Below are 72089 nucleotides of genomic sequence, written 5' to 3'. Positions count from 1 at the left end.
GAAACAAATCAAGAATTTGGAAAGAAAGAAAGAAAGCGAAGAAAAAATGCCCGCCAGGTGGGATCCGAACCCACGACCTCCAGAATACCGGTCTGGTGCGATAACCACTACGCTACCGGCGGGGCGATTTTCCTCCCCGCTTTCTGGGGTATTTAGGTCAATGTAATTTTGTTCCTGTGCTTGGGGGTGGTAGCCAGCGCCACTCTGACTTCTCGGGGTGAAGGGGCCCTTCTTTTTAATCCCCGCGCCGTAACTCGAGTGTCTACGACATGTCGAGAGTGGTCAACCAGCGTTGAACCCTCTTAAGCTCCCTATGGCACCAAGACTGCCAGAACAGAGGCCCTCGCTATGCATGTAGCGAATCAGAATAGGAAATGAGGGACTCGTAGAAAATAACACAGAAATAAGGATTGGCAGTCAAGAAGACCTCGGAAAGCAAAGGGGAGGTTGTGGTAGGCCATTGAAACAAATCAAGAATTTGGAAAGAAAGAAAGAAAGCGAAGAAAAAATGCCCGCCAGGTGGGATCCGAACCCACGACCTCCAAAGATTAAAAGAAGATCCCCTTCACCCCGAGAAGTCAGAGTGGCGCTGGCTACCACCCCCAAGCACAGGAACAAAATTACATTGACATAAATACCCCAGAAAGCGGGGAGGAAAATCGCCCCGCCGGTAGCGTAGTGGTTATCGCACCAGACCGGTATTCTGGAGGTCGTGGGTTCGGATCCCACCTGGCGGGCATTTTTTCTTCGCTTTCTTTCTTTCTTTCCAAATTCTTGATTTGTTTCAATGGCCTACCACAACCTCCCCTTTGCTTTCCGAGGTCTTCTTGACTGCCAATCCTTATTTCTGTGTTATTTTCTACGAGTCCCTCATTTCCTATTCTGATTCGCTACATGCATAGCGAGGGCCTCTGTTCTGGCAGTCTTGGTGCCATAGGGAGCTTAAGAGGGTTCAACGCTGGTTGACCACTCTCGACATGTCGTAGACACTCGAGTTACGGCGCGGGGATTAAAAAGAAGGTCCCCTTCACCCCGAGAAGTCAGAGTGGCGCTGGCTACCACCCCCAAGCACAGGAACAAAATTACATTGACATAAATACCCCAGAAAGCGGGGAGGAAAATCGCCCCGCCGGTAGCGTAGTGGTTATCGCACCAGACCGGTATTCTGGAGGTCGTGGGTTCGGATCCCACCTGGCGGGCATTTTTTCTTCGCTTTCTTTCTTTCTTTCCAAATTCTTGATTTGTTTCAATGGCCTACCACAACCTCCCCTTTGCTTTCCGAGGTCTTCTTGACTGCCAATCCTTATTTCTGTGTTATTTTCTACGAGTCCCTCATTTCCTATTCTGATTCGCTACATGCATAGCGAGGGCCTCTGTTCTGGCAGTCTTGGTGCCATAGGGAGCTTAAGAGGGTTCAACGCTGGTTGACCACTCTCGACATGTCGTAGACACTCGAGTTACGGCGCGGGGATTAAAAAGAAGGTCCCCTTCACCCCGAGAAGTCAGAGTGGCGCTGGCTACCACCCCCAAGCACAGGAACAAAATTACATTGACATAAATACCCCAGAAAGCGGGGAGGAAAATCGCCCCGCCGGTAGCGTAGTGGTTATCGCACCAGACCGGTATTCTGGAGTTCGTGGGTTCGGATCCCACCTGGCGGGCATTTTTTCTTCGCTTTCTTTCTTTCTTTCCAAATTCTTGATTTGTTTCAATGGCCTACCACAACCTCCCCTTTGCTTTCCGAGGTCTTCTTGACTGCCAATCCTTATTTCTGTGTTATTTTCTACGAGTCCCTCATTTCCTATTCTGATTCGCTACATGCATAGCGAGGGCCTCTGTTCTGGCAGTCTTGGTGCCATAGGGAGCTTAAGAGGGTTCAACGCTGGTTGACCACTCTCGACATGTCGTAGACACTCGAGTTACGGCGCGGGGATTAAAAAGAAGGTCCCCTTCACCCCGAGAAGTCAGAGTGGCGCTGGCTACCACCCCCAAGCACAGGAACAAAATTACATTGACATAAATACCCCAGAAAGCGGGGAGGAAAATCGCCCCGCCGGTAGCGTAGTGGTTATCGCACCAGACCGGTATTCTGGAGGTCGTGGGTTCGGATCCCACCTGGCGGGCATTTTTTCTTCGCTTTCTTTCTTTCTTTCCAAATTCTTGATTTGTTTCAATGGCCTACCACAACCTCCCCTTTGCTTTCCGAGGTCTTCTTGACTGCCAATCCTTATTTCTGTGTTATTTTCTACGAGTCCCTCATTTCCTATTCTGATTCGCTACATGCATAGCGAGGGCCTCTGTTCTGGCAGTCTTGGTGCCATAGGGAGCTTAAGAGGGTTCAACGCTGGTTGACCACTCTCGACATGTCGTAGACACTCGAGTTACGGCGCGGGGATTAAAAAGAAGGTCCCCTTCACCCCGAGAAGTCAGAGTGGCGCTGGCTACCACCCCCAAGCACAGGAACAAAATTACATTGACATAAATACCCCAGAAAGCGGGGAGGAAAATCGCCCCGCCGGTAGCGTAGTGGTTATCGCACCAGACCGGTATTCTGGAGGTCGTGGGTTCGGATCCCACCTGGCGGGCATTTTTTCTTCGCTTTCTTTCTTTCTTTTCAAATTCTTGATTTGTTTCAATGGCCTACCACAACCTCCCCTTTGCTTTCCGAGGTCTTCTTGACTGCCAATCCTTATTTCTGTGTTATTTTCTACGAGTCCCTCATTTCCTATTCTGATTCGCTACATGCATAGCGAGGGCCTCTGTTCTGGCAGTCTTGGTGCCATAGGGAGCTTAAGAGGGTTCAACGCTGGTTGACCACTCTCGACATGTCGTAGACACTCGAGTTACGGCGCGGGGATTAAAAAGAAGGTCTCCTTCACCCCGAGAAGTCAGAGTGGCGCTGGCTACCACCCCCAAGCACAGGAACAAAATTACATTGACATAAATACCCCAGAAAGCGGGGAGGAAAATCGCCCCGCCGGTAGCGTAGTGGTTATCGCACCAGACCGGTATTCTGGAGGTCGTGGGTTCGGATCCCACCTGGCGGGCATTTTTTCTTCGCTTTCTTTCTTTCTTTCCAAATTCTTGATTTGTTTCAATGGCCTACCACAACCTCCCCTTTGCTTTCCGAGGTCTTCTTGACTGCCAATCCTTATTTCTGTGTTATTTTCTACGAGTCCCTCATTTCCTATTCTGATTCGCTACATGCATAGCGAGGGCCTCTGTTCTGGCAGTCTTGGTGCCATAGGGAGCTTAAGAGGGTTCAACGCTGGTTGACCACTCTCGACATGTCGTAGACACTCGAGTTACGGCGCGGGGATTAAAAAGAAGGTCCCCTTCACCCCGAGAAGTCAGAGTGGCGCTGGCTACCACCCCCAAGCACAGGAACAAAATTACATTGACATAAATACCCCAGAAAGCGGGGAGGAAAATCGCCCCGCCGGTAGCGTAGTGGTTATCGCACCAGACCGGTATTCTGGAGGTCGTGGGTTCGGATCCCACCTGGCGGGCATTTTTTCTTCGCTTTCTTTCTTTCTTTCCAAATTCTTGATTTGTTTCAATGGCCTACCACAACCTCCCCTTTGCTTTCCGAGGTCTTCTTGACTGCCAATCCTTATTTCTGTGTTATTTTCTACGAGTCCCTCATTTCCTATTCTGATTCGCTACATGCATAGCGAGGGCCTCTGTTCTGGCAGTCTTGGTGCCATAGGGAGCTTAAGAGGGTTCAACGCTGGTTGACCACTCTCGACATGTCGTAGACACTCGAGTTACGGCGCGGGGATTAAAAAGAAGGTCCCCTTCACCCCGAGAAGTCAGAGTGGCGCTGGCTACCACCCCCAAGCACAGGAACAAAATTACATTGACATAAATACCCCAGAAAGCGGGGAGGAAAATCGCCCCGCCGGTAGCGTAGTGGTTATCGCACCAGACCGGTATTCTGGAGTTCGTGGGTTCGGATCCCACCTGGCGGGCATTTTTTCTTCGCTTTCTTTCTTTCTTTCCAAATTCTTGATTTGTTTCAATGGCCTACCACAACCTCCCCTTTGCTTTCCGAGGTCTTCTTGACTGCCAATCCTTATTTCTGTGTTATTTTCTACGAGTCCCTCATTTCCTATTCTGATTCGCTACATGCATAGCGAGGGCCTCTGTTCTGGCAGTCTTGGTGCCATAGGGAGCTTAAGAGGGTTCAACGCTGGTTGACCACTCTCGACATGTCGTAGACACTCGAGTTACGGCGCGGGGATTAAAAAGAAGGTCCCCTTCACCCCGAGAAGTCAGAGTGGCGCTGGCTACCACCCCCAAGCACAGGAACAAAATTACATTGACATAAATACCCCAGAAAGCGGGGAGGAAAATCGCCCCGCCGGTAGCGTAGTGGTTATCGCACCAGACCGGTATTCTGGAGGTCGTGGGTTCGGATCCCACCTGGCGGGCATTTTTTCTTCGCTTTCTTTCTTTCTTTCCAAATTCTTGATTTGTTTCAATGGCCTACCACAACCTCCCCTTTGCTTTCCGAGGTCTTCTTGACTGCCAATCCTTATTTCTGTGTTATTTTCTACGAGTCCCTCATTTCCTATTCTGATTCGCTACATGCATAGCGAGGGCCTCTGTTCTGGCAGTCTTGGTGCCATAGGGAGCTTAAGAGGGTTCAACGCTGGTTGACCACTCTCGACATGTCGTAGACACTCGAGTTACGGCGCGGGGATTAAAAAGAAGGTCCCCTTCACCCCGAGAAGTCAGAGTGGCGCTGGCTACCACCCCCAAGCACAGGAACAAAATTACATTGACATAAATACCCCAGAAAGCGGGGAGGAAAATCGCCCCGCCGGTAGCGTAGTGGTTATCGCACCAGACCGGTATTCTGGAGGTCGTGGGTTCGGATCCCACCTGGCGGGCATTTTTTCTTCGCTTTCTTTCTTTCTTTTCAAATTCTTGATTTGTTTCAATGGCCTACCACAACCTCCCCTTTGCTTTCCGAGGTCTTCTTGACTGCCAATCCTTATTTCTGTGTTATTTTCTACGAGTCCCTCATTTCCTATTCTGATTCGCTACATGCATAGCGAGGGCCTCTGTTCTGGCAGTCTTGGTGCCATAGGGAGCTTAAGAGGGTTCAACGCTGGTTGACCACTCTCGACATGTCGTAGACACTCGAGTTACGGCGCGGGGATTAAAAAGAAGGTCTCCTTCACCCCGAGAAGTCAGAGTGGCGCTGGCTACCACCCCCAAGCACAGGAACAAAATTACATTGACATAAATACCCCAGAAAGCGGGGAGGAAAATCGCCCCGCCGGTAGCGTAGTGGTTATCGCACCAGACCGGTATTCTGGAGGTCGTGGGTTCGGATCCCACCTGGCGGGCATTTTTTCTTCGCTTTCTTTCTTTCTTTCCAAATTCTTGATTTGTTTCAATGGCCTACCACAACCTCCCCTTTGCTTTCCGAGGTCTTCTTGACTGCCAATCCTTATTTCTGTGTTATTTTCTACGAGTCCCTCATTTCCTATTCTGATTCGCTACATGCATAGCGAGGGCCTCTGTTCTGGCAGTCTTGGTGCCATAGGGAGCTTAAGAGGGTTCAACGCTGGTTGACCACTCTCGACATGTCGTAGACACTCGAGTTACGGCGCGGGGATTAAAAAGAAGGTCCCCTTCACCCCGAGAAGTCAGAGTGGCGCTGGCTACCACCCCCAAGCACAGGAACAAAATTACATTGACATAAATACCCCAGAAAGCGGGGAGGAAAATCGCCCCGCCGGTAGCGTAGTGGTTATCGCACCAGACCGGTATTCTGGAGGTCGTGGGTTCGGATCCCACCTGGCGGGCATTTTTTCTTCGCTTTCTTTCTTTCTTTCCAAATTCTTGATTTGTTTCAATGGCCTACCACAACCTCCCCTTTGCTTTCCGAGGTCTTCTTGACTGCCAATCCTTATTTCTGTGTTATATATATATATATATGAGAGAGAGATCGAGAGGGTACGGTTCCCGAAGTGACCTTTTATTCAGCACGCTCGAGCGACAAACGAGCGAGCAGAAAGAACCATGCTAAGCATTTATAGAGATGCAGTGAAGTACTAAGAAATGCCCGCTAATGATGATAATGTAGTAATAAAGAGGAATCAGTGAACACAGTCCGAAGCTTCTACACCAAGAGCGGCTACGCCAACAGGCACCGGTAGATTTACCAAAGATACTTACAGTTCTCTGTGTGGAGGTTACCGCATGCCCCGAGTTATTCTGGGGTCCGGCATCTGAAGGGCTTCAGAAGAGACACGTTAACTATTACGATGGCAGGGTGACCACTGTTCTATTACAGGAGCTTTTGCGTCTAAGCGATAATTCACTGGGGTGTCTCTTCCTGGACAACGTAAGGGCCGAAAAAACACTTAAGGAACATCTCACAAAGAGTGGGCCTGCGTTCGGTAGTCTGTAGGAGCACTTCATCCCCAGGGTGAAAGCGAATGGGGTGATTTGTGGAGACATTTAGGGTATTCCTGAATCACTGATGAGCTTCTGTGTGCAAGCCAGCTTGTTCTCAGCAGGTGCGAGGTGTGAAATATTCTGCACATGAGATGGTGTGTCCATCATACTGTTTTAGGCGGAGAATCCAGTGTCCGAAGCGTCCAGTATAGGTTTTAGGAAAGACAAAGAGCACAGAGAGTGTTGATTTGTCTTGATAAGTTCACTGGCGGCCACAAAACGCTTCGCTGCAATTTTCGAATACTGGCATTGCTGCCAGACTCACTTGCTACATGATGGTGTAGGTCTGGCACTTTTCAAGAAGCGACTGGTATACGCAACTACTCTTTCCTGATTCTGTTCCTCCCCACTGGAGGACAGCACAAAAGGCATGTCCGCTGGCCTCCACGAGGAAGAATAAAGGGCTCGTGTCCTCGAAGGGGCACAGAAGTGGTTAGGACATAGAAGCCTCCTTGAGCATTCGACATTGTGCCTCACCACCACTCGACCAGTCGCACGGTGTGCCAGGCTTCCCGAGGTGTCTTAGGGATGACTCATTTTTAGCGCAGTTATGCACGAAACGGCGCTGGTAAGAAGCGAAGCCGAGAAGGCTTCGTAGATATTTGAGGTGGAGTGGACAATGAAAATGATAACGGCGATGTTTGCCCTGTCAGACTGTATTCTCTCTTGGCTGACAACAGGGCCCAATACCTTAATGGTCTTGCTCGCAAAGCAGCAATTTTTGGTTTAAGGGGAAGCCCACCAGGGGCAAGTAAAGCTAAGACTCCCTCCACATGCTCTACGGGCTGTGGATAACGTTTACAAGATAACAATATCGTCAAGATAATAAAAGCGCAATTTATATGTTAAACCAATAGAAACTGTGTCCATCATCCGTTTGAACCTGGCCGGAGGATTGCACAGGCCAAACGGCATCATTAAGAAAATATGGCGTCCCTCGCGCGCAAAGAATGCCGTCTGCTTTTTGTCCGACCCCCGCCGCATGATTTGCCAGTTACTGAATCGTAGATCCAGGCTGGAAAAGTACAGAGCGCGTTGGAGGATGTTCAGTGCATCGACAATGCGAAGCGTCGGGTACACAAGTTTCCGAGTACTCTTGCTTAGCACCCTGTAATCAAAGCCGACACGCACTGAGTCATTATTTTTCTCCACCAATACGACAGGTTAGGACATGTTGCGCCTGATCATGTCGACAATATATTTTTGAAATATATTTTTGTCGTATGGTGAGACACGGTATGAACGATGGCGAACGATTGTGGAGCCATCAGTTTCGCTCCAGTGCTGTGTGGCAGAAGTCTAGGGAAGGGAGAGGGAGCACGAGTTCAATCTTGCTATTAGATAGCACGTCTAGAATATATCAATATTGTATGAAACGAGTTCGGGGATGTTGGCCGTAGCAACTAAGGGCTGTGAGGGAGGCAGAAGGCGAATGAGGTGGACAATCTGGAGGTACGGCCGCCCGGGAGGATGGGAGTAATTTTGTCACTAGCAGATCGAATTGTACGAATCTTGGAGAATAGAATTGGCTCTGGTGTTGTATCCTGAGCGGTATTGAGTGCTCTTCCTGGCGTAAATGGTAAAACACTTGCACCTAATGTAATACCACGAGAAAGTGAACCTGCAAAAAGGGAAACAAAGACATCTATTTCAAGAGGCTCGAGAACAAATCCACATGATCTTTTTGTGACAAGGAGGTATAAGACAACATGCCATCGGTCACTTACGTCATTTAAGTTGAAATGACAATACCTTTTGTATCCAAAATTTTGATGAAGGGGTGACAACATGAGATGACCGCACACATCGAAGAGAGAGAGTGAGTCAGTTCAAAATATCAGCTTTCGGCACAGTAAGAAAACCACCGAACATATCATATGGTAAGTCAAGAAACGCAAGATAGGCAAAGGGAAAATGTCGTTGGTCATTTATTTTTTTTTGTAACGAATGTGATTTTTACAAAAGGATATTCCAATTTTTGCAAATGCGAATGAAGGGAGGTGGATAAAAACATACCGACCGGTCAAAATCCAAAACCAGCAACTGCATCCAGTTCCTGGTTTTATATGCTACCCAAGGGGCATCGTTTTTCCACTTTCTTTCTATATTTCAAACATTTTAAACACAATATCAGTTTGAGAGGAATAAAAGGCCCACTCTCCTTTCCCCCCTTTGCCTATATATATATAAATATATATATATATATATATATATATATATATATATACATACATACATATATATATATATATATTTATATAGTAAGGAAATGAGGGGCTCGTTGAGGAAATACAGAAAGATAGGGCAGCAGTCTACAACGCCAAAGGAGGCATAGGGGTGTGGTTAGGCTCTTTTCTTTTTCACTACGGTAATGAAGTAAACATTTTTTTTAATATACAGAAGAAAGAAAGAAATAAAAACACGCGCCCAGAGTGGGGACCGAACCCACGCCTTTCGATTACATGTCGAATGCCTTACCAATTCGGCTATCTGGGCGACTGTGTTCTCCTTCACTTTCTGGGCTATTTATATTTACTAGAAGTGTATCTGAAGCTTGAGGGTGGTAGCCAGCGCCACTCTGACTACACGGGGAGAAGGGGACCTTCTTTTCAACCCCCGGGGCGTGACTCGAGCGTCTACAGCCTGTCATGAGCGGGTAACTGGCGGGAAGCCCTCTTATGCTACCTAGGCATCAAGGCTGCCAGAACCGAGACCCTCGCTAGGCTTTCGCATAATAATATAGTAAGGAAATGATGGGCTCGTTGAGGAAATACAGAAAGATAGGGCAGCAGTCTACAACGCCAAAGGAGGCATAGGGGTGTGGTTAGGTTCTTTTCTTTTTCACTACGGTTAATGAAGTAAACATTTTTTTTGATATACAGAAGAAAGAAAGAAAGATAAACACGCGCCCAGAGTGGGGACCGAACCCACGCCTTTCGATCACATGTCGAATGCCTTACCAATTCGGCTATCTGGGCGACTGTGTTCTCCTTCACTTCGAATGTAATCGAAAGGCGTGGGTTCGGTCCCCACTCTGGGCACGTGTTTTTCTTTCTTTCTTTCTGCAGACACAGGGGACGCATTAACTAAGAACTTTACTGATCGTTCGGAACGGGGACCTGCTGTGCTCTGAGGACAGTAGTGTTCACATAACATTGCTGCCACACAGACTTGTAATTTTTTTATATACCTCCACGGGAAACGGTGGCAAAGAGAGAAGGGTGCTTCAAAAAGTTCTGCGTATATACGTTTGAGGGTTTGCATGCAAGAGAGGGCGAACACAAAAAGAAATTTAAAGGGGAAGGATCGAGCAACGAGGTCTCAAAAATGCACGTATTCCTAATGCAGAAAATAAAGTCAACTAGACAGAAGGTAGGTGATAAGTATATCTGGCGGCCAGCACGTGTAGGCAGAAGGGAAGTGCGGCTCCAGGTCGGAAGAGCTTGGAATCAAAAATGCCAAAACCTTGTACGCGAAAGGTGTAAGGAATGGCAGTGCATTGTCCTATCGGCCTGAAATGAAACGCGAAACCGAAAATATGAACCTGAACACACAAATAGCGCGATCGCTTTCCATGCAAGCCAAAATGACTCGTGGATTAGTTGCAACTGCAAATTTGGGAAAAGTGGATTTCCAAACATACCAATAGCATACCATTATATGAACTCGAGGAACAGTATTTCTCATTTCTGCGAGTTCTGGTTCATATTTTCTTGTTCGCCTTACATTTGATGCCGATAGTGCATCAAGCCAATGCAACAAGTTTCCGTGTATGTGCTCCTCCATGAGCAATGTGAAAGAGACAAAAAGTTTACAAATGGCACAAAAGGCCCTCGTGAGAAACAGATATTTGCGGGGACATCAGTATGTTGGTGGTTAATTACAGCGCAAGTTAAAGAAATCATTAAAACGGAACCTGTGATCTTATAATTCTGCAACGACAAGAAGAGAAATCCACACAATCAGGTCAAAGCACGAAAAAACAAATAGTCAACCAAAAGTAACTAAAGAGTTACAAATGTAAAAACAGTAGCACCAAAGCCTGCTTGTGGACAAGGAAAATTAAAACATAAAGGCTGTTGAATCCACTGTAACTGGTGGGAGAACCTGAATAAAGTGCTGTGTATTGGAAGATTGGGTAAAATATGTTCTTTTGTAAATGGTTTCGGGAAATTGGTAACTGTCATGTGGAAATACTAAATATGTTTTTGAAAAAATAACGGTATAACGATATAGCTGGAAAAGGTACTCTTGGTGTGAGCCCCTCTGCTCCCCGTAAGTGTCATTGATTCTAAGCGAAAATGACGTAGTCCTACAAATTAGGCACGTCTCAGGAAACTCGATGTCCTGGTGTGTTTCAAAAGATGTTTCACAAGTGTGTTTCACAAATGAAAAATAGGCTACTTTGTGCAGGAGATGGATGAATATTGTATGTTACGAAACGGTGTTTAAGTTTGGAGCATACATTGTTCCCCACAAATGTTGCACTTAAGAAGGAACAGAATATTGGGCGAGTCACATTTAAAATTACGCTTTAATTATTCTTATTACTCTGAAGCCGTGCTGGTGAAACGCCGCGTAATGGTAATTTGTTGGCATACATTAGAGCGAGGTTTGTTACAGGGCACGCGGCCAGGGGTTTGCGGTTGGCTGATTCAACATTTAGTAAAAAGTCGGCCAGATTCTTTTAACGTTGGTAGAGAATGCGCCCTGGTTATGTAAGTATGCCTTTAGTCGTTGAATTTGAAGAGAGAAATTCTGATGTTTTATTAGCAACGGCTCAACTCATTTATCGCAGTCTGGGTGAGTTAGAACAACGCTTGTTTCAGGATTAGAGTTAAGCTTCTTTAGTTGTTTCGGTTCGTTAAACTTGTTCGCTCGCATAGTAGGGTCGTCAAGAACCTGTTTCGGGAATTTTGTGTTCAACAGCGAGTGTTTAGGTTCTCCACTGTTTGAATACAAATTGAACTGTTTTGTGCAAATTATCCTCAAACGATGGCATTGACTATATGATAAAGATGTGTTTCCATATCAAACGTCGTTGTTATGGGAATGCAATCACTGCTTTGCATCTGTCTTTTCTAAGGAGATTAGTTTCAGTCCTGCCTTCCAAATTGTAACTGGAACGTACAGGGCATTTGCACTTCTTCTGAAGAAGGAATAATGAAGGACAGTACTAGGGCGGTCCAGTTTGAATGCCTCAATCAAGGTTATCAGCGGTGATAACTGAGCTGGCTTATCATGATTACGTCGTCAAATTACATTTTCTATTCACGGTTTCTTGAATTTCTGAGTTAAAAAAACTTGTTTCGAGACGTGCCATTAATTTATTGGAGTAGTCAGGACAGAATCCATGTCCCATTGACGTTCTACTCACTCGCACGTACTTGACCTCGTCAAAGTAAACTTGTTTGAGTCCAAAAAGAGTAAGGAAAGTTATAAGAGTAACAGAATTGATACGTTGGTTATAGGCAACTGCTCATATGTAGAGTGTACCGACTTGAAGCCATCTGTATGCGGAATGATAGTGCACAGTGACAGCATCCAGGGTGACTAAAATGCAGTTATTAGGATTTCCCATTATTAAAATATCTGCTGGAAATTATTTGTCTCCAAATGGGCGAGGGAACGTTTGGCGGAACATCGCGAACGTGGTGATCAGCGTAACGCGAGGTGCTTTCCGTGGTATCGCCAATGACACAAACAATTTGGCACTAGTGATGTTGACCTTGAGAATCAAAGGCAGAAGGTAGGCCATATCCGTTACCGCGAATAAAGGCGGGTTGGAACGAGCCGTTTTTTCATCGACCTATTTATTTAGATTAGAACGGGGGTACCGATAGTTGAAAATTAGACTCGCTAATGTAGTCGGTTTATTAAGTCGTGCAATGCACGGCCAACTTGATTAACTGTCTTGATTAATTCGAATAACTTGATTAACAGCTTACGACATGCTGTACAGCATTCTGTTCCTTGCTATGTATGTTACTTTGGAACGAGTTTTCATTCGGTGTGCGAACCGCACATCGTGTTGAACAGCTTTATTATACATTTCGAGGCAATTACCACGCTAGTGGAGAGGTCCAGCCGGATAAATAGGTAACAGGTTGCGGGCTTTGTGCGCTCTAAGTTGATCGTGGAGGCACTGCCGCAGCATACCAGTTCTTGTGAAATTATCCGATACTTTCAAGAGTTGCCATTCATACAAACCAACAGTATCCGGGGAAGAGTTAGGACTCTTTGTAAAAGCGTTAACCTGAATTGAGTACAGGGCACCACATCAAATTTCCTATAGTCCCTTAAAGATTTTCCGTTGTTTTGGCCGACGGGGACCAGTTATTAGTACGAGCATTTAATGTGCGGATGCGAAAGAAGCGCTCAAGAACTATTATCACATTCGCCGTGAGGTGTCCTGTTCTGTTGGCAGCGTGGGGGGAGTTACTAGTGCGGGCACTTTTTTGGTCTTTACCCGTACAGCCTGTGTTTTAAGTATTATCTGTATAAACCTTATGATCTCTTGTTTGGGATAGAGTGGAGGGCTTCCTAAATACCTTTTTACGGAAACGGTTCCACTCGTTTGCTTAGCTCTTGTCTGAGTATTTCCTCTTTCTTTGGGAGGCAATGTGCTGTAATTTTGTAATGATTGAGAAATACTTCACGTATATCCAAAGAGGCTAAATAGTGTACTTGTCGCAGTTTTTGAAGTTAGACGGGGAGAGTTCGGCATCGTTAGGCTTCCGTTGAAACCTGAGACCCCTGGGAGCTACCCAGGCAATCTTTATTACGGTGACGCCAGGACTAGCGTAAACCTTGCCCTGCTATAAATACTGGATATAACTTTTAGTCTTTATCAATGGCCCATGTAACGAACAGTTATGGGTGCAACTCGATAGCATAGAGGCCAGCGTCTTAGACTGGAGAAAAAAAATGAAGGAAGCTCACACTAACGCGCAAGACATGAAGTTGGCGAAGCTGAACCCAAGGTTCAATAATATCACGACCCTTCAAGCAAATAACTGCAGCCGATTTGCAGTTCCTTCGGTGCCGCAACGACCTTTACTCCACCAATGTTGCTATAAGAGGGAGATTTCTTAATTTTGTGGAAGGGATAATTATTCGAAATCACATTGGATGGGCGTACGCTATGACTTGTCTTTCTTGTTCCGAGCAAGTGGTGTAACGATTAGCGCGAACGACGTATATTTTTTGCCAATCGTGGTGAATTTCCCTATGTGGGTATGCTTGACTTGACAAACGTGCTCAAGGGACGCAGCATGGTCGCTGCGAGGCACGCACACACGAGAGCTCGCCATTTTCTTGTTTTTTTTTTACTTCCTGGCGGTCACCGCCTTCAGCGGCTTGTCACGTATCGCGCTTAGCTACGCGGCCTTGGACCTGCCAATTGTGCCAATTGGCATTCATCTCCACCTTGGCCCGCTTGCTCGAAGCCCTAATAGACCGTCATATTCGCAGTCTAGTCTTATTGGCAGTCCTATTCGGGTTCTTATGTTCCCTAGGTTATAAGACAAGAAACTGATAAGACAGCGAATGAGACTCTAAATAAGATCGGGATGAGACTGTGAATAAGCCTGCTCCGAGCAGTATTAATAAGAGTTTTCGGCTGTCGTGGTAGGATATTTCTTCATAGAGATCGACCTCCATGCCATGAAAAACGAGTGAAGAAGCCATACAAGTGGCGAAGGATGGCGAGTGGTGGCCGCTTGACCATCTGCTTGGAACAAATAGATTCCGGTTCCACGGAGATCGACGCCGTAGCAAACACCGTCGGGAGAGAGGGTAGAAAGGGCCAGACAACACCGGCACGGAAGCCACAAGGCCTACCTACTTTAATGTGGCAGTGACGGCTGCAGTGAACCACCATTTTCAACTTTCCCTTTGCGCTATGGGGGTGTTCTTGTTTTTCCCGTGTAGCGCGGCTTTTTATTCTCCCTCACGTGATGCAAAGATGAACAGGAATGATCGTCTAAAGCCAGAGATTTGTCCTGAGCAAGCATCGAGCGGCCGAGCGCGTGGAATAAATGTGAGATTGTCTGCGATGTAGGTGTCCCCGCAGTAGATACGAAAAGGCGGCACGGGAATGACGGAACAAATATACTGTTTTATAAAATCATGCCGATTTACTTAGAAACAACAAATGGAAGTTCACAATAGAACTGCAATGTGACAAAAATTATACACAACAGCAACACGCTAGGAGCCTGCAATTCCTCCTTCCGTAAAAGTTAAATAAAATCCCGTTTTCTAAAAGTAGTCCGCTGACTTCGCGGCTTTTCATCATTCCCTTAGGAAGTGGCGGTTATGAAGCTTGGTTGTTTGAGTTTGTACTAACATTCCACATTCTGCTTGAACAATTCGGATTTTTTGAGCGTAAAAGCAGCATGCATCTCAACGTTCGGCTATGTTCAACAGCACCTTTGTTGACAGCTCTAGCCCTCGCTAAGCGAGCTGCCGGTGAGGCAGCGGGTTATTGCGATGGTATCGCCGTTCTTGGCGGCGTCAGCCACTGGAGTGCGCGTTGCATCCGAGTCTACGACGATGAACCCGAAGCCAATTTGCAATTTTGTAATTCTGGTGAGATGAAAAGCACGATTCGTGTTGCGAAAACGTGAGAAAACGTGAATGCATTTTGCCTCAGCCCAGCGGGTTTCTCGGTCCCACGCTTCGATGCAGACGATTTTTGTTTACACTGCTGGGCGACCGAGGCCCGGATGCGTGAGTTGGCCTACCAGAGGTGGTGGATCATTGTAACGTATTTGTCATAAAGCCAAAATGCACCTCTTGATGGTCACCATTTCTTGAATGTATGCCACCATTGTCCGAAATAAACGCTTGCCGAACGCCGGCCACGGCAACAAGCAGTTTTGCAGAGCATTACCCCTTCTCGTGCTGCTCTAGGTACCCGATGTCCCTATAGTCTTCAATAAGAGCGCTTTGTAGCCCAGCCTAAGTTATTTCAACAATGCGCACTAGACCGGATCTTATTCGTGGACTTATTGAAGTTCGTGAATAAGACTAGACTGTGAATAAGACTGCTAATGAGCTGGTGTGTTCGTGCAAGCGAGCCCTGTTATTCGCGAGACTATCGTGTACTGAGTACGTGACCATCGATCAATCTACGCAATCGACAATTACTGTTAACTGGGCATGGCTCCAACACCTATAGTGCAATAGAACTGTCGCTGACTGCGCCGTAAAATCTCTTCTTTTAGGCTTTATCTTAGTCCCTCCTACACCTTCCTTCTATCATACTCCTTCAGGAAACCCACGGTGTATACACATTGCAGGGTACGGTTTATTCATACAGCTTAATATAACCACTCGAATTCGTATTGGCTTCCGATGGCGAGAACTGCTTTGGGGTGAGAGGTTAGACCATCCGCTCCTACCGCGATCATGCTGTTATTTTGGCTGGGGAATTTATTACTCCACATCTAGATTGGTTCTACACCTACACCTAACCATGAGGTTATCAGGGCGGTCCACTCATCATCAGGGCGGATCACTCACAAACTTCGTTTTCTCTGTCTAATGACCAACCACCCACACACGACAAGGCAATTGTTGCCAAAGAGATACGGTTTCCGATCTCACTCTGGCAATACGCTTAGCTTTTGTTATAATGGAAGTCAAGATAACTCCCTAGGCAGTGATCATCAGATTATTAACGCAACTGTACCCTTGAATGATGCTTCGATTGCGTAACCGCGAAGTGTTCGCCTTACTAATTGGAGTGGTTTCCGGAAACAACCGATTCTGCGGCGATAGATGAATTAAGTACCTGGAACTCTGCAATTCTTGACGCCTCTCGACACCACACCAATCTTATTGCTCTGTCCGACACATGCCCGGCTGTTGATACACATCTTTTACGCCTTCGTGATCAGCGTCATGCGCTGGTGCGCCGATGAAACTGGAAAGCGCAATCGCTCCCAGAAAGCCCGCATCGATGCTCTCACAATCGAGGCTGTAGAATATGCGTGCTCTCTTGAAACTTCCAACTGGCTGTCCTTCTGTGACTCTCTTAGTAAAACACTACATACAACTAGAATTTGGCAAATTATCCGTCCCATGTCCGGACAGGCATGGCGATCGCCGCACATCACATTGTTGTGGCTGCAGGCAGGCGTTACCTTGGCTGATTTGGCTGCCAAACTTCAAGCTCCCTTCTTTCTATTTCCTTCTTTGCCACCACCCTCTCCTCCTGTCGTTTGTCCCACTCAAGAACCTAATAACGCAGAATTTGCATTTGCTGAACGGCGCTCATCTCTCGCTGATTGCAAACTACACACAACACCAAGACCAGACATGATTACATACTCCCCCTTAAGGACCCTTCCGGACTCCGCTCCAGTAATTTTTTTACGCTTCACCAATGAAGCATAGCAAACAGGCTGTAAGCACCTGAACAGCAAACTGCTAACATCCGCCTCATCCCAAAACCAGGCATATCACTTGCTTTCGACAGTCCACGCCCAAATTCACTTACGTCTTGTGTTAAAAACTGATGGAGCGTATGGTACTGCTTCGTCGCACTTGGCTGCTCGCACGTAGGCAATTCTTTGACTGGACTATGACTGCTTTGCGCGCTCACAGGTCAACACAGGATACAATGCAGCGAATTCAACAAGAGGTGTACGCATATCCGAGTGCAGCCCAACTTAAAGCAATGCTGAGTCTAGACTTCCAAGAGGCATTCGATGCAGTTTTACACTCTGCCATTCTTGAGCAAATGGGGTTACTTACGCCTAGATCGCGTCGGTAGAACTACGTTCATAATTTTCTAACCACACGAATTCAGTCTCTGGTGTTAGAGGACTCTTTTTATTTTAGCACGTCGCCCCGTGCCTAGTCTACTACATTCCATTTCTAATCTCTCACTTGGGCTGAAGGCTGGCAGCCCAGCTGAATTTCCCGACCCACTTCAGGTTGGCATTGATGCTGTACAGTCGTTCGTGTCAAGCGTAGGTCTCACACTATCTCCGAGTACATTATCACACTATCTCCGAGTCTGAGTACCTCGCAGTCACAGACGAGAGTTTGTGCGCTACAGGTACCGACAAACGTTCTCAAGTAGAACTCACGATTTATGCCATTCCTCTTCCGCGTAAGGCCTGGCTGTGCCTCCTGAGTTTCGACCAGCAGGATGATGGTAAGGCCCCACAGTGGCTCAATCGATGTAAGGCTCAAATTTCTTAACTGACTGCATAATCGGCAGGCTCACCCGAGGTCGCCAAGGCATAGCAGAACACGAGATTATGGACTTGTGAACTCTTTAAATATAGTCGCGTTCTTTATGCACTGCCATACGTAAAATTTATGTCATCTCAGCGATCCTAGCTTGAGCGGCTCCTCCGGCCTGTCACCCGTCTGGCTCTCGGGATAGATATACCCGCCTCGCTAAAGTTGGAGGCTGCTGAGCCGTTCTAGTCACTGTCAAGATAGAGGTGTTCTTCATTATGCGGCACAACACACTCGTCCCCAGCTTACTTCGCATGGTCATCTTCTCCTATCGTCACTTCTTTCGAGCTATATTCCTTACCCAACATTTCGGCGACAATCCCCCCCCCCTGGAATCCCCTCACTCGCATAAGAGTTCCTACCATTCCAATCAATATATCGGCAACATAAAATCCAAAACGTCGTCGAGCTTGGGTACGTACCCTTCGCTACCGCTATGGTGATGTAGCAACAGTGACCTCCACAGATGCCTCCTTTTCCTCCACAGGCGCGCACGGGGTCACAGTATGTTCCTCGTACCCACCCGCCCTTGCAAAAAAGATACTCGGGCATTCCTTCCGCCCTGTCACTCAACGCTCCACAAATCACTGACGCAATCGTATCCTTAGCCACTCCTGATACCACGTTATCCTCAACGCAGTCAGGATGCCCTCCGCTTGTTCTAGGAGCAGTCGCTTCCCATCAATATGATGCGTACACACCACGCTCATTTGGCTAAACACACTGGTACTAGCTACGTGCTGCACTGGGTTCCTGGACACGCAGGCGTCCCGGGCCACAAGCTGGCGCATCAGCTCTGCTGTCTTCAGTCGCAACCGCGAGACGCGGACACACCCTCGCCAAGCCCTTTCCAACCACCCACGCAGGCGTGACGAGCCCGTCCACATCGACGCCAGACTGTGCAACAGTTAGTTAAGGATAGGCACACTCTTCCGTCTCCTTCTCGCGTGTTACCCCGGGCAGATGTTCGTCTTGTCCGGCAAGCGCGAACGGACAGCATTCAAACACCGCACATACTACATCGATTAGAAGGCCATCGCCGTTCGCACGGTGCACTAAGTGTTCTGGCTTCTCCAATACGCTGAATGTTCTTTGTAACTGTTGTGCTTCGAAACCATCACCCGCAACTCATAATAAATCCCTTTCACCTCACCCCTCCTCTCTCCAAGACTGGCTCACGCCGCCGGTGGGACAAGACCGAGTGGCCTGATAGCGACATTTGGTGGCTCACGTTCGTCATGTTCTCCCGTCTGTATAGATATATATTTTTCTCTCAGAACCCCAGACTCTGGGAAACAGTTTTCATTGTTTTTGTGAGTCAGTAAATTTTATCAGCAACAACAACAACCGCCAGCCACTCACTATCATGCGCACGTTCATGTTCACTCATTTTAAGGTGTCGGCGGCCACGTAAATCGAACGATTTTTTAATCTGCTTCGCTGTCAAAATGTGGAAGCAAGCTACGATTGTCCAAATCATACAAAGGAAACAAACATTTCCCAAAAATGTAAAGAGAAATAACAACCACTGGCCTACCAGAACACTAAAGAGAGTAAAAGAGTTAACACAAGAAATAAGAAACGCCGTAACCTATAGCAACACGAACTAATAAAGGATGGCGGGAACAGATCGTGGGCGGCCGGGAAGAAACATGTATATTTTTACGGCGAGGCCTTTATATACGAATGAATATTGTGGGATCCGTCGACCCCCAAGGACAAGACTCGACCGTCAAGGGGGGAGAGAAGCGACCATCGAGGTCTGTCTTTAATGGAATGTCGAAGGTTAGAGAAAGAAGCAATGCGTGCGCTCGTGAAGCGTGATCTCTGATGATGCTGATGCCAGCCAAGGGAGATTGGCCGGAGGCCATCAAGTCGATTAGGTTAGCTGGCTGCAGCAGGTTGATGGCGGTCGATGGCGATGCAGCTGTGATCTCAAAAAGATTCTACAAATATAATAGAAGACAACAATGGGGATGTAGTATCGGATCGTAGTGGAATTGTGTGCCTGTTCTAGGACCGAATAGAAAAAAAACGAAAACGTTCTCGCCATCAATTTTGCGTAAGTCTTCCTTTATGGTTGCTTGCGTATCCCTGTAACCAACATGTATATTGCGAGAATGAAGGAACGAGATTTCCCTGCTTGAAGTTTTTTCTGGCGAAAACACTGCGCGGTTCGAGATGTGTAAGCTGTACCGTCGTCCGTCGTCCTATGGTGGCCTCTATCCACGGAAAGTGCACTATGATCAAACCCACTAAATAACGATCTGGTCACAAACCTTTTGCAGATTACGGGCCAGGACCTCTCGCAAGCCGGCAGTGTCCGTAACTTCCCAGGCGCACAGAAAGTGTGTCCCAAGACCGGTCCGTTATTGGCCGCCTTCTGGCATGTCTGGCGAGCGTCCAGGTACTAGCAGTCACTGATCATACGTTGAACGGCCAACTTCGGGCAACCAATGCCTCGGTATTTCTCCGGCCGCCCGTGTTCAGACGCAGAATGGCAGCTACCTGGGTGTCAGATATTCAGTTCACTTTCGGCGGCCCATGTTGAGAAAGAGAACGGCCGAAGTACGGCCTTCGGGCACCCGTTTTGCCTTTGGGAAGCGGTGTTCAGCCGAAGCACGGCAAGCGACCGGACACAGAATATCCGTATTCTTGTGGCAGTCGGTGTTCGAAAGAGACCGACCGCAGCGCGGCTGCCGCGCATTCGCTCTTTCCGCGGTGAACTGCGCGTCGTTTTCTTTTGGCAACTGTTATAAAGGAGACCGGTCGACGCACGGCCGCAGAATGTACGTTTTCATTCGGTTAGCGGTCCTCGGCCGAATTACCGCATGCGAATGGTCGTTGAATATTTCACATCCGGTGTTCAAGAGTGACCAGCCTGCGTAAGTTCTCAGGTTATACGTCATTCTTTCGCTAATCGGCGTGCAGCCGAATAACGGCATGCGTCTGCGCTCCGGAGCCCATGCACTAGTGGTTGGAACGAGACCGGCCGGTTTAGGACCGGTTTTTTTCATGGGACAAGAAAAAGCCGTCAGGGAGCCGAACGACGCAGACGCGTTTTTTTGTCCGCTCGGTATTTCTACGTTTTAAATGAACGAACTTCGTTTGTCAAACAGTAATGAGTGTTCTAGGTGAGTCGGTAAGGTGCAAGGACTCAATGAACATCATCAGGGAACCATTTAGGCCACCGGAATGCCATTTATTGTCACAAGAAGACTTTGCCACACCGACGGGTGAGCTAAGCCTCGCCAGTCACAGACGCTACCACGCCTCGCCCGCCGGCTTCGTCGACGCATCAGTTCGAGGATATTCGCCCCCTCAAGAAATGGACCCGGTAGAGATGTCTGACCCGAGATGGCGGTGGTTCACCAAAATAACTGGCCTTAAAAGGCATCGAGCAAGCGGCCACCATAACGGGGAACACCGAAGCATTAGCGGTGATGGTATTAGCGACAAAGTTGACTTCGAGCTCCCATACACCAAATGTGACCTTCTATAGATTTCTGTAGAGAAGTGAAGGGAGAGAAGCCTTCGAACGGTGGCCTGAAGAGACCAGTCAAGACGAGGGCGACAGTCTTCCTATTCGTCAATAAGGCAGGGACCTCACTGCCTGGGACCTCACTGACGACGAGTACAAACTTTGTGAAAAAAGAAGTTAAGTTTTCGTATTTTTTTTCTACCCGGTATTGAGAAGAAAACTTCTAAAAACCTTATCGGCCCTGAAAATGGTCTGCCGTGTAAGTTCGGTTCCTGCACTTCCAGTTGCTTATTTTCCGAAACCACACATTTTTTCTCGTTTACTTGTCGTAGAAAGCGCTGATACAGCCCAGCCTGTGACTTTAGCGTGAGTATTTCTGTCTTAAGAGTTTCTTGGTCACATTCTTAGCACGTATTAAGACGAAAAAACGAACAAAAAAGCAGCTTAGCATCGACGGTGACCAGTCGAGGCAAACAACGAAGCTGGCGGTGCCAATTAGCTTATCCTTGATCTGGCTAATTTAATGCATAATAGTGCTTGGAGACTCCGTATAATATCATGTCTTTGTCATGCTTACAGGCTCGGCTAAGTATCCTGTTGGTATCGTGGTAGCCCTCCAAAAATATTGACCCCTGCGTCAAGAAATTATGTATATAGTGTCAGAGCTCGTAACTCCGGACCTTCTGTAATTTGCTTTCATTTTACCGCCGCTTGGCCGGAAATATATGGGATTAGGCGGAAGTCACTCCGTTCGTTTTCGTTAGCTGTGCTGCGGATTTCGCGCCGCGCTTCGTCCTCTTCGGGAGGGGTGCTCTTCGGTAGCCCCATATTTCCTTTTGTCCTGGACCCACCTGTTGCACGTAGCAGGTATTTCTGAACTTCCCCTGAAAATTGCTTTCGATTAGCGGGCACTGATCGCGTTGGCCGCATTCTCGTACATCTCTCGCAAAGTGGGCCGTTTAGCACGCGCTAGAACCTGCACCAACCGGCTTCGAAAACTCGGCTTCTGTAGCGCGAGCATTTCTGCGCTTCCCACTGGAGGCGCAAACGCATGTGAACCCGCATTGCGGAGACTCCACGGGAGATCATAAAAATAGCTGGGTAGGGTTATCTCGAGGGTCCAGGTGTTCCGTAGCGCACTCGGAGAAGTTTGTCTTTGCACCTTCACTGTCCCAACACAAGCCTTAAACTCATCGGTGTTCAAACAGTCATTGGTGCCGATTTAAATAGCCAAGGGGACGCGACAAAGCTTCATTAAGACTCGAATGGTCGATCTGGCAATCAAGGTAACATTCCTCTATAGCCTCAAGCGCTGGCTGTGTGAGATCATTAGGCCACATTAGCTTAACAATACAGACGCCATTCGGCCGGATGGCAACACAACCCTTCTAAACACATAAAATGGCATTGAACCGCTCCTGGCTTCCTTAACATATCAATGGAGATTTTATTGTGTGTCCAGTTCAGCCTTGATTTGGTGTCCAGTCGGCCACGTCAAATGCTCCTGCTGTGACTGAGTTACCTGTCTAAGGTGGGCCGCACTGTGACCATACTCCTGAAAGCTGCCCCTAACAAAACAAAACTTCATCTATATCAAAACGCCAGGACCCCAACCGGCATAATACCTAACTTGGGAAACAATTAATTTTAAATACAACATATACAACCTCAATGTAACAGAGAACATCTCATATACGTTCAACTCGTTCGCCTGTTTGTCCTTGGAGAAGTACGCCGACGCAGCTGGTCGAGGGATAGGCAGTAGATTTGGGCGGTGACCCAGGCATGCAAGAGGGACATGGTAAGGACCCCGCACCTTGCTGGATTGACTGCGGCAGCTAAACCTGTACCGCGCCACCCGCCAAAACCGCAGGCGGTTGCGATGGCAGCCAGTACTGTAGAGGCGTTGCTGCATGTTACGTGTACATTTCTCTGGGCGACACTGTAACTAAGGGAACAGAGGAGACAAGCTCAAATGAACCAGCAGCTTATTCATCGCTCGCCCTACATGCCGCCCATAACAGACGTGCCTCTTGTGATTCCCCTGGCCATCCCGATGACTTCGGCGTAACGGACGATCCAAAATGCACCCAAAAGAGTTCCAAGTCGAAGTCGAATGCGAACATAAAATTTGCCGGGCTGTTCCTTGCATCACAGCGCAAGATATGAGGTGTGAGAGATCCAAGTCAATATGCAAGACCAGAAAACCCCAGCAGGAATAAAAATACAAACATTAACCGGATAAACACATGCTCCCGTAGCCTTTGACCAAAAGAGACGGCGAATAGATGACACCATTCAAAATAGCTCTACAAGCGTCCTTCCAAACCTAGCAGGTATGCACGAGATACTGCATTTTATTCAGCCAAATGTCATGTGCCTGCAAGCAAAACGTTCTTATAAAAAACAGATATTTTTAAAGTTATATGGCACCTGAAAAAGGCAGATATGGCTCGGCATACCGTTCAGGCAGTGTGACCATCGTGGCCCAAAACTCTTTAGCAAGCCCTAACAGCAGTTTGCACACTGCTTTTGAGGCTGTAGCATTTGTATAGCAAAATTATAGTTAAGTAACTGTAGGTTAAAATTACATCCCCGATTGTTTCAGCTATCGAGCTTTGATTTGCAAGCATCAATAGCTCAGCTGGCTCTCCACTCATTCTGCAAGCCTACCTCCATGTACATAATAACCTTTGGCACTCTTTTAGAAGAAATTTCCGAAGTTGCCTTATCCAAAAGTTGTAACTTCATCTGTAGAGTGTCTTTTTAACGAACACCAGCATCCCTATTAAGACAAAACACTCCTTCAGTACTTGTTTGGCTGTTGCCATTGCCTCTGGAGTTCCTAATCACTTGTTGAGCGGACCGTGGACTCGAAAACATAGGTTGTGACGCCTTTCTAGTTGGCTACATTTGTACACAAAGTTACAACAGTGCCCCTTCACGCTAAAAGGTTAATTGAGGCAAGAATAAATGATCATGAATTTACGGAAAAATATTAACTGTGCAAACATCCAAAAATCTCCTTTTCGTCGAAAAGGAAGCCCAACTTGTTGCAGCGCCCACCCGCGGCCCATGAGGAAATTCCATTGCGCAGTCCTCCCTCGCTCGCGAAGCTGAGGGATGTCTGGTGTAGAACAAGGACTAATATTTTGCTCGACAGGCCTAGAACAAGCGGGGGATATCTTTCTTTAGCAACCAACAATCATTAACTCAATATATTTTATGGGCATAAACTCTGAGAAAACGTGTCCACATTGAACGAAAATAGAAAATTGGCGCCACTTCCTGATAAGCACAAGTTGAAACATTAACAAGGTCTGGGCACGAACAAGAAAACCTTCAGGAGAAAAACACAGCGCACCCATGGTGCCTAACACTGTACTTACTAGAACAACATACCAACGTTCCACAATTCCAACACGTGTTGAGTTCGGCACATACACACCAATTTTTATGCAAGAGAAAATATCCGTTGAAAACCAGCCTTTAGGTGATAACATTTCAACCACTTGTTATAACTCGGAGTTCTTCGTTGGCAAACTGAAAACTTCTCTCCACACCGGAAAACCTCATGGTCCGGCCTCAGACAATATAACTTACACCTAAAGAAACCCCTCACTAAAGCACTCTTTAAACACTTTTTATTACTTGTACACTAGAATTTTGCGTTCAGGCAACCTTCGAAAGTCTTCAGGGAGGCTCCCGTAGGGGCTTTTCTGAAAAAAGGGGTAGGACACATCTGCCCCTCAAGTTGTAGTTCTATTGCCCCCAGAAGTTTCCTGTGCAAGCGTCTTCGGAAAATGATCAACGAAATACTTTTGTGTACTTTTTATAGTAGAACGGTCTTCTCGGGAACGCCAAGTCAGGCTTTTCGGAGAGTAATACCTCCAAAGGTCAACTCGTGGCCCTTCACTCGCACATCAAGGTGCTTTTGACTATAGATAGTTGTTCTTCACTATGGTTTTTACCTTGACAGGGGATATGAAACTGCTTGACTAACGGCATCAGTAACCAGAAAAGATTTGGTGTTTCGCGAACCATGTTTAGCGCTCGGGAAAGTGCGCATGGTAAAACGTTCGTGCGGCAGCTTTTTCTGCATTTTTCGTGTTCATGTATTTGAAATCGTAATGCGTCAAGGTGGAGGTATAAGTTACACAATGTTTAGAGTATCTCGAAGAGTTCCTACTACTTACCATTTCTCATTTAGGCAAAAAGAGAGCGTCCAAAGATCCAATAAATCAATACACGTCAATCTATGAGCGCCAATTTCAGCTTGGCGTCAAAACCTTGCTTGGTCTTTATTATTCTTTATTCGGTGAGTGCCCCGCTTCCCGCTTTGCCAACAGAGGCGTTACAGCAGGGGGGTTACAGACTGGAATAAAACAATTCTTCGTTCATACAGCACACTTGCTTGTCTTGCAGCCGGTTCAAATCTCTAATGGTCATCACAAAAAAGGAATTGTAAAACATGGTTGTTCATGCACGATACTCTTTCACTTTGTGTCGGTGGTCATGTCGACTAGATATGTAACTGGGTTCACTGATATAGTTATGACGGTCAATTCCAGTCTTCCCATGAAAGACAGAAAAGAAAAACTTCAAACGCAGTTTTTTTCTGCGCAAAGAAAGCAATTCCCAACCCAATTCAGCTTTCATAGCAGTGCAGCTCTCTCTCCGCTTGTATCGCCCTAAAACAAACCGCGCAGCTCTGTCCTGTATATTTTTGAGCTTATCAATCAAGTTCGCCTGCATCGGGTCCCACACAGGGCATGCGTATTCCAAAATCGGTCTAGTACATGTGAGGTAGGCTGTATTTTTAATGTTTGGGGTGCCAATCTTAGGTTCCTCTGAATAAAGTTTAGAGCCCTTGCCGCTTTACCAACAACGTGATCAACAATGGCATTCCATGAGCAGTCATGCGACAAAACAACGCCAAGATATTTGCATGTTGGTTCGGTAGTAACAGTATGCGTATCTATGGTGTACGCCGTTACTATTGGTTTCTTTTTTTTTGGAAACACGCATGTGAACGCACTTTTTAGGGTTCAACGTCATTTTCCACTTCTGGCACCACCGTATAACACAATCCAAATCGTTCTGCAAAGAAGCACCATCACCTTCGTTTCGAACCTGTCGATACAAAACACAATCGTCGGCAAATAATCGTATGCGCGACGAAATAGCCACAGAAATATCATTTACAAAAATAAGAAATAAGAGCCGCCCAAGGACAGAGCCTTGGGGCACGCCTGATGTAACGTTAACATAGGATGAACACTTCCCCTTTAAAAGCACGCATTGACGCCTGTTCAGCAAGTAATTGGATATCCAGATGAGCACATATTGGTCGAAATGTAGTCTCTAATTTAGCGAGGAGAAGAGAGTGCGACACGGTATCGAAGGCCTTCCGAAAATCTAAAAACACACAATCTGTTTGCCCACCTTCATCAACGTTGGAAGCCAGCTCGTGAAAGAACTCTACAAGTTGCGTCGTACAAAAAAAAACCTTTACGAAAACCGTGCTGCTCATTCATCAATACATTATTAGCAGTAAGATGGGTCAATATGTGCTTGAATAAAATGTGTTCGAAAATTTTGCATGACACTGACGTCAATGAAATGGGCCGGTAATTTGTTACATCTTTTTTTGAGCCACCTTTATCAACCGGAACAACATGGGAAATTTTCCAATCTTCGGGTAGAGTTCCCGTTGAAAGGGAGTTTGAATAAATTATATAAAGGTATAGGGAAATTGGCAGTGCACATCGCTTCAGAATACGAGGAGAGATGCCATCAGGGCCAACTGCTTTGGATTCATCTTGGTTTTCTAGAAGAGAACATATGCCACGGACACTCAGTTCTACCGGGGGCATCGGCGGAATCGTGGTTGGGTGCGGTTTTGAAGCAACGTCAAGCTTGGGCAAGAACACGGATTGGAAATATTTCTTTAAATAGTTGGCTTTAGCTTCCTCATCAACAACCATATTAAATTTTAGTTCAGCCACTCCAACATGATCAGATCCACACTCTTTGATATAATGCCAGAAACACTTTGAATTAGTTTTCATTTTATTGCTGAGCCCTTCGAAATATTTCGCTTTTGCGCTTTACACACATCATTTATACTGCTCCGTTAACGCTTTTAATTCTTTCACGTGGTCATTGCTCCCAGATTTTTTTAATTTACCGAAAACCCATCGTCTTTTCCGGATTAACCTCAAAATACTGGACGTCATCCATGGCTTCTTGCGTTTACGAAGCTTTCCGGCTTGTTTCGTAGGTATATACTTATCTACGAGGGCTAACACCTTGTCCTTAAAGTTAAGCCATAAATCATTCACACTATAGTTTTCCGCTAGGCATTCAAACACAGGCAAATGATCTTCTAGCTTTTCGACTATTCTTGTGTAGTCACCCTTACTGAACAGAAAAACCTTTCTTGCCGCACTATTTGAGGTGTTTTTACTTTCTTTTTGATTTCTGCAACAACAGCCATATGGTCACTCATTCCTGGAATAACATTGACATTATTCACCAAACTGGGTGAATTTGAGAACACAAGGTCAAGAACGTTATTTTTTCTAGTTGGGCAAGTAACAAACTGGGTAAGGCCGTAGTTGTCGATTATATTTTTCATTTCTTTGTTTACGCGGCACCCAGTGCCTCGTACGCATATTCCATCACGCCATTCTAAGTCTGGCAGAATAAAATCACCAGCAAGAAGGAATGTTCGGCTTGAAACTTCCGAGATAATCTCATTTAACGACTGAAGTGTATTGTAGTCCGACTTTGGGGGTCGATAAAATGCACCTACAGCGAATGAAGAATTATCATCTAGGGTAATCGTGCACCAAACAGAATCAATATCACACTGAATGTCTAGGGCAGCAGATTTCAAAGAACTTCGCACAAGTAAAAATACACCGCCCCATTACTTGGTCTATCTTTGCGGTGCGCGACAAAGTCGCTTGGAAACACCTCACAGTCGCTGATATCACAGTGCAGCCACGATTCCGTTCCGATAACTACGTCAGCTTTAACAGACTCGATAAGCCCCGCCAATTCGTCCGTCTTATTCGTTACGCTTCTACAATTCATTAAAACTGCGACAAAGCTGTGTCGGGCGTGTTTTTTTTCAGGCGTGCGTCATTTTTTCGCAATGGAACGACTTCCTTCTTCTCGTCATCCCATACGTACGTATTTTTATCAAGGGAAAGCCTGTCAAAGTTCAGTCTTACTTTTGTGCTCTCACTTGTGTGGGCTTTACCGTATTCCCACAGTCGCTTTCGCACTTCCCGAGTAGCTGGCGCAAAATCCTGATCAATGCTTAGATCTGACCCCTTCAGTTTTTTCGCGCTGGACAAAATTTCTTGCCTCTCTTTGTACGAAGCGAAATTTGCGATAATAGGTCGGTTTTTTTGCCCTCGGTATACACCAATGCGATGTGCCCGTTGTAACGATGCCACTTCGATTGCAAGCTTGTCGGCAATAATTTTTTTAATCAATTCCTCGGATTCGTCCCATCTTTCTTCTTTATTGTCATCTACTCCATAAACCAAAAGGTTTTGTCTCCGACTTCTGTTTTCCAGGTCAACGTTCTTAGCCTGCAAATTCTTGAGCTCCTTCTGCAGAGTCGAAATGTCATCCTTTTGCTCTGTAACTATTTTGCCTAAGTCTTCTACTTACTTCTTAGTTGCTCCGAGGCTGTCCTTTATATCCGCTATCATTCCTTCATGCTTTGCGATCCGGGATTCAATAGAAGCTAGCTTGTTTAAGATTTCAGTCTGCCCTTTCTGCAGACTTTGTAAGATATCCATTTCAACAGGGCCCGGGTTAAGTTCAACATCGCCGGAAAGCAACAAAAGTAAGAACAAATAAAACGCCCTTTTAGCAAACAGAAAACACATACTTCGAGGCGCTCGCGCTCTTTTACGACAATGAGCATCAGCAAATGCCAAAGTGGGAGGAGCCGGCAACGCACACAATAGCCGAGATGCCCGAATGGGATAATGCAAACCAACCTGCGTGAACAACAGGGAAATCAGCTGCATGTCCGCCAGCGTGCCGGCTCCAAATCCCACGAGGCAGAATCGTCGCTCGTCTATATAGGGTTCACTTTGGTCACATGGGCGTCGATGTCCGTAAGTGATTGGTCAATGGCAATCACTGAAGTTCTGCCACGCGCCGAGCTCGCCATCGAAGATAGCGGGCCCGGAATTCATGGCGTGGTCCGACAAGGCGTGCGATGTGATACCGGCCGAAGAGGACAGCATTGCTGAAGCTTGGTTTTGGCCAGATTGTAGATCCGCGCTGCCGACAATCGCAGCGCGCCAGAAGGAAAATCCAAAACTTGCGAAAACCTGCGTGAACAACAGGGAAATCAGCTGCATGTCCGCCAGCGTGCCGACTCCAAATCTCTGCTAAGAACGGATGTAAACTATCTCGAAAACAAATAGGTGATTTGTGTTCTCCTATGTGCGTGGGTTGGAACGGACCGTGACATAGTTTTAATGACTAGGATATTAAAAAAAAACAAGAACACAACATTTAAAGGTTATAACTCTATGACAAACGGAAGTTCATCCACCACACAAAGTCCGTAAGCTAAAATAGCTGAAAGAATAAACATCTCTACTTCCCGTACCGATCCTATGGTGTACACAAAAGGTTCATTCTGCATCTATAAACTACCTCGGTAAGATCCCACTTAGAATACGGCCTTGTCGTTTATTTTTCTCTTACAACAAGCAATAAAATGCCCGATCCAGTGGTGCATCTGGGACTTCGCATCGTGAGTGGCACTCTCCGCACTACGGCGAGTGTGATAAATAGACCCTACATTAAGATATTGTATAAAAATGTGCTGTACGCCTCGCAAATGGCATTTCTTAATAACGATTCCTTTATTTTTACCAATTATAAGACATCCTCACAGCCATTTTTTTTTCGTTCATCTGTTTCGCGCCTTTCAAAGTGTGAGAGAACGCGCTTTGGCGCTCGAGGTCTTCTTTCTGGACATGAACAGGACCCGCATCTTTGTACTTTTACCACGGTGGAATCACTTCGCTAAGTCTTTTCTATGACTTGCCAAAACAATGGCACCAAGAATTGGGAATAGGCAACATTTATTGCTTGCGGGAAGGAATTACTTGTACGCAGAATGTCACAGCAATACGCGAAAGACTGATACCACTTCGTCTTATGCTGCTCACGCACAGAACTGTCGTGTGTGTAAAACGAAAAACTTTTGTAGCAGTGTTATCACGAAAAAATCATATGGTTTTCTAGTCGTTTAAACAACATTGTCCAACATAAAATCGGATACTTCACTGTGTACACGTATCACGTTAACGTTGTTCATGCAGCCTAATTTTGAAAGTATTTTTAAGTCTATGCAAATAATATTATTAAGGCAAATATAAAAGCGTTCACCTCACACCTGAAAAAAAAACTTGATTCTAGTTTCACGGAGTGGTTTCACGGACACAGACGGACAGGTTCAAGGGGGAACGGATGCTGGTAGTGCATTAAAATACACAGTGGACATGCCTACATCATCAGTGGTGAAAAAATGTCCACCCGGCGGGCATTTTTTCACCACTTTCTTTCTGACTCAAAAAATTCTTCGTCTGCTTCTATGACCCACAACAACCTCCCCTTACTTTCTGAGGTTTTCTTGACTGCCAATTCTTATTTTCTGTCTTATTTCACCGAGCCCCTCATTTCCCATTTTATGATTCGCTACATGCTTAGCGGGGGCCTCTCTTCTGGCAGTCTTGGTACCAAATGTAGCATAAGAGGGTTGCACGCTGGTCACCCACTCTCGGCATGTCGTAGACACTCGACTCACGGCCCGGGGGTTAAAAAGAAGGTCCCCTTCACCCCGAGTAGTCCGAGTGGCGCTGCCTACCACCCCCAAGTGCAGGAAACAAAAAAAAATACCTTAACCTAAATACCCGAAAAAGTGGTGGGGAAACACCCCGCCGGTAGCGTTGGGTTATCGCACAGACCTGTATTCTGGAGGTCATGGGTTCGTATCCCACCCCGGTGGATTTTTTCACCACCATCTTTTTGACTCAAAAAATTCTTCATCTCTTTCTATGACCCACCACAACCTCCCTTTGCTTTCTGAGGTTTCCTTGACTACCAACCCTTATTTTCTGTCTTATTTCAGCCAGCCCTGATCCCCATTTTCTGATTCGCTACATGCTTAGCGGGGGCCTCTGTTCTGGCAGTCTTGGTGCCAAAGGTAGATTAAGAGGGTTGAATGCTCGTCGACCACTAGCGACATGTCGTAGACACTCGAGTGTCTACGACATGTCGCTGGGGGTTAAAAAGAACGTCCCCTTCACCTCGAGTAGTCGGAGTGGTGCTGCCTACCATCCCCAAGTGCAGGGAACAAAAAAAAAATACCCTAACATAAATACGCGAAATTGTGGTGGGGACACAGCCCCGCCGGTAGCGTTGTGGTTATCGCACGAGACTGGTATTCTGGAGGTCGTGGGTGCGGATCCCACCCGTTGGGCGTTTTTTCACTACTTTCTTTCTGACTCAAAAAATTTTTCATCTGGTTCTATGACGCACCACAACCTCCCCTTTTCTTTTCGAGGTTTTCTTGACTGCCAACCCCTATTTTCTGTCTTATTTAACCGAGCCCTTCATTTCCCATTTTGTCACTCGCTATTTATGTATATATACATAAATATATATATATATATATACATATATATATATATATATATATATATATATATATATATATATATATATATATATATATATATATATATATATATATAAATATATATATATATATATATATATACATATATATATATATATATATATATATATATATATATATATATATTGTGGGCGTGGGTGAGTGCATTCAACGTTAATGAGCACTTGTTTCGCTGTAGGATCCTTATATGTGCTGTGGCCAATCGCCGTGAGTTGGTAGGGCCAATCTCTCATCTGTGCATACCCATTATAATCATCATCTGTAGATAATCATGGTCACGAGTGGCTTGTTCTGTCGAGTCACCGACGGGCGGATTAAAACCCAGACTGCTGGTACTGCTGCCGACTTGTGTGGGGTCTTCCCTCGCCTTACAAGTGGTGGAGGTTGCTTCTTTCGATCCTGACCTCTCCCTGACCAAGCTGCACCCCTGGAGCTCCGTTCCGGCCGCCGTGTACTACCGCCAACCCAACCAATGGAGCGAAAAGGCGCACCGAATGCTTGCGCTTCTACCTTGCCGGCATGGATTGTGACTTGCCCCCAGCGCGACCCTCCATCCTTCGCTGGACGTCGTGGGGAAGACGTGGAAGAGTGGCTTGACCAGTTCAACCGGGTCTGCCAGTTTAACAGGTGGGACGACAAGTCCAAGGTAGAGAACGTCGGTCTTTCCCTGCATGAAGTTGCGAAGAGGTGGTATCTTAACCAAGAGCACACCATAACCGATTGGGCCTCTTTCACTGAAAAGATCCGCCAGATATTTGGCACACCGTCTGCTCGGTCAGATGAGGCCAAGAGGACACTAGATTGCCGCTGGCAGCGCCCAGACGAGACATATTCGTCTTACATTGAAGACGTCCTCTCTCTCTGCCGTCGGGTTAACCCAGACATGTCAGAGGCTGACAAGGTTCGTCATCTCCTCAAAGGCATCGCAGAGTTTGCATTTAACTCGCTTGCCCTGCAAAATCCAACTTGTGTGGATGATGTTCGGACCACCTGTCAGCGCTTGGACCAGCTAAAAGCAATTCGCCTGCAGCCAAGACAGGAATGAGCTCCTCTTCCTCATGAGTCGGAGCTGCGTGCCCTTATACGCGATATTATCCGCGAGGAGCTGAAACAGCAACGCCCACCGTGTCCTCATGGTGACCGCTGCACCAAGCCTGCCAGTGATTTGCGGGGAATGATTAAAGAGGAGCTGGCGTCGATGACGTGTAGTCCACGAAGCGCCCCCGGAGTGGTTCTCGGCACGCCTTCGTACGCGGACGCAGTTTCGCATGCGCCGGTCTCGCCGATTGGAATTCCTGTGGCTCCGCCCATGGTCGGCCAGTTAACGGCCATTTACTCACCGCCCCCTGCTTCGAATGCGTATTACAACTGGCGACCTCTTCAGGATTTCCGTCGTAACGAACGGCCGGTCTGCTTCTATTGTGGAATCCGCGGCCACATCTCGCGGTTTTGCCGACGGCGCCAGCAAGATGAGCGGCGAGGCTACGCGCCCTACGAGCGCGACGTTCGCTACAGCTACGGACCTCGACGACCTGGATATCCACCTCACGACCGCTCCCCGTCGCCTCAGTTTTCTCCAGACCGTTCGCACCGTCAACTGGATCCCAGACGCCGTTCCCCTCCGCCCGGACGCCGTTTCGTCTCGCCTCTTCGCCCCGTTTCGAATGACGCCAACCACCTTCCGGTAAACTAGATGCTGCAGTTTACGGAGGGGAAACTGCATCGTGCGAACTGTTCACAACTCCTCCGGCGCGCCCCTCGAACACTTTACCTGTAATCGTTGAAGGAATTTTTGTACAAGCGTTAGTGGACACTGGAGCCAGTATTTCGGTTATGCATAGTGATCTGTGCGCTCGACTACGCAAGGTGAAGACACCCTACAATGGCCCTTCGTTATGTAGTGCAAATAGGAATCTTATAGAGCCTGCCGCATCTTGTACAGCACGTGTAATCATCGGGAATGATCGTCACCATATTGAGTTTGCTGTTTTGCCAGAGTGTGCTCATCAGTTAATTCTTGGATGGGACTTCCTTTCATCAGCTTCTGCGGTTATAACCTGTCGCCAACCAGCCATTCGCATTTCCAACACAGAGCCTTCGCCTGCACCGAACTCACGACAGCAGCTCTTAACCTTGCGCATGGACTATGTTTTACCACCCGGTGAGGAGCAAGTTCTTGTAGTGTCCTCCAGCAGCATTTTCGAAGGTGATGTAGTAGCGTCTCCTTCAAGCCGCTTGCTTTCCCGGGGAATCGCTCTGTCCGCATTCCTCGTCCGTTTTTCCCAAGGATCTGCAGCTCTGGCCGCTGTGAACACCACCCGAGAGCCGATTTTACTGCCTAAAGGCATGACCGTCGCTTCTGTGATTGATAGAGAGCCTGTCTCAGTCCTCTCCAGTGCAGTACCCTCCTCGCGAAAGTGTGACTTTGCTTCTTCGGCTGGTATATCCAGTATCGCTGCAACTATCAGCCCCGACCTTACGACGAAGCAAACGGAACAGCTGCTCACGATACTCGCGAAGCATGTTGCATCCTTTGACGTGAGTTCCAGCACTCTCAAACGGACGACTGTGGCTGCCCATGGAATTGAGACGGAAGACTCGGCGATTGTGCGCCGGCGACCATACCGCGTGTCGTCACATGAAAGGAAAATTATTGAGGAGCAGGTCGCTGAAATGCTCAAGCGCGACGTTATCCGCCCATCGTCGAGCCGGTAGTGTTAGTCGAGAAGAAGGATGGGTCCGTTTGCTTTTGTGTCGACTACCGGGCGTTGAATAAAATCACTCGGAAAGATGTTTATCCGATGCCTCGCATCGACGACGCTCTGGATAGTCTCCAAGGAGCGGAATACTTCTCGAGCCTCGACTTGCATTCGGGGTTTGGCAGATCCCAATGCAAGAAGATGACAAAGAGAAGAGGGCCTTTGCCACCCCAGACGGGCTTTTCGAGTTCAACGTGATGCCATTTGGGCTTTGTAATGCGCCGGCAACGTTTGAACGAATGATTGACACCGTACTTCGTGGCCTTCAATGGAAAACTTGCCTGTGCTACCTGGACGACATCATTGTTTTTTCAACTACATTTGAACAACACTTACAACGTCTGGACGAAGTACTCAGCTGTCTCTCAAATGCGGGACTGCAGATCAACACAAAGAAATGCACTTTCGCCAGCAAATCTATTAAAGTATTAGGACACGTCGTAAGCAAGAACGGAATACAACCTGACCCAGAGAAGATTTCGGCCGTTTTAAATTTTCCCCGTCCACAACAGCAGAAAGACCTCCGCAGCTTTCTCGACTCGGATCATACTTCCGCAGATTTATCCAAAATTTCGGAACAGTTGCTTCGCCTCTACATAACCTTCTCCGTCCTGGCATCCCTTTCGTTTGGACAGAAGATTGTGAACGGGCTTTTCAGACGCTCAAAGGCGACCTCACATCGCGCCTCGTGCTTTGTCATTTTATTGACAGCGCTCCAACGATACTGCACGCAGACGCCAGTGGGAAAGGCATCGGTGCCGTCTTACTACAACTGGATGCTCAACAGAAGGAGCGGGTGGTCGCCTATGCCAGCCGTTCACTTACGACGGCGGAACAAAACTACAGCATAACAGAGCAGGAATGCCTCGCTGTTGTTTGGGCAATCCAAAAATTCCGCCCTTACCTATACGGCCGGCATTTCACTGTCGTTACCGACCACCACGCGTTGTGCTGGCTGTCGACACTCAAGAACCTTTCCGGACGCCTTGGCCGTTGGGTTCTTCGTCTACAGCAGTACAGTTTTTCCGTTACATACAAGTCCGGGAAGAAGCATTTGGATGCAGACGCCCTTTCACGTTGTCCGTTGTCCAAATCGCCAGCCCCTGCCTCCGCATCGACCCAGCCTGCTCTGCCCATCGCACCCATTCCTCATGCCATGGCTTCGGACACAGTCAATCTATCCGCCCTGCAACGTGCCGATAGTTACTGTCGTCAAATAATAGAGAGAATTGAAGGCTCTGCACCACCAAACAGCCGCCTACGCCGACAGCTGAGGAACTATAAAATTGTGAATGGAGCCCTCTGCCGCTACAGCCACCATCCTGCAGGCAGTAGATGGGTAACTGTTTTACCTCGGAAGCTCAGGGCAGTCATCTTAGAGGCGTTCCACGATGACGCGTCGGCTGGGCACCTAGGGTTCGACAAAACGTATGACCGAATCCGCAGTCGTTTCTATTGGCCTGGGATGTCGACCAGCGTGGCAAAATACGTTTCATCTTGTGACAAATGCCAGCACAGGAAACGCACTACATCTGCCCCAGTTGGTCTGCTACAACCAGCTCCCTGTCCGCCTTCGCCGTTTGATACAGTGGGCATTGATCTGTATGGGCCACTTCCGCTAACACCTGCTGACTATCGCTGGATTGTGACGGCGGTAGACCATTTGACGCGGTACGCAGAAACATCACCTCTGCGATCGGGATGCGCTCAGGAAATTGCAGATTTTGTGCTGCAAAATATCATCTTGCGCCACGGTGCCCCTCGAATCATTTTGAGCGACTGTGGCAGAGCCTTCCTATCCCAAATTGTGGCTGAAGTGCTTCGAGCTGCCAATACTGTGCACAAAACTACCACGGGGTACCATCCTCAAACCAAGGGCATCACCGAACGTTTTCATCGAACTCTGTCCGACATGCTGTCCATGTATATAAAGCCGGATCACAGCAACTGGGATCAAATTCTTCCTTTTGTAACGTTCGCCTACAATACGGCCATCCAGCGCACCACAGGCTACTCCCCTTTCTTCCTGGTTTTTGGACGCGCCCCATCCTTCATCATTGATACCAATTTCTTTTCCGCACCGGACTCTCCTGCCGGACCGTTTTCTGACGTGTTTGTATCTCGCCTCAACCACTGTCGCCATCTGGCTCGCCTTCACACTGAAGCCGCCCAGCAAGAACGGAAAAATCAGTACGATTCAACTCACCAATCCGTTCACTTCCGCCCTGGGGAAGAAGTATTACTTTGGACGACCGTACGCTCCCCCGGCCTATGCGAAAAGTTTTTGCATCGATATTTTGGTCCGTACATTGTGCTTGAGCAGACATCTCCTGTGAATTATCGGGTGTCTCCGGCAGCTTCCCCCACTGACCGCCGAAGGCGAGGAACTGAAATAGTTCACGTCTCCCGCATGAAACGATACAACCAGCGCACACCGTAGCTCACTGCGACCAGGAGGTCGCTTCCAGTCGAGGGGGGAAATAGTGTGGGCGTGGGTGAGTGCATTCAACGTTAATGAGCACTTGCTTCGCTGTAGGACCCTTATATGTGCTGTGGCCAATCGCCGTGAGTTGGTAGGGCCAATCTCTCATCTGTGCATACCCATTATAATCATCATCTGAAGATAATCATCGTCACGAGTGGCTTGTTCTGTCGAGTCACCGACTGGCGGATTAAAACCCAGACTGCTGGTACTGCTGCCGACTTGTGTGGGGTCTTCCCTCGCCTTACAATATGTATATATAGGGCCGAATGACGTGACAAGCACACGTCATTCGGCCCTATTAAATATTTCGAAAAAAGCCGAATAGCACTGGCAATGACGACTGCAACCTTGATATATTATATATACATATATATATATATATATTTATATATAGTATATATATATATATATATATATATATATATATATATATATATATATATATATATATATATATATATATATATATATATATATATATGAAATGAGGGGCTCGTTGAAAATAACACAGAAATAAGGGTTGGCAGTCGAGAAAACCTCGGAAAGCAAAGGGGAGGATGTGGTAGATCATTGAAACAGATTAAGAATTTGGAAAGAAAGAAAGAAAGTGAAGAAAAAATGCCCGCCAGGTGGGATCCGAACCCACGACCTCCAGAATACCGGTCTGGTGCGATAACCACTACGCTACCGGCGGGGCGATTTTCCCATTCACTTTCTGGGGTATTTATGTTAGGTATGTTTGTTTCCTATGCTTGGGGGTGGTAGCCAGCGCCATTCGGACTAATCGGGGTGAAGGGGACCTTCTTTTTAACCCCCGGGTCGTGACTCGAGTGTCTACGACATGTCCAGAGTGGTCGACCAGCTTTGAACCCTCTTAAGCTCCCTTTGGCAACAAGACTGCCAGAACAGAGGCCCTCGCTATGCATGTAGCGAATCAGAATAGGAAATGAGGGGCTCGTTGAAAATAACACAGAAATAAGGGTTGGCAGTCGAGAAAACCTCGGAAAGCAAAGGGGAGGATGTGGTAGATCATTGAAACAGATTAAGAATTTGGAAAGAAAGAAAGAAAGTGAAGAAAAAATGCCCGCCAGGTGGGATCCGAACCCACGACCTCCAGAATACCGGTCTGGTGCGATAACCACTACGCTACCGGCGGGGCGATTTTCCCATTCACTTTCTGGGGTATTTATGTTAGGTATGTTTGTTTCCTATGCTTGGGGGTGGTAGCCAGCGCCATTCGGACTAATCGGGGTGAAGGGGACCTTCTTTTTAACCCCCGGGTCGTGACTCGAGTGTCTACGACATGTCCAGAGTGGTCGACCAGCTTTGAACCCTCTTAAGCTCCCTTTGGCAACAAGACTGCCAGAACAGAGGCCCTCGCTATGCATGTAGCGAATCAGAATAGGAAATGAGGGGCTCGTTGAAAATAACACAGAAATAAGGGTTGGCAGTCGAGAAAACCTCGGAAAGCAAAGGGGAGGATGTGGTAGATCATTGAAACAGATTAAGAATTTGGAAAGAAAGAAAGAAAGTGAAGAAAAAATGCCCGCCAGGTGGGATCCGAACCCACGACCTCCAGAATACCGGTCTGGTGCGATAACCACTACGCTACCGGCGGGGCGATTTTCCCATTCACTTTCTGGGGTATTTATGTTAGGTATGTTTGTTTCCTATGCTTGGGGGTGGTAGCCAGCGCCATTCGGACTAATCGGGGTGAAGGGGACCTTCTTTTTAACCCCCGGGTCGTGACTCGAGTGTCTACGACATGTTCAGAGTGGTCGACCAGCTTTGAACCCTCTTAAGCTCCCTTTGGCAACAAGACTGCCAGAACAGAGGCCCTCGCTATGCATGTAGCGAATCAGAATAGGAAATGAGGGGCTCGTTGAAAATAACACAAAAATAAGGGTTGGCAGTCGAGAAAACCTCGGAAAGCAAAGGGAAGGATGTGGTAGATCATTGAAACAGATTAAGAATTTGGAAAGAAAGAAAGAAAGTGAAGAAAAAATGCCCGCCAGGTGGGATCCGAACCCACGACCTCCAGAATACCGGTCTGGTGCGATAACCACTACGCTACCGGCGGGGCGATTTTCCCATTCACTTTCTGGGGTATTTATGTTAGGTATGTTTGTTTCCTATGCTTGGGGGTGGTAGCCAGCGCCATTCGGACTCGAATGGCGCTGGCTACCACCCCCAAGTGACACTCGTGACACTCGGGTCACGACCCGGGGGTTAAAAAGAGGGTCCCCTTCACCCCGATTAGTCCGAATGGCGCTGGCTACCACCCCCAAGCATAGGAAACAAACATACCTAACATAAATACCCCAGAAAGTGAATGGGAAAATCGCCCCGCCGGTAGCGTAGTGGTTATCGCACCAGACCGGTATTCTGGAGGTCGTGGGTTCGGATCCCACCTGGCGGGCATTTTTTCTTCACTTTCTTTCTTTCTTTCCAAATTCTTAATCTGTTTCAATGATCTACCACATCCTCCCCTTTGCTTTCCGAGGTTTTCTCGACTGCCAACCCTTATTTCTGTGTTATTTTCAACGAGCCCCTCATTTCCTATTCTGATTCGCTACATGCATAGCGAGGGCCTCTGTTCTGGCAGTCTTGTTGCCAAAGGGAGCTTAAGAGGGTTCAAAGCTGGTCGACCACTCTGGACATGTCGTAGACACTCGAGTCAGGACCCGGGGGTTAAAAAGAAGGTCCCCTTCACCCCGATTAGTCCGAATGGCGCTGGCTACCACCCCCAAGCATAGGAAACAAACATACCTAACATAAATACCCCAGAAAGTGAATGGGAAAATCGCCCCGCCGGTAGCGTAGTGGTTATCGCACCAGACCGGTATTCTGGAGGTCGTGGGTTCGGATCCCACCTGGCGGGCATTTTTTCTTCACTTTCTTTCTTTCTTTCCAAATTCTTAATCTGTTTCAATGATCTACCACATCCTCCCCTTTGCTTTCCGAGGTTTTCTCGACTGCCAACCCTTATTTCTGTGTTATTTTCAACGAGCCCCTCATTTCCTATTCTGATTCGCTACATGCATAGCGAGGGCCTCTGTTCTGGCAGTCTTGTTGCCAAAGGGAGCTTAAGAGGGTTCAAAGCTGGTCGACCACTCTGGACATGTCGTAGACACTCGAGTCACGACCCGGGGGTTAAAAAGAAGGTCCCCTTCACCCCGATTAGTCCGAATGGCGCTGGCTACCACCCCCAAGCATAGGAAACAAACATACCTAACATAAATACCCCAGAAAGTGAATGGGAAAATCGCCCCGCCGGTAGCGTAGTGGTTATCGCACCAGACCGGTATTCTGGAGGTCGTGGGTTCGGATCCCACCTGGCGGGCATTTTTTCTTCACTTTCTTTCTTTCTTTCCAAATTCTTAATCTGTTTCAATGATCTACCACATCCTCCCCTTTGCTTTCCGAGGTTTTCTCGACTGCCAACCCTTATTTCTGTGTTATTTTCAACGAGCCCCTCATTTCCTATTCTGATTCGCTACATGCATAGCGAGGGCCTCTGTTCTGGCAGTCTTGTTGCCAAAGGGAGCTTAAGAGGGTTCAAAGCTGGTCGACCACTCTGGACATGTCGTAGACACTCGAGTCACGACCCGGGGGTTAAAAAGAAGGTCCCCTTCACCCCGATTAGTCCGAATGGCGCTGGCTACCACCCCCAAGCATAGGAAACAAACATACCTAACATAAATACCCCAGAAAGTGAATGGGAAAATCGCCCCGCCGGTAGCGTAGTGGTTATCGCACCAGACTGGTATTCTGGAGGTCGTGGGTTCGGATCCCACCTGGCGGGCATTTTTTCTTCACTTTCTTTCTTTCTTTCCAAATTCTTAATCTGTTTCAATGATCTACCACATCCTCCCCTTTGCTTTCCGAGGTTTTCTCGACTGCCAACCCTTATTTCTGTGTTATTTTCAACGAGCCCCTCATTTCCTATTCTGATTCGCTACATGCATAGCGAGGGCCTCTGTTCTGGCAGTCTTGTTGCCAAAGGGAGCTTAAGAGGGTTCAAAGCTGGTCGACCACTCTGGACATGTCGTAGACACTCGAGTCACGACCCGGGGGTTAAAAAGAAGGTCCCCTTCACCCCGATTAGTCCGAATGGCGCTGGCTACCACCCCCAAGCATAGGAAACAAACATACCTAACATAAATACCCCAGAAAGTGAATGGGAAAATCGCCCCGCCGGTAGCGTAGTGGTTATCGCACCAGACCGGTATTCTGGAGGTCGTGGGTTCGGATCCCACCTGGCGGGCATTTTTTCTTCACTTTCTTTCTTTCTTTCCAAATTCTTAATCTGTTTCAATGATCTACCACATCCTCCCCTTTGCTTTCCGAGGTTTTCTCGACTGCCAACCCTTATTTCTGTGTTATTTTCAACGAGCCCCTCATTTCCTATTCTGATTCGCTACATGCATAGCGAGGGCCTCTGTTCTGGCAGTCTTGTTGCCAAAGGGAGCTTAAGAGGGTTCAAAGCTGGTCGACCACTCTGGACATGTCGTAGACACTCGAGTCAGGACCCGGGGGTTAAAAAGAAGGTCCCCTTCACCCCGATTAGTCCGAATGGCGCTGGCTACCACCCCCAAGCATAGGAAACAAACATACCTAACATAAATACCCCAGAAAGTGAATGGGAAAATCGCCCCGCCGGTAGCGTAGTGGTTATCGCACCAGACCGGTATTCTGGAGGTCGTGGGTTCGGATCCCACCTGGCGGGCATTTTTTCTTCACTTTCTTTCTTTCTTTCCAAATTCTTAATCTGTTTCAATGATCTACCACATCCTCCCCTTTGCTTTCCGAGGTTTTCTCGACTGCCAACCCTTATTTCTGTGTTATTTTCAACGAGCCCCTCATTTCCTATTCTGATTCGCTACATGCATAGCGAGGGCCTCTGTTCTGGCAGTCTTGTTGCCAAAGGGAGCTTAAGAGGGTTCAAAGCTGGTCGACCACTCTGGACATGTCGTAGACACTCGAGTCACGACCCGGGGGTTAAAAAGAAGGTCCCCTTCACCCCGATTAGTCCGAATGGCGCTGGCTACCACCCCCAAGCATAGGAAACAAACATACCTAACATAAATACCCCAGAAAGTGAATGGGAAAATCGCCCCGCCGGTAGCGTAGTGGTTATCGCACCAGACTGGTATTCTGGAGGTCGTGGGTTCGGATCCCACCTGGCGGGCATTTTTTCTTCACTTTCTTTCTTTCTTTCCAAATTCTTAATCTGTTTCAATGATCTACCACATCCTCCCCTTTGCTTTCCGAGGTTTTCTCGACTGCCAACCCTTATTTCTGTGTTATTTTCAACGAGCCCCTCATTTCCTATTCTGATTCGCTACATGCATAGCGAGGGCCTCTGTTCTGGCAGTCTTGTTGCCAAAGGGAGCTTAAGAGGGTTCAAAGCTGGTCGACCACTCTGGACATGTCGTAGACACTCGAGTCACGACCCGGGGGTTAAAAAGAAGGTCCCCTTAACCCCGATTAGTCCGAATGGCGCTGGCTACCACCCCCAAGCATAGGAAACAAACGTACCTAACATAAATACCCCAGAAAGTGAATGGGAAAATCGCCCCGCCGGTAGCGTAGTGGTTATCGCACCAGACCGGTATTCTGGAGGTCGTGGGTTCGGATCCCACCTGGCGGGCATTTTTTCTTCACTTTCTTTCTTTCTTTCCAAATTCTTAATCTGTTTCAATGATCTACCACATCCTCCCCTTTGCTTTCCGAGGTTTTCTCGACTGCCAACCCTTATTTCTGTGTTATTTTCAACGAGCCCCTCATTTCCTATTCTGATTCGCTACATGCATAGCGAGGGCCTCTGTTCTGGCAGTCTTGTTGCCAAAGGGAGCTTAAGAGGGTTCAAAGCTGGTCGACCACTCTGGACATGTCGTAGACACTCGAGTCACGACCCGGGGGTTAAAAAGAAGGTCCCCTTCACCCCGATTAGTCCGAATGGCGCTGGCTACCACCCCCAAGCATAGGAAACAAACATACCTAACATAAATACCCCAGAAAGTGAATGGGAAAATCGCCCCGCCGGTAGCGTAGTGGTTATCGCACCAGACCGGTATTCTGGAGGTCGTGGGTTCGGATCCCACCTGGCGGGCATTTTTTCTTCACTTTCTTTCTTTCTTTCCAAATTCTTAATCTGTTTCTATGATCTACCACATCCTCCCCTTTGCTTTCCGAGGTTTTCTCGACTGCCAACCCTTATTTCTATATATATATATATTTATATATATATATATATTTATATCGGATCAGTTACCTAATTACGACATTTAATTTTTCGTGCAAAACATTTTTTACCGTGCACGGACGTTTACAGGCGTTATTATTGGTGGCACCTGGGCACAGTTGCTTTCTGCTGGGGTATATTCTGGCATATTTATACTTGGAACTAACACAAGCCCCGTGTACATGGGTGCGACGGGGGCGGGGGAGTTGATGGGCGGGTTCAGCTTACCTCGACGCGTCCGAGTTTATATGAACCCCGTTCCCAAGAATCGAGGTGAGGGGAGCTGCGGGGTTCACGGAAAAGGGGCTACCGTATTTTCACGATTATGACGCGCACCCTCTTTCGCTAAAATGTAGCTTAATATTTGTGTGCGCGTTACAATCGGGCTCAAAACCGAAATAGGCTTTAAAGCGGCCAGCAGCATTGCCATCCGCAACTGACACGAAGTACCCGCAAAATATAGCTCAATCGAATAAAAACAATCCGTCAACACCACGTGAGTGAATTTCGGCGTACTGATTCCTCAATTGCATGCCGCATACCCTGGTCAGGTGTTGCACATTTTTTTGTGCTTCTGCTTAGCCCCTAACGCTTAGAATTATGAAAATCAAGGCACTTGAAATCGCAAGCAGCTTCAGTGTTCCCCGCTACAACTTTATTTCCAGCAGCAGCTGGATAAGCAACCTTGTGAAGCACAATTCATTTCTGGCTTCCAGAGCTGCATACGGAAAATAAAATCTCCCTTTTCCAGGCACGTGGTGTCATGTCTTTTCCGTCTGCGCAGTACCGTCAGTGTCACTTTTTTTTTCTAATTTTCCTGCGCGATGTTACCCGCGCATTATGATTGGGGGCGCGTTAGAACCGCGCAAATACGGCATTCTGCTCCCAGCGGCCCGTCGACTCAGCCCGACGAGCGAGCTAACCAACCCCCTGCCTCCGAGTTGACTGGACTCGCCGCGACAGCTCTCTGACCCACCCCGTGCGCTTATACATGGGGGTTTCGAGTCCAAAAAACCTGTTTATTTCGACTCAACGCGCCCTCGTCGGGTCAATGTAAACGGGGCTACTGAAATACACCCGGATAATATTCGAAAAAAAAACCGATATCACGATGACTATCAAGAGAAAACAATAAGTGGCATTTGGGTTTAGTTTTTTACGCAAAGCTTCCCCAATATGCGGTGGTCAAATGGATCCGTAAAATAGTCCTATTGAGAAAAACAAATGTCACCACTGAGTCTCATAAGCGCCACAAACACTCCGAAAATATGGGCAATAATGCATTGCAGAAGAGAGTTATGGACCGTTCTACCGTAGCATGGTAAAATTCGTGTTCACGCATCTGCTCAGTGCCGCGTTCACACTCAACTCGCTTACCCTAAATGCGTTTAAAAAACGGTTTGCTGGACATAAATAGGTCTGCTCAGTATAATAAATTTGCCCAGTGTGTTTTAGTTCACGTCGCACTGACTGGATACCTGCGCCGTTGAATATTAGGATGAACTAAGCGCGGACACCGCAAATGTACGGCCTCGCGTGTAAAGTAAATGTTAAGATGTAGTTAACAGTCATCTATGCACTGTGCAGATAAAGAAAAAAGGGCGTACAGTCGTTGCGGTGCGAATGTGCAGTTAAAGTGCGCGAATTTAACGTGCGGGAATTTAACATTGCTATAACCGAAAATGCGGATCAAACGTATATCAACGGCGCGGTCACAAGTTTAGCTGGGCTTAAATTCTTTTACCGAGCCGCAATGTTTTTTTTTCTTTGCTGCCTTCATTTTCGCCGCACCGACCTAGCACATATTACGTAGCAAATTGCTCCAATGTCATGACAATGTGATTTTAATACTACCCGGTTCCTTCGGTTCCTTAGACACAAGACATGACTTCATGTCACAAAGAGCTTAAATGCACTCGGAACATACACCCCAGGCAGCACAGGACTGTTCGGCCTAAAACAGGCCGGTGTACTTTGGCCGGTGATTTTCTGTCGGGCCGTTTTCCGGTAGCCATGTTTGGCCCATGTCCAAATGTGGGCCTTTTGGCCGTATACGGCCGTACTCCCATGGCTGTCCAACGGCCAGTGTCCGTCGGCCAGTCGACCGGCTTACGGTCATACGGCCAGATTCCAGCCGTAGGGCTTCGGCCATTCCAAAGCCACCCATGTACGGCCGAAGTACGGCCGCCAGAGGACAGCCGAGATGCGGCAGTCGGACTCCAGCCGGACTAAAGCTACCGGAAATACGGCCGTGCTACGGGCATTGGAGTTCAGCCACACTACGTTAACTGTACTGAGGCCGGTCACTGCATGTCGCGCAAGCAGATGACTCATTCGCGCAGTGCAGAAGCAGCACAAACCCAGAATTTTGGGTCCAATGCAGCCACATTAAAGTGAGCTCGCGCGCAACGACCAGCCGTCAAGCTTACAGCGCAGCCTTGCTTAATTACCAGCCTCAGTTGACAGCAAAATTCATTTATTAAACAGTGCTCACAAATTGTCGTTCCTTTAATTGCTGTGCCTTTTTTACTTCCGAACACCGAAAATATTCAGTTCTTTGTAGAGCTTGAAGAGATGTATTGTCCAGGTCCTGATATCCTCTGTGGGGCGGCTTACCTGTAATAAACAGGGAAAGAGGAGGGGGGGGGGGAGGCGGAGGATGGCGCATACTTTAGTGGGTTGAATTTCAGAGAGATAAATTGCGCCGCTTTTAGCCAATTTCTTTTAGGGCAATATTCCGGAACACTTTCATGCTATGCCTACATAAACTATTTTTATAACAGTTGCTTCACCAATTTTGATGTATTTAAAACCGGCGTGAATGCCTTTACGAAGCGTTTTGGTTCTTAACAAAACACTCAGGAGCATTTAATATAACTCCTTCATAAAAAAGTATGTCCAGTTTTTGCCCATTTTTCTTGCAAAGACATTTTCTACTCCATCAACTTTTCTGATGATCTCGCGCAGGGCTGATCCTAAGAAGGAGCGAACAGGTACTTTCATTTTCAATCTATTTTAATGTTGCTTTCATGAGTATACGTCCACACTACTTAATAGTCCAAAGAACTTAATTTTCTTCTAATGTCACACTACGTTCAAAAAATTCTACACGCGTTGCGAATGACGCCCTGCTTCAGGTGGCTGCAGTTGTATCCCTCTGTGTTCACGCAAGGAAAGGCGTAAAATTAGAGTTATATAATTTGTTTTAAACCAATAACATAGCAATGGTAGCATGCATACAGGAAACCTTGCATACTGCAACGAATAGGGCAATCAATATTTTATTGGTCAAGGTTGAATGCGTAGGGTTCTCAACCCGTCGGAGGCAAACTTGCACCTCTGGAACTTTATTTATTTATTTATTTTTATTCATTTATTTATTCATTGTTTTATTTATTTATTTATATATTTATTTATTTATTTATTTATTTATTTATTTATTTATTTATTTATTTATTTATTTATTTATTTATTTATTTGATGCCTGCTTGCCTTTGCATGATTTTCGGAAGGGAGATACATTAAAGCATTAAATATGAGACAAAATAACAAAATAGTTCTACAAAGCGCGCTTAAAATTGTCAATATAAACAGTTAATGCAATGATACGTGGATGATAATTACACTGCAGTATTGATGTAAAATAAAATGAATCGCGCAAGGCGTCACCTTTAAAGGAAAGTTAATAATTTGCTTTAAGCTAGCGGTCCCAATTTGTGATGTGTAGACTGGCGCTTGGACATACTCCTCCCCTTCTACTCCAGTTTTCGAATGATAGATATTACGAAAAAAGTTCAACCTGTGGTTTCGTCTGTGATCTTTCACGTCCTGCCATTTCAGTTTACTTTTACTTTCTCTCATGCTAAGTTGAGCGTGCTAATTACCTAATACGAATCGCACTGACATATTCTGTATGTTTTCGAGTGTATCAACCAGCTCTTTTGTGGAGGGATCCACGAAAACACATGCGTACTCCAAGATTAAGCGCACATGAGTGAAATACGGTTGTTCTTTTCAGTTAGATGGAGGTTCACTGAAATTTCGTCTCAGAAAGCCAAAAACATAAGCAGCCGTAACCTTTATGGTGTGAACCTGCCTATTTAACCTCTAACCACTCCCTAAATAAACTCCTAGGTATTTATATTCCTCGGCCGTTGCCCCAGCAGCATAATTTACGGTATACGTATTCAATTGGAATGAAGGTTTTCTTGTAAAGGTGCCGTTAACACACTGTTTAACATACAAAAAAATTTTCTGAATCAGCACACCAGGATGTTATTAAATTCGAATAAAGCTGCAGGTATACGGAATCACGTTCATTCGCTATAGTCCGGTAAACTACACACTACTTTTGAACAAAGCTATAGGGCCAATAGTAATAACAATGCAAAAACCGATTCATTCTGTTCATATGATGAAATGTACTACGCAGAAGGTGACATGGAACACCATCATTTGATTTTTTGCAGTCCAAGAATATACAGTCAACCACTTAATCTTATGTATTTCAAGAGCCAAATAGTGCGTGAACTCAACAATCTGCGTTGAGCAAGAAAATCCTGACAAAATCCGTGTTTGGTAGGATGCTGGTGATTATGTTTACCCAAATGAGTCTTATCCCAGGAGTAGCTAAGCTCACCTTCAAACATCGGAACTAAATTAACAGCTAGGCTTCGTTAGTGAGAAGGCTCTGTTGTTATCGCAAATTTAAAATAATTTTTTTTCTAAATAGGCAGTCGTAAAATTCCATGAAGTAACATAGTGCAGGGCATGAAGTTGATCCTACCAATGCACGAGCGAGTCGCTTCTACGTTTATCACCAACAACATAGTGCAACATTGCTTGTCGCAGTTTAATTGTAAGCTGAATAACTTGCGCTTTTGCTCGCACTTGCCTTTCTTTGGTATTGAATCCTTGACATGGTGGGGGTTTAGCTCCTGCGTGGTGGGCGCTTGCTCGACGCCCTTGAAGGCCAGTTATTCTGGTGAACCATCTCCATCTCGGATCGGACATCTCTGCCGGGTCGATGTCTCCAATGCTCTCCATTTCTTGAGGGGGCGAATAGCCTCGAGCTGATGCGTCGACGAAGCCGGCGGCAGAGGCGTGGTAGCGGCGATTACTGGCGAGGCTTAGCTCACCCGTCGGTGTGGCACAGTCTTCTTGTGGCAATAAATTACATTTCGATGGCCCTCAAAGGTTCCCTGCTAATGTCCAGTGAGTCCTTGCACCTTGCCCGTTCACCGAGAACACTCATTACTGTTTGACAAACGATGTTCGTTCATTTAAAACGTAGAAACACGGAGCGGATAAAAAACGCGTCCCCGTCGTTCGGCTTCCTAACGGCTTTTTCTCCCCCATGAAAAAACCGGTTGGTCTCCTTCCAAACACGTCTGTTCATGAATTCTCGGCGCCCAGGCGCGTGACGTTGTTCGGCTGTATACCGTTTGCCGAAAAAATGACGTATAACAAGATACCTTACGTAGGCCGGTCTCCTCTTGAACACCGGTTGCCAAATATTCTGTGGCCATTCGCTTGCCATAATTCGGCCGAGGACAGCTAACCGAATAAAAAACGTATATTCTGGGGCCGTACGTCGGCCGGTATCCTTCATAACACTGGTTGCCCGAAGAAAACGAATATTCTACCGCCGGATGCGTGGTTCACCATTGAAACAACAAATGCACGGCAGCCGCGCTCCGGCCGGTCTCCGACACGGGCAGACGAAAAAATACCGAAGCGCTGGTTGCCGAATGTTGGCCGTTCAACGCATGGTCAGTGGCTGCCAGAACCTGGATGCTGGCCGGACATGCCAGAAAGCGGCCATAGACGGGCCGGTCTTGGGGCACATTTTCTGTCCCGCCTGGGACGCTACATGATCAGACGCAAGCAGCCGTCTGCCAAAACAAGCGCGAATTCAGGTGGAGAATTATTGCGTTACGAAAACCTTACCACAACTGAGTAACATACTACGCAGCTCATAATTATGCTGGGAGTTAATCGCGCACATGACAAATACACGGCCTCTTATCCAAAGCGAAGCTTACGACGTGACGAACTCGGCGCTGCGCGCAGTGCCTGCACAGAACAAAGAGTGCACAACGTTGACGAGGGAATATGTATTTCTTCGTAAGGGACCGCTCACGCTTGCGCAGAATTTAACAAAGTGAGAACAAGTATTGAAAAACTCACCTCGCAAAAGAGTGATAGCAGCGTCGGTTTGAAGTGTACTCGTCCAAATCTATGCACCCAAGCGTTTCTCCTTCTTCCTGGACGTAATAACAAATTCTTTTGCCATTCCTGACTCTATTGCTCCTGCCAAAGGGATAACACATCAGAACTGCGAAGCAACCTAAAGCCACACCGATGCGACTTTTGCTCGCAACGAGAAGCTAATTCTTACTTTGCTCTCCGGTGGCGCCTACGATAAAGGCGGCACTGAAGCTACGCAGACAAACATGGCGCCGCCCCGGACGGCGTTCCACAATGTCTCAGCTGGTGAGCCGACCCGCCTGCGGATGCAAAGGAAACAAACGGTAGAGCTACCACGGGACTTTTATGTTGGCCAGTGGCGGGGGCGCTGGCCGGAGAAAAAGAAAATAGCAAAACACGGAGCAGGTATGAAGCACGGGTGTGGGCGAAAGGTGGCGAGATCATAGAATGTTGCTACCTTAGTTATTTCAGTGGCCTTAATACAGAAAGCACATTGTAGTGTACCCGACATACCATTCACCGGCCGAACGCATGATTTCTTTGGCGTGTTTGTTTGGTAATTATCAGAAGCGAAATTTCTACACCTCATTTATTCTCACACATATCGCATCACGGTTCTTTAACTAGCGATCTTTGTCTTTATAAGATTTGCTTTTATCCTTGCATACTGATTTTATTATTTACCTGTTCATCCCCAGTTATCTAACGACTCATTTGGCGCCTTTGCCAGAGTTGGCTTTGCGGCCTAAATATCCAACGTCATTATTATCACACAAAAGGTGAACTCATCACTAACAGCGCATGTAGAGAAGCTTGGTCTAACCCTGGACGGAGGGGGGCTTGAGTCGTCACGCCTGCAACTTTGAGCATTGGATCGCGCCATGAGTTCGGTACAAAATAGCCACTCTGTAGTATTGGTGGTAGATGTGTAATCTGTCCTATTACGTCGAAATATTATCATTTATTTTCGTAAATTTGATTGGTGATCTCCAATATTTCATTTAATTACTACAGATAAATCTGAGGAATATCTTGATGTTGATATTTTACAGTACGCTACAAAATTTGGCAGATTTCCGAAGCAGTTTGTGGGTGTTTTTCTAAGGCCAGAACGAAGGTTTCTCTTGCGAAATCTCGAGTTAGCCAAAAAACGTTTTTACTCTTCTTATAACTGTGTTATTTTTTTATTTGGAAACACCTGATTTCTACTTGCTTGAAATATTCTTGTATTCATAGTGTATTTCTGAGTAATCCACTGGGCGAAAATTTCACACTCGTTTAATAGAATCTCAAGCTTAGGATATGAAATACATGCAATTACAAGCCGAGAAGCGGCTCCTTTTTTTGCGGTTGTGTTTAATTTTGTGATTTGATGGTTGTGTTTGTTTTACAAACAGTTTTTTTAATTTATCGTATCGGTTTGTCGAATTCAGAACAGAAAATTGTAGTTTCAATTACGGAAAGTTCAATTACGAGCAAAAGGGGAAGAAGGCCACTCACTCCTATATCGGCTGCGTTGACGCAAGCATATTTTTGTTCTCACGAACAAAGACATATGAACTGAATCGAGCAACTTGACTAGAGAACAGATTACAGTCTTCACGAGAACTTAATCGAGCAATCTGACAAAATATTTTGTCAGATGTACCATCAATGACCTTCTTGACTGATATGTCACCCAAATACATTTGTGTTCACCGTTTTGCAGTGTAGTGGTACATTTCTCTTTGAGCTTTCTGGGGAAACTTGTGCATGCAATTTCTCTAATACAACTTTCTACTATAATTTCACCAATATAACCTTCACAATTTATTTCGACCCTCCTGATGTTAGAATCATTACCAGTTTTCTTGTTGCTATCCTGTTTTGGTGTACTTTTACGTATTTTATATCAAGATAATGTTTTAATCGCGGAATATTTCATCGTTCCATTCCACTTTGCAAGGCGAACACGACGGCCTACAAGCTTTCTGCACACTTACTTTGCTTTTTTATAGTTGTCTCAAAGGCGTGGCCTTCTCCCATAGTGCAGCGTCTATATTAGCCGACAGGAATTCTCGTTATATACATACAGCTTCCTTTTTTTGTACCCGGTTATATATACATATTATAATGTCGTTGATACAGCTTTACGGCCATTTATTTTTGTGGAAACTATAACAAAAGTAACTGGTGACATTTTTCTTTCAACCAGATACAACACGTTCTTTGGAAGCTCATTGAACTTAAACATGCCGGTAATGTAAGTAAAGCATTTGCATGTTTATCATACATAGTGAAACAGCGTACACGGCATCATTTTAGGGGTTGTATAAATTATCGGGAGCTAAGTTCTTTTTAAAACGCATCTTTTTTTAAAGTGTTTTGGTTGGTTTGCCTATATATCATTTTTCATGTTTTGTTGAAAAATATCGTGGTGAAATTGTTTAAAAATCGCATGCAAAACGCAGCGGCAAGATGACAACTGTACCAAAAACGGCATTGCTCGCATGTTGTCTCTAAAATATCAATCTAAACCTTGTAACCACCTATACACAGTGTGCTTTTTGGGCATATCTTTCAGCGCCCACAGGGAAGATTATACATATAGTCATTTGGGATGAATGGCGGCACAACACCCGCAGTGTACCTTTGTTACAGCCCTAGTGTAGTATTTAGTTACACCTATTCTATCTCCAAAAGGGTAGCCGAGAGCTTTTCAGAAGAAAAAAAAAACATAAAAATGTTCTATAGCGTAGATCCCGAAACAAATTTTCTACGCCTTAATCGACCAAATAAGAGTATGGGCTGGTATGTGAAGTACATGATTGAATTTTTTCACACCCCATTAGGTTATCTTTCAATCGAATCTAAAGCAGGCCGTAACGCAGAACCAATTCATACTAAAACCTAAATGCTTCAATTTGCGCCGTCCAAACAGCGGCTGCAACTTCTTACACCCATTAGGCAAAACTATGCGAAGAAAATGTAAATTAATTGGGATTATTTTTACTCGACGCAAATTCTTTTCGGGTAAGGCTAATCTTGCAGAGCACTTCCGCGAATTCCAGTGCTGTACCTAACGTTTGAGTTCATAGCACATGCGGTTACCAAAGCTAAGCGCTGATGAAGACGAGAGGGATTCTGATTGACGGCCAGGTGTAGAGTCAGAATTGAGCAATGGCACAGTGGTCTGTATGGGAGTTAAAACATTTACAGAAAACGAGACCGCTACACGCAATAGGCAGCAGGAGTGTTCTATTACATGTTTTTTCAGCAGATCAAAATTTGTTATTGCGCTAGAACATAGGCTCAAATATTGCGCTACTTAATCTATAAGCCAGTCTTTAAAATATTTTTCACAAAAGGGGCATTCGTCTATCAATAAATTATTAAGTTTGGAACACGCGGATGATACAAAAATACAACCACCAGAAGAAAAAAGATCAGTACCTCATTGTAGGAATGCAAAAAAAAGGGTTTCGAACAAAACAGACTCTTCAAGTAGTCCGTCACACAGCATAGAAATTATCAAATAAAACTGATCTATAAAAACAACGACATACAGCAGACGATTGAATTTTATACAGCATCAGGACATAATCCTTAAAACATGTCTTTTTTAATTGGTTACAGTCATTTGGAACAAATTATAGGACAGTTTATCTTTAAAGATCCATAAGCGCTCGTTTAATTCCACGCAGTGTTTCTTCATCTAAAACCGACTGTGGAAGTTGATTGAAAATTTTGGCACATAATACGTTCTACAACTTCCACCATACCGTGTTCATTCCTTCGCAAGAACAAAACGGGGAGGATTACGCAAATGAATTTGCTTAGAATGTGGAATAAGGAAATTCTCGTTCCAAAAGTGTCGAGGTATGATCGTGCAAAGAAATAAAGTGTCAAAGGTAGGAAGACCGAGCGCCCTGAACAAACTCATATCAGAAGGCAAATCAATCCTATAGGCATTGTTCTGAAGGATATTTTTCAACAAACCGTATATTTTTGATATCCAGAAATTAGAGCAATTAAAGTAGTTGCGTATTTTATATCGTAAATGAAAGTAAGCTAGCGGGTGTGTAATCATTTTTTTTACCGTACAAGTGCTCTAATACGATAAATCAAACATGCCTCACTTCGCAGTCGCGCCCACAGCGAAGCCATGTGAGAGTTCTTGGTCATGTCAGTGTCAAAAAGAAACCCGAGGTATTTCACAAAGAGTAAGAAACTGGAATAGATTTACACGGGAAACATTTATCTGTCTGAAGAAGAATAGGCAAGGTGGTGTGCACTATTTTCAAAGGATTTCTAAAACAGACCAGTTGTGTTTTTGTCAGGTTAATTCTTATTTGATTGACTTCAAACCACTTCATTGCTTGCATTGTATCCTTTTGGAGAACGGCCGTGGTGGTGTCATAATTTACGTCCCTCGAAATTATTAACGTATCATCCGTATATTGAAATATATTGCATTTACTTATAACTGAACTGAAGTCATGAACATAAAAATAAAATAAAAGGGGGGACAGGACGGATCCTCGTTTGAACTCCTCAATGTAAGCTTCGTAATGAGCTTTTTGCTGTATTTAAACACACCAGTTGCGACCGATCGGACAAGCAATTCTTTAAAAAGTCGTAAAAATGGCCTCGAAATCCATAATTGTGAAGTTTATTGCATAGTATACCGTGGCTAACAGAATCAAAAGCTTTGGATAAGTCTAGAAAAAGTGCACAGGCCACCTGGATTTGTTCTTGGGTATCATGAAAAAACTCCCACAATTCTTCAAACAGTTGTTGCTTACCACTTTCTGGAATAAAGCCGTTTTGAGCAGAAGACAGAATCGAGTGTTTTGCTCAGAGCCTGTCATTACTTCAAGGAAATGCCTCTCTAACACTTGGGCTAAGAAGGACAGAACCGATATTGGGCGGTAATTTTCCGGTTTTGATGCATCACCCTTCTTGAACAGCGGAATAACCTTGGCTCTTTTCATTGCAGCAGTCAGCGGTAGCACTGCTGCAATGCGGTAGCTTGCAGCAGTGCGGTAGCTCGCACTGCGGTAGCTTGCAGCAGTCAGCGGTAGAGCACTTTCAAGTTAATATCGGTTTGGAGAACTAAAGCTCACCTGCCAAGACAAAAACGGGTTGCGCGCTTGGCACAGATTTCGCCGCCGACTGCAAAGCGTGCCGTCTTGATGCTTGCTTTAAAAGCTTGGTCCCAGTAGAACCACGCGCCCCGGTGTGGTGAAAGACGTGCGAAACCGCCCCACGAAAGACGCGATGCGATTCTCCGACGATGAAACCATGAAATCAGGCGCTGATATCGGTCGGGAATACGATGTGGCTTGCTGCTTGTTATCGTTCGGCTGTTGGGTGACCTTCCAAGAGAAAAACGGGTTGAGCGCTTGGCACAGCCTTCGACATCCATGGACATCCTTCGAGATCTTGCATCTATTACAGGTGATTTACTTACTGGAACACTAAAGATGATCCTGGCAAAGTGCTATTTTGAAAGCCGAGGAAAAGATGCTGATGCTGTCGGGGAAAGGTTAAGCGTCACGTCTTGCTGAGGCTTTGCGGACACCGCTGCTGAAGCTTGCAAAGTATTTAATTCAACAAATTCACAGTCTCAACAGCGCTTACACAGAAAGGTTCTGCCACAATGTTTCCTTAGTTAGATTTTCCTCTAATATAGCGCATTAATGACGAGGTTCCGCGTGCATTTTTGAACCATTCAATAAACTTGAAAAACAGTGCAGTTTGCAGCATGGAAACTGCTCACCAGCTTGTTTTGGCATGTTCTCTTCTAAGCGGAGGGCTCTGTTCTTAGGGGGAGGTTTTATTCTTTCGAAGGCTAGTCTCTATAATATCAGAATTGATTTAAGTGTGGTTTTATCGGCGCTTTTATTTTTCGTAAATGTGCACCAACATTAGAAATCCACTTGTCGCTCAGAAAAGCTATCCCACACAAAGTGTGGTAATCTGCCGTCATTCATAGAAAGCCAGGCAACGTATGCAGTCAGGTCATCTAGCTATCTTTCGTCTGCAAACGTAGCCCGTATTTTATACATTGTTCCAACCTAATAGGCGTGTTGCTTTCCATGAGGTCGCATTCCTAAAGAAAGATGGCGGGCTGCATAACGATGACCAGAAAATTTCTCTGAAATAAAAGAATAATCACAGGAATTATTACGCCCTCGAACCACGTTGTGGTCTAACCAACATGTCAAAACACGGAGGTTCTAACGTTTTCTCTTTTCGTGGTAACTCTGCCTACCACGAAACCAGCTGACGACCAGCTGAAGAAGTATTATATGGTATATTGCCATTAGCTGGACATAGGATCTCGATATGAAAGTCAACTGCCAGAAAACTGGTTCAGTGCTTGACTAACCTTTCACTATAACGCCAGTTACAATTCAAAACACGCCACCCTGTTACATGGGGTGTGGTGCATAGCTAACAATTAAAAGTCATGCTTTACACAATAAACTTTATTGACCAGAGATTCAGCGCAAACAAACCTCACGTCTCCTAGTGAAATATCCTAGTTGGAACTTACACAACAGCAATGCCACCATCTACGAGGCGGCTCTGTTACAATGTAATAATTTTTTATTAAGTACCAGATGTGGTTCGGTACATCAAATTTATTAATCAGGACAATAGTAATAATAATACTAAAAACCAATAGTTTATTACCGTCCCCCAACACAGCCGGAAGGCCTTTGTACTGGTGCATGAAAAAAAACAGGCAAGTGACGACGCCCAAACCTCACAAGTAGTGGTATTATGGGACAGCTTTGCTGAAACACGCTCAGATAATAACACACTGATGTACACCATAACATACATGCACCTACAAAAAACCCTCACAAACACACACATATACACAAAAACGTGTGCAGCGCCTTGCAGTAACACACATATACACAAAGAAAACAGGTACAGCGCCTCGCAGTAAAGCATGTGCCACCAGGCCACTGGTCGTTATACACGGATTGTTTCAGAAATATACGTAAATGATGACAATGTTCAGTAGAGTAGAAACGGAGTGAACCAAGATAGCTTAAATATAAGATAGGCGGTATATAGTTATATACATGCAGCGAACAGTAGGCATTTAATAAAGAGAATAACAAAAAAGATAGGAAACGTTATTTTCTTAGAATTTTTAGGCTAAATGTTCACGCATGAACAAGGGATACAAAAGGTCACTTACATAAGCTCACAGACATGCCTGCGAAACTGCGTCGGGTAATTATTAAATATGTCTAAATATACAGACCACTGATTCTAGGTACACTGAAGACGAAACATGGGGCACAAGACTAGGAGATTTGTGGAATTTAAAAATGTGTCGTGTCTTCTGGCGGATTTTTGTGGCACATGGCGTGGAACATCTTGCAGCACCTAAATTCAAGACACTGCGCCGTGAATGATTTCGAACGAATCCGCTTAAATACGTCTGGATGTTAAGCACTGTAGCATCGGTACAAAGGATGAACCAAAGTTTTTATGACTGGCAAAGCGATGGTTGAAGATCGAGGTAAACCTTTTCTGGACACTTTCAAAAAGCATACAGTTTGTTTTGCATTTGCTATTCCATACCACAGAAGCATAATCGAGCTGCGGGCGAGAAATAGCAGTGTACAGCTTAAGAAGAGAGCCGGCTCGTTTAACTCCTGTTATAGGTGACATACAACGCCCATGGTTCGGAGGGTCCGCGGAGTGATCTCCTGGATAAGCGAGGACATGCTCAACTTACTGTCCAAATTTCCACAAAAATCCCTAACCTCCCCTACAGGTGGTAGTGCTTCACCGTTAATGTTATAGGAGAAAACTATGCTGCCAGTTCTTCTGGTGTACGCCATTATCTTGGTGTTGGGTGCATTCATAAGAAGTTTGATGCGTCAGCACCAATATAAAAAAGACGTAATCGCTTGCTGGACAGCGGAACAGGTAGCCGTGTTTGGAACAGCCCTAAATATTTTGACATTGCCAGCATATAGGAGAATGTGTCAATCATTAGTTACAGAGGAAACGTCCTTTATAAAAACTGAAAAAAGAAGTGGCTCTAGATTGAGCCCTGAGGAACACCGCTTGTGGCCTCGTAGGAGAGGGAAGACTGCCCGTTTACATGCACGAAGCATTATCTATCCGATAATCATTTACATAAAATGGATATAGGGATGATTGGAAATCGAATTGACACCTATTTCTCAATATTATTTTGTGGAGGACGACATCAAAAGCCTTGCGCAGATGGAAGTGTGTCATGTCGGGTTGTCCTCTCCCCTGCACAGTTTCCGAAGCATGCAGCATAAACATTTCAAGATTGGTGGTGGTCGATCTCCCTCCTAGAAAGCCGTGTTGCTGACGTAATATTATCGTTTTTACACTGATAGTGAAGAGTATATGTAGTTGGGTCACACAGTTTTGAAGCAGCCCAGAGAATAAAAATCATGCGGTAGTTTGTGGGGTCTAATCTTAACCCTTACCAAAATATAGGAACAACCTTCGCAGTCTTCAAACGAGTAGCGAACTTTTCGATATGGAGTGACGTTTCAGATATACGCTTCAAGAGCGGAACACGAATAACCCCAAACGCCTGCAGTGCTACAGAATGAATGCCAGAGGGTCGCAGAAAAATGACGGCTTAACTGGCTTTAAACACAGTAATTTCTAGAACAAACCATTCTAAGTTTTATCATACCCCTTAAACACTTGAGGGGGGCAGGCTGCACTTCATTTCACAATGCGGAATTGAATTTTTCCGTGAAAGCATTAGGACGTCGCATAGGCTGCAACCTAACATGTCCATTAAGTTATTCTTTTCTGGGTAATTTTTAAATGTGCCTGCATGGACATTTTCCCGAAAGATTTAGCAATGCGTAGCGCTTCATCTTCAACCGCGCCTGCGTAACTGGACCTATCGCGCTTAAGCAAATATTTACACAGAGACCTGAGTTGACAATGCTCACTCTTCCACCTCTATTGACAGTTTTCTTTGGTTGTTTGTGAGCTCAATTCTTTCTTCTAAAAGGCTCTTTTAGTGAAGCTGAAAACCAGTGCGGATAAATATTTTCTTTTTGTGTTTTTTGGGTACCAATCTACTTAATCTATCATCGAGAAATTTCGTGAACAAATCAGTCTGCTCGACAGCGTCATTGAGGTTGGCCAGTGGCTACCGATCAGTATCACTGAATAAGTGAAAGAAGACAATACAATCTGAACTAGAAAATTTGTAACCACAGATACCTGGTGTGTTGATTGAAGGACTTTGGTGGGCGAGGGATACATTTGATATTGAAATGAGTAAAGGGGGTCAAACGTGCCATTCTTTTCAAGGTCGAAACGATCGCGTGAAACCTCAACGTTTTCCAGGCTATGAAACACAAGTCCAAAAAGTTTACAACGAATTTCTCATGTACTTGCACTGCTGTAATGAAGTAAAAGTAACAAAATCCAACCAAATGCTACAATTCTTTGAAGTCGGATGGGCCACTCGATTAACCAGCTGCGTTTTCTATGAAATTCCGAGTGCGTTGATGCTACCAGTGATCACTAAATTCTGATCACTGTGAGACGTTATTGCACTTTCGATCAAACGAAGGTTATATTTGAACTCAGATTCGATGGGTTTCCGGAGGCATTTGGTAGTAAGTAAATAATAGGTAGCGTTAACCAAGTGAACAAATCACCTCTAATAATATTATAATAGTAATGAATTGATCAATCAATCCATCATGTTTAATTACATGCTCAAGATCAGCCAAAGGCCTCAGTGTTCGCGCATGAATAGTGAGAAAAACAAAATACTAGAAACATTGCAAAAAACAAAGAAGCCGCGAGAGACACACAAATTGAAGTACTGAAACTGAGAAATGAAACACCGGCGAAGTGAAAGGTGAGTATATGTAATAAAAGACAAAAAAGGGCCCTTTGTGACTCAGCTTGTTGTAAAGACAACAGAACAAGCAGAGCAACCAAGATTGACAGTAAAACAATGGAAACAATTCCAAGAGTCTAGAAGAAAATGCTAAAACGAACAAATCACAGGAAACAGCCTCAAAAATATGCAACTATAAGTTGGTTAATCAGAACCGCGGAGAGACTAAATTCCAGCAATCGAGGAAAAAAGAACGACAGAGACTTCGTCGGCGTTTAAACACTGTATTGAACAGTTCATTGCGATGAATTTTAAAGGAAATTTCAAAGATGCCGGGGCATGCAAAGAAGAGGTTGTAAGAATTCTGCATACTGCGCACAGGACAGTCATTCGAGTTGCGCGCAGCCGCCAAGAACGGGCGATGCCACCTGGTGGGCTTTTGTGCAACACTAAACTCAAAACAGTTAAGCAGGTCAGCGGAAGAAATGTCGCTATTAACTACTTTGTGAAGGAATGTAAGACCTGCACGCATACTCTGCAGTTCAAGGAAGGGATTGAAGGAGCAATCGTATGTCAGAATCAGGACCCGGTCTCTCAATGTGATGGTGGTGCTTAAATATAAATAAACATTTCTTCTGGAAACTGCCAATTGTATAATTTATTGATTTGGAGATGCTGTTCCAGGCAACTGCTAACTGAGAAATACATATTGCTTTACATACCATTAAAATTGAATCAGGAGAAGAGCATTCCTTTGAAACCGGACCCACACTTCCAAGAGTGCGGAGCGTTCGCCGGATGATGATCATATTATGGGCTGAAAAAGAGAGGGTACTGTCGAAAGGTACCCCAAGGTCCCTCATCTCGTCGGCCGTTAACAGACGAGCTCTCTCAATACTGAAGGAAAACCATACACGATGAGATTTCCGGCTGGGCGCAATAACCTTTGTTTTAGCGATGTCCAAAATTAGGTACTTTTTGCAGCACCAGACCGATAATTCCGACTCATAACTCAGCAAGTCACAGCAGTCCTTAACACAGCTAATGTTCCTAAGTAGTTTGACATCAATTAAGATTTTGTTAGGACAGAAAACTATGATTGGCCCAGAATGGAACGTTGATGTACACGACTTGTTGCAGGTTTTACACCAGAATCCTTGTTGTTTACATCAAAGTAAAAGGACCGCTCAAGGAGATGGTTGGGAAACGAGGCAACAAGAGCTGGGTCTATACCGACGCTCTTAATCTTTAATTGATGGCTAGCCAAATCAAACGCCTTACTCAGGTCAAATTAAATGACATTAAAATGGCCGTTTTCAAGAATTGCATCCGAAGCCTGTGTCATAAAACTGGCTAGATTTGTAACCATCGGTTGACCTGAAAAAAAGCCGTGCCGATTCGGTATCAGGAAGTTCCTGATGCAGGCAGAAAGAACTGTGTGCAGAGCTGGCTAAAAGGGGTTTGGAGCTACACAAAGGTGGGAGATCGGGCGACAGTTAGTAGGCTTACCTATCACCAGACCTAAATACCAGAAACATGAGATCGATCGTTCATACACAAGGAACGTTTGCCGAAATGTAAACACTTCTTATAAATGGGAGTTGAAACAGCCACAAAAATGTTGTTGTAAGCCTTATTGAGGGCTGCTGGCATCAAGGGCACCACCGGAAAATGATGGTTTCACCCGTTTAGGGCTATCGTTGACAACTTTTTCATTGAACATAAGTGTATCAAAATTAGAGATATTATATAACGATAGGCGTTCGTCGTTAGCATCAGGCTGTTGAAAGACAGAACGAAAGCACAGAGCACCCTGGTGGCAACATCATCAACCTGCCCACCATCGGAAATATTTAGGCTTTTGCGTTCTTCAGACGCTTTAGAAGACGGCGTACATATCTCCTAAAGTTGGCCGGTTTTTAGGCACAGCAGCGTCCAAACACTCCTTTAGATAGAGTGGTAACGCTGGTAGAGTCCTTCACAAAGTGAGCGATACTGACTAAAATCAGCTTTCCACTTCTCAAGCCCAGAACGCTTTTCCTTTTTATAGGCGCTGTCGTTCAGTTTTAGTGGACTTAAGTTTTTTTACAGAAGCAGTGGTCATATTATGAATGAACAGGCTTATAAGTAGGATGTACTTCTCCACGTCACTCCTAAAAATATCGGCAAAACGTCGAAATTTTCATCAACATTACTGACATCACAGACTGCACACTTGACCATACAGAGTTTCATTGAAAGTGATGCAGCCCAACACTAATCCCTAGATTTGAAAGCATATCACGGGAGTTCACAAATGCCAACACCGCCATAGCGATGCTGGGCAGCGACTGAGACAGAGACAATAAGAGGAGGGTGAAACTTGTCGGGATGTACAAGAAAAATATCACAGGCACGTACTTATTCGTTTTTAAGTTTGAGAAGCACACATCTAGGAGATTACCACAGAAGATTTCTATGTGGGAGAACTGCTCAAGGGAGATGAACCAAGAAATGAAATAACATGCTGATTTTGCGCTGCATAATGGTTTTCGTCCTCAATGAAAAGACTATTACAGTGAATACTTTGATGTTGAAAGGCCCTAGTATAATTAGCTTATCGTTAAAATGTGCAGTAGAGATATGTTCGATAAATGTGAGTGTTCGAGTAAATTTATAAGGTATACTATTCGGCGTTATACAGAAAGCACCGATGAGAAGCTTCTCGCCCAACGTTAGGCCTTCCTGAAGCCACACTGATTCCTCTAGAACCTCGCCGTCAGCACGCCGCACTGAGCGATCAACGGCAATGTGAACACCGCCCCCCTTTTGGCTTGGTCCGGTAAACTTTAGGTCGTTTCTAATGATTTAATAGCTACAAGGAAAATAGTCGGAAGACGAGATATGATAGGAACAACGGCAGAAATTCAGAGCAAACAACGATTCTAACAAATTCGGAGGACACAGTTCGTAGACCTCGAGTATTTTGATAGTAGGTGCCGAGACTATCCCCTTTACTAGGTATTTTCAGTTTTTGCAACTGTGCACCATACCAGGGTGCAACTGTGCATACAACTGTGCACCATACCAGGCATCCTTTTGGGCCTCATAGCGATCCCCCCTACGCCTAAAGCACACCTCGTCAACAGTTCCGGAAAAAGAAGTCTACTAGTCGCACTTGGTCCATAGCGTTTCCACCGCAATGCCGTGACTTGCACAGTTGACAGGTGGGCAAACAGTTGGGCACATGTGGTGTTAGGGGACACTGTTGAAACAAAGATGGCCCTCGAGCTCGTTATCCGGCGTACTACAACTAACTCAGAAGCTGAGGGCACACCCCGGCAAGGAGTACTCCTTTTCTTCTGCAAGTTCATCTGTGGGCCATTAAACGCAGTGTCGGACCGTGGAGGCAGGGGCAGAAGATAGCCCGAAGGGGAACCCAAAGCGCTCAACGGCGTAGCTGGTTGACAACTAATGCGTTCAACGAACGCTTACGCGGTCGTAGAGGACAGGAGGGGGCGCCTTCACGAGCTGCACCGTGGTTGCCTGAGGCGAACGACGACCTCGTATGGAGGCCAGACTGCGTGGACGTCACCCGTAACATGGCAAATTAAAAGGCTTTGAAGAAGCAGGTAGAGAAGGAGGCAGACGCACGAGGTCCCCGGAAAGGCAGAGAACCTTCTCACGCAGCTAAGCGATGATATAATAAATTACTATAATTAATGACAACCACAACAATAATATTAACAAGAAAATTAATATTAAAAATAACAGAATCAACACAATATTAACAAGTAAAACAGAACTTTCACAAATATATAGATGACATAAGAGAAGAAGTAAAGCAACCTTGACACTGTATATGAACAATCTATTAGTATAAAATACTACAACCCATTTCATAACATACACCATACACACAATGAAGATTAGGAATGCTGACATTATACAACACCCCAGATTTGCAGGGAGCCCGACAACGTAAGAAGCAGGCAGCCTAACCAGCGTCCAACTAAACGTAAAAAAAATAATTGATTGCTACAGGAGAGACATATATACAGTACATTTCCACAAAGGACAATTTGTGCGAGTGTCTGAGTGACTGATAGTTCTGTTAATATCTGAACTGAACCTATGGATTGAGCCGTTCAAAATATCTATGTCAGCAGAATAGATGTTACAAGTTCTCGGCAGTCGGAACAGCGGGCAAGGTATGATACAGGAACGGAGAGCATGAAAAGGATGAAATTCCCTTATTGTTTTTAGAGGAACTGTTAGATATAGCTACGAAAGATGATCAGCACTGTTAACCTGCCCATGTATTAGCTTAAAAAGAAATAATGTGTGGGGCTGTATCTCGCCTGTGCCTACGGTCAAACAGCACCACTCCGTACCCTTGTCGTGGAACAAGACGGTGATACTCTAGAGGGAATCCATGTGTAATTATGGACACGAACATAATTAGAACTGTATCAATAACTACGCTCTTAGAACTTCATGTGCCGTTGCATGAAACTGTGGCATAGTAGAGCAAGGGCCGACACACAGTGGGGCACCGTTCCAGGAAAGGTGTTGTACAACGAAACATCTTTACATCCTGCACAATAAGCCCAGGTGGTGCCGAGCTCGCTGTTTAAGGAATCTAACATGCAGTGTAAAGGTCACCCGGCTTTAAAAAGCGCACCAGATCATACGTTGTTGAAATGCGAGGCAAAGTAACATCATTATTAGTGTATTGAAAAGGCACGATATCGGATTTACGCTTGTAAGACAACACGTTTCTTTTCGCGGCGTTCACTATAGGTTTGTTCTCTTTGCACCACTGAACAAATGCACCATCGTCCCTTTCAAAATTCTTGCAGTTGCTGATACCCAAGACAACAAGAAGATCTTGTTGCCATTCGCAAAAAGTAAAAAAATCAGTAGTTTATAGGAGTCGAAACATTTTAATTGTTTGATTTTTTATTTCTATGGCAAAAACCAAGGGGAGGCTGAGACTAAAAGCGAACATGGCCTCACAGAAGCCTCAGCCACCCGATTTAGAGCGTACACAACCACAGGTCTTTTACTAATTTAAGCATGATAGCACGATCGTAATAGAGAAATACCACAAAGCAAAGTCATTACTACACTTCTTATGTATTATACAAAGCATAGGTCTCAAATTCACAAAGAGATCGTAATGTACACATAAACTCAGTAATTCGTACGCATGAACTTTCATCAGTTACACGTAGGCAATGGTTCAGGAAGTGAAGAAACAAGTCACCTATGTTCAAGAGGGAGAGTTTGGAAAGTAACAAGCGGTGACTGACGAAATCAAAATCTTTGCTTGTATTGAAGCCTCCTGCAATGAACCACTTCTGATGCTCGTTAGATAAAAGAAACATGATTACCGGCTGTCGAACGACCAGACATTATCATGCGTTTTTAGGGAAGTAGTATGCTTTTAACACTTGATGGAGAAACATTGTGCAAAACACTCCCAAAAAGCTTAGCTGCAGCACATAGATCCGAAATAGGCCGGCAGTTACTGGCATTAGATTTGTTGCCAGTTTTAAAGACAGGGACCACGCGTGCTATCTTCCAGGCTTCTGGTAATTAAGCAGAAGGAATTAAATTATTAAATATGGCCGTTAGCATTGCAGTCAGAAGCTCCCCAAAAGTGTAATAATATTTTAGATGGAATGCCTTGCGGGCCGCAGAAAAATTTTATTGAAAAAGTATTTTTGCAGGTATTATGCACCCGTTATATCTCATCAATATATCTATTGTCTTTGACGTGTTATGGAAATATTTTTTGTGTTTTTAGTATACTCAACTACACAGGTACAATGCGCGTCTCGACATTTGCCTACCATGTGCATACCCAGTACTGTCGTACCTTCTAATCAACAAAACACATGCTGTAGAAATGTTCAAGTTCCGCAGTAGTAAAGCCACTTCTTACCTGGAAATGCATTTTTTCATTCAAACCTCAACGTGTGCGATTTCCATTAACCAGAACAAACCACTACGACAGTGCCTTATGTAGGCTCATATTACCAAGAATTTTTAAACTAGGCTACCTCACTGAAATCTGCAATGAACAGATGCTATGAAGTGTAGTAAGAGGTACAGATTGCATGGTGAAACTTTGAGGTGGGGCATTTTCTGCCATATTGATATACTAAGGAACTCTTAATTCTGCCACTCGTATTTCTCCATTACAGTAAGCTGTATTCGATTCATCACCTGAAAGGAAAGAATTTTTAGAACGAAGCATATTTTGAAGAAATTAAGAGTGTTTTGAACTTTAGGTATTTCAATGCTTAATTCAACAAACCCTTCTTTCTCTGTTTTTTTGTAGAAATTTTTAAAATTTTTCTTGTTTCTCGGGTACTGCTGCGCCTTTTATTACAAGGTAAGACAATTTAAGTTTACTTGAATATTGTTAAATCAACAAAAATGTTATGAAAAAATATTGCAGCACACACTGTGGTGTGACTGTAAGGATATTCATTGGTTAGTTTTGTACGTGCGGTAAATTAGCAGTATCGTTGCTGGGCAGGCATACTGAACATAACAAATAACACAAAAATTAGAAGATACTTATCAACCTGGAAATTGCATATAAATTGTGCGAATAAGTATTGCCAAGGTATGATGCATTGCTCATGTATAATCATACTGAATTCGGGCAAATCATAAAAAGCATCTATATCCGCAACTTTGAGTAGGAATGTTAAAATAAGGCATTCCTAACTGTCTGCCCGAGTGCAGTTTTCTTTACAATTGCTTCCTCCCGCATCCGTAGTATTTTTCTCTGGAGCCAAGGTCAACTTCATTTTTAAGTGACACCTCTCCATATCAATTCAATGTTCCACTATTAAATCTATGTATCATCAAAACATTTGGGCTGCTCATATTTTTCTAATATTTTTTAGGGTAAATCTGAAAGGCAATCACTGATTTGTCTTCTCCCTTTACCAAACATCATACCAAGAAAATATGGCGGGTCTAAACAGACATTGACTTATCCCACCACCTATGGACGATTATAGAAATTACGAATTTACGGACGAACACAGTACAGTCATGTCTTCTACAGCATAATATCTCTGATGCGACGTTACACAAGAAATTTGTCTTTGGATAAAAATAACAGAACACGTTCTACCTTTTGAAAAATCACAATAATACGAGTTACAAATATTGCTTTGGGCGAGGCAATCCCAAGGGCAAGAAAGTTTCTCATATTCTTTTGACGGGTGGTAAATATAAAAAAAACATTGATGCAATCTGCACTAGCTGTGCAACGCTGGATAAATAGCCGTTCTTGCGGCCCCTCTTCCTTCGTAGGAGACAGAGCTGTTCAAAGTTACCGTAACAAAATCCCCAAAAGCAAATATTCCCGTGTGCCCCGAATGTAAAGACAGCCTAATCGGACAGACGGCAGTTTGGTAGGGCGAAAACCAGGTTAAATTCTGGCCACGGAATTTTTGTTTGGGATTCGGTGGTTTCTTTATCTTTGGACAAGTTACGAAAAAGGAATAATCAGCTGCGCGATTAAAATTGTAGGCACAAACAATTTTTTAATGTAGCTATTTCTACACACACACATATACCATTCTTGAGACCCGTGTCTGTGCGTTTGCCTGTGTGTGAGGGTCGGTGTGGGCGTCTTAAGATTACCGGTCCACCACAGAAAGGTCCAAGCGAAAAAAAAAACAATTACCGTTTTCGCTCTGCCAACATTGTCTTACAGTTAGCCCATGATCATGCACTTTTCCCATTATCTCTTTTTATCTCGACCTGTATAAACATATATACATGCGTATGGATATTTCCGGAAGGAATACTTTAGCTGGTTCTACTGGTTTTCATTTATAAGGTTGATTGGGTTTCATGTACTTTCTACCTCAGTGATCCGAAGTTTTACACTAGCATATTCAGCTTCAGATTATCAAAGGTTGGACCCACGGGGGGGGAATGTTTCCTGACTGTTTTTCGGGATTAGTTAGAGGTTCTGCCCATTATTCTTAAACGGTTCAGCTCAAAGGCTCTATAATTCATCTGATGTACAGTGCTCACGGATTGAAACGCGACACTGCGAGCGCGTGGCCGCTGGTACATGCAGCGCCGCCCGCGGAAGCCCGTGGAAGCTGGGTGTTGCATTGTGGTAAACCGCGAGGATGAGAGCGTGTTGACCGTAGGCTTACTGCTTCCGGTTACCAATGAGCAGGATTGTGGTTCTCCGCAGCGACAACGGGGCGCTGCGAGCCTGGAGCGCTGGAACGCGTTTGTGCGCCGACGGTAGCAGCCCGGCTGTGCGCGCAGCCGATTTCGAGACATCGTGTGCGCGTGCTTTTGTTGCGTGTGCCCTTCCAATGCGGCACAGTAATGTTCTATAATGCACAGTAATGCTCATCTTAATAAAAAAACTTCGGTACGAAGGAACAGCACACTTTATTCCAGAATGTAAATTAAAAAAAAAGGAAAGACGCCTTTGTAGGCACGTTCGCGTGTGGTGCAGTGCATTAGTACTTCGTCGGCTCTCCTCTTTTTTTAGTTTATATCATGGAATAAAGTTAGCTGTTCCTTCGTGCAGACGCTCTTTTTGTTCAGATAAGCGCTACCGTGCCTTACATGCACATTATCTGTGTCGCATCGGAAGGGCACGCGTAAGGAGAGCGCCCGAGCAGGCAATGTCGCGAAATTCGCTGCATGGACCGCCGGGCGGCTACTACAGGCGCACAAACACGCTCCAGGCTCGCAGCGCACCACTGTCGCTGCAGGGAACCACAGCCCCGCCCATTGGCAACCGGAAGCAGTAAGCCTACGGTCAACATGCTTTCATCCTCGCTGTATACCACAATGCACCACCTAGCTTCCACGGGCGTCCACGGGCGGCGCAGCATGTACCTCAGGCCACGCGCTCGCATTGTCGCGTTTCAATCCGTGAGCACTGTACCCCCTCTGAAGGAAGGACTACCGAACCATATACCCATTTCTTGAATGTTTACCTGAAAGTTTTGTTTTTTGTTAACGTATTTGCTCGTTGTCGTACTACCGATACTGTACACCTTGAAATGATAAAGTGTTGCATTTGGGACAGACACAGGGGGTGTGATTGGTTAATGACAAGACTTAACTTTCGCCTTCAACGTAAATATTTCTCTTCTACTTTTGTAGGTGAATTTCGGTGCATCCAGAAGCTTGTTTAGGACGGCCTTTACTCTCTATTTCGTATATATCCACCTTATTGTTTCTGTGGGATTTGATTTAAACAACAGGTTATTTCTGCGAAAATCTGAGTGCTTGATTTCTGGGCAGTTGTTTGAAAACTGCACCTTTTTCCTGCTGGGGCACGTTCGTACTGTTTAACAAGCGAGCTGGGGGCCGGGGGGTTATCTGCAACCAACACTGATATTGAGTTTGCCAAGATGTACAGACATCGCAAGTTCTGGGTATTGTCTTTGTCGGCTAGGTTGTCCTACAAAACCTGTTTCTTTGCAATGCGACAAATCTGGACTAGTGTAGTTTGGGCTCTGCTTCCTGTCCCTATATTTTCAATAAAATGTTGTTTTAGTTTTATTGGCGCCTGGAACGTAGGTAGTGTTCAGGAATTTCATTAGGGTATCATATTGCAGGATTCAAATTTATTAGTTTGGTGCTAAGAATTATACTAAAAACCAAAAATTTGTGGATTTGAGCTTTCAAGGTGCCATCTGACGTACGTTGCTTTTATAGATTTAAATACGAGTTGTATACGAGACAAAGTTCTATTTGCTCCAAGTTGTTGCTTAAAACGTTCCACGCAAATCTGCGCAAAAAGTCTGCTCGTGCTGGTTACGAAAAGTTACAAGTAGTAAGGTGAGTCAAGCTAAAACATTTGAAGTTGATAGTAAATTATAAACCAGCGCACATATCCGGTGCATGTTAATATGAGTTGAGTGTAAAAATTGGTTCACACCTTCGTTTGCATCCTTGAGAGGAATGATCATGCTAAGGGCAAAACATCAAACTCAGGAGAAGCGTTATTTTTTTAAGTTTCTGCCCTTATTTATCTGTTATGTTTATGGAAAATTTGTGTTCTGGAAAACCACAGACAGAGAAGATGATAAGCATAGAAGACAATGCTAAACATTGCCGATAAGATTTCAGTAGTAGTGTTGTTAAAACATATTTGTATCACAACATTCAGCTAGAAACAATATTTTAATGGTGTCTGTAAAACGTTTTGGTTACGGTAGAAGCATCGTGAATGCTTTACTTCGTGAAATGACATTAAGGTCAGTCGTCATATTTCATATCCTGGAGAGCAGACAGGTGAGGCGATGAAGAATTGTTCCGCTGTTCTCAAGGGTTCTATCAAGATGTGAGATCTTCTACCGAGAACATACCTCGGCAAAGTTGGCGCGGCTCACTTAAACTCACTCACAATTTTTTTTTCGAATCATCACTCACTCAAACTCAGACTCAATGCTGAGCAGCACATCAGCACTCACTCAAACTCAAACTCACATTGAGTGCAAAACTCAGAACTCACTGGGACTCAGAACTCAAAATGTACTCGAACTCAAAATGTAATCAAAACTCAAAATGTACTCAAACTCAAAGTGTACTCAAACTCAAAATGGACTCGAAACTCAAAATGTACTCAAACTCAAAATGGACTCAAAACTCAAAATGGACTCAAAACTCAAAATGTACTCAAACTCAAAGTAAACTCAAAACTCAAAATGTACTCGAAACTCAAAATGTACTCAAACTCAAAATCTACTCAAAACTCAAAATTTACTCAAAACTCAAAATGTACTCAAAACTCAAAATGAACTCAGAACTCAAAATGGGCTGCGAACTCAAAATTAATTCAGAACTCAAATGGCCTCACAGAGATTGAGACAGTGAAAGAAAGTATCAGAGTAAGAGTGTGAGAGTGAGTGAGAGTGAGTATGAGAGTGTGAGTGTGAGAGTGAGAGTGAGAGTGTGGGTGAGTGAGAGTGAGAGTGAAGTGACAGTGAGAGTGAGAGTGTGAGTGAGAGTGAGAGTGAGAGTATGAGTGTGCCTGTGAGTGAGAGTGAGATTGTGAGAGTGGGAATAAGAGCGTGAGTGAGAGTGAGAGTGTGAGTTGAGTATGAGTGTGAGTGAGAGTGAGTGTGAGAGAGTGTGTGTGAGTGAGAGTGTGAGTGGAGTGAGAGTGAGAGGGAGAGTGAGAGTGAGAGTGTAAGTGAGAGTGAGAGTGTGAGTGAGAGTGAGAGTGTGAGTGTGAGAGTGTGAGTGTGAGTGAGAGTGATAGTGAGAGTGTGAGTGTGAGAGTGTGAGTGTGAGTGAGAGTGAGATTGATAGTAAGAGTGTGAGTGTGAGTGAGAGTGAGTGTGAGTGAGAGTGAGTGTGAGTGTGGGTGTGAGTGTGAGTGAGAGTGAGAGATAGTGAGAGTGAGTGAGAGTGTGAGTGAGAGTGTGAGTGTGAATGAGAGTGTGAGTGAGAGTGTGAGTGTGAGAGTGTGAGTGTGAGTGAGAGTGAGAGTGAGAGTAAGAGTGTGAGTGTGAGTGAGAGTGAGTGAGAGGGTGAGTGTGGGTGTGAGTGTGAGTGTGAGTGAGAGTGTGAGTGTGAGTGAGATTGAGAGTGTGAGTGTGAGTGTGAGTGTGAGTGAGAGTGTGAGTGAGAGTGAGAGTGTGAGAGTGAGAGTGTGAGTGTGAGCGAGAGGGAGAGTGAGAGTGTGAGTGTGAGCGAGAGTGAGAGTGTGAGTGTGAGTATGAGTGAGAGTGTGAGTGTGAGTGAGTGTGTGAGTGTGAGTGAGAGTGAGAGTGTGAGTGTGAGTATGAGTGTGAGTGGAGTGAGAGTGAGAGTGTGAGTGTGAGTGAGAGGGTGAGTGTGTGAGAGTGAGTGTGAGAGTCTGAGTGGGAGTGTGAGTGAGAGTTAGAGCGAGAGTGGGAGTGTGAGTGTGAGTGAGTGTGAGTGAGTGAGTGTGAGTGAGTGAGTGATTGAGTGAGCGTGTAACTGTGAGTGTGTACATTTTGCTATATAGCTTTTGCTATACCCTCATCATTATAACCAGAAAGCATTTTTATATTTGTCCCACGTGATCCCCCTCGACGAGACCTTTAATTGGATACCCCAAACACCCTAGCAGGGTCATATGGAATTCATACCAGTCAAAATAACCATGCCTCTCATGACTGTAACCAGGACGCATTATTTAGGTGTCCGACGTGATTCCCCTAACTGGAACCTTCAATTTGACACCCCACTTGCTTCAGTGCCCTCACCTTGAATTTAACCCAATCTATGACTCATAATGACTATCTCATGATTCAAACTACGAAGCTTTTTTTTATTTGTACCACGTGATTCCCCTCGTCAAGACCGTAAGTTTGATACCCTACACGCCCTATTGGGGTCACTTCAAATTTTACCCCAATATAAGACTCGCCATGACAATCTAATGGTTATAACCGGGAAGCATTTTTGTATTTCTCCCACGTGATTCCGCTCATCAAGACCATTAATGTGATACCCATCACATCCTAGCGGAATCAATTTGAAATTAAACCAATGAATGACTAACCATGACTATCTCATGATATAGCCC

At 45.4% G+C, this 72089-nt stretch overlaps 2 non-coding genes across 2 annotated transcripts; both read left to right on the top strand.

Moving 5' to 3' along the window:
• Nucleotides 1-40937: 40937 nt before the first annotated feature.
• Nucleotides 40938-41010, top strand: Trnat-ggu (transfer RNA threonine (anticodon GGU)). The gene has a single exon. It is a non-coding gene; the product is annotated as a tRNA-Thr (tRNA).
• Nucleotides 41011-42323: 1313 nt separating this feature from the next.
• Trnat-ggu (transfer RNA threonine (anticodon GGU)) lies at nucleotides 42324-42396 on the top strand. The gene has a single exon. It is a non-coding gene; the product is annotated as a tRNA-Thr (tRNA).
• The last annotated feature ends 29693 nt before the right edge of the window (nucleotides 42397-72089 follow it).

The sequence above is a fragment of the Haemaphysalis longicornis genome, unplaced genomic scaffold (assembly GCF_048455015.1).
Source record: "Haemaphysalis longicornis isolate Haplotype H1 unplaced genomic scaffold, Haemaphysalis longicornis Haplotype H1 scaffold_17, whole genome shotgun sequence".
Classification (NCBI taxonomy): Eukaryota; Metazoa; Arthropoda; class Arachnida; order Ixodida; family Ixodidae; genus Haemaphysalis; species Haemaphysalis longicornis.
Note: the sequence above shows the minus strand (reverse complement) of the source record. Positions and strands in the feature narration are given on the sequence as shown.